Below are 60740 nucleotides of genomic sequence, written 5' to 3'. Positions count from 1 at the left end.
TCAGATTAAATAGCCTGAATGCAGAAGCCCCAGAAGCCCCCACCTTTTCAGGATGGCCTTTTCTCCCTTTGTTTGGGGGGAATCCAGGCATACATTCTAATCATGGAAATCTAAGCCAGAAACAAAAGAATACAAGTCAATAATAATAAACTCAATTTAAATTTCCTTAGAGAACTGCTATATAAGCAGATATCTTCAGATAAGAGAATTCAAATCACCTTTAAAAGTATTCACATGCTAATTATGAAATGGTGGGAAAACTGGAGGGGACAAACACCTGCAACTTTTAGCTATAGCTCTATTTGTTATTATAGAGTCTCAAATCACATTTAAAGTATAGTTTAAATTATTGGACTACTTGTCATCTAAGGGAAGAGGTGGGGGGAAGGAGGGAGAAATTTGAAAGAGAAGATTTTGCAAGGGTCAATGTTGAAAAATTGAAAAATTACCCATGCATATGTTTTATAAATAAAAAGCTTTAATTAAAAACAAAAACAAAAAAAAAAACAAAAACCAAAGTATAGTTTAAGGTGATATTCCCATGAGAGTGTTTTCATTTAGTTTATTCCATAAAGGGTGAAGAAGACCCCAATAAGAAGTCCCCAGATTCTGGGTAGCTTCATGGGCCCTAGAGAGGTGCAATAACTGAAGAGGGACTGAATTTTATTGTCCATACTACTCCCAGAGGCAACCAGGGAGAATGAAAGACAGGATTATCTTATCTTTAAAAGGTCTTTAAGTCTTTTGTTCTTAAGTAGGCCTTTTGTTGTTTTATTGCAGTAGGCCCCAATTGAATTCTTTGTCCAATTCCTTGCATAGGCTTGACACCACAGTTACTACATCCAGTCTGAGGGCCAAGTGATGTCATCCCCTAAAGTTATTTTCTCCTATAAAAGAACCTACTAATCCCCTACTTTTTTACATGTTTGTTAGGAACTGCCTCCTTATGGCGGCAAGTTTTTTAGGGATTTTGCTTGCCTTATGGAGTCTTTCTTCTTATTATAGCTAACTCTTTTTAGTGTTGACCCACTTACTAAACTTCATGATGTCTAACTTTTTTAGGACTTGGTCTGCTTTAATGGCATCTTCCCCCTTATTAATAGAAAATTCTTCTAGGGAACTTAGTCCTCATCTTTCCCTTCATTAATTTGCTAAAACTCACTTTTGGAAATTAGCCTGCTGCCAATAGTATTGATGAGAGTTAAGTAAGGGACAACCCCTTTTGTATTTGGCCCAGTGTCCCTCATTTGAGGCAAGGTTGAAGATTTTCTCCAAAGATCTTCAGAGTCCCCCCCTCAAACAGTCACCTCCAGATGCATGTGGGAAAAGGGGCGATGATCTCCTCTTAACTGCTTCAAGCTGACAAAGGTCGTAGAGATTTGGGGTTTCATGCCAGGAGGTGAGGCTTGAGGTGTGGGAGATGGCAGCAGGGCATCTAGGGGGTATCTCGGTCAGTCGTCCTCAGTCAATGTTCTCCAGGCTGAAGGGTAGCTGAGAATCCAAAGTTTGAAGCCTAGAGAAAACAGATCTTGGGAACAGATTAAAAATGGGGTGCATCCAGGGTGGAGATGGTGACATTCAGGGGAATGGGTCTTTAGCAAAAAATGCATCAGGTCCCTTCTATGGGCTGCTTGTAAAGTGCTGATGACCCATTTAACTATCAAAGAGAAGTAGGAGAAAATGCTTAGAGAGCCAAAGCTAATTTCCCTTGGGGTCGGGATTAAAGAATGAGGACTCAGAAGTCAGGGGAGGCAAGAGGCCTTAATATCTATAATAGAATTGGTCTCTCAATAAGCAAAGATCCTTAATCTTCCCTTTCACTATCCCATTCTTTATGGGGGAGGGGTGGAAGGGATCAGGGGGATTGCCAAGTATCAGGGTGCCCACCCAGCTTATCGGCCTCTGAGGTATTCGGACTGTCCTGAGATAAAGGAAAATAGGGCCAGACCCCAAATTCCTACCAGGGAGCAGGATGCTTGGGGAACCAGGTCAACCCCCCATGGTGTTTCACCAAGGTGGTGAGAAGGCAAAAAAATGCAAGAACATAACTATAACATAACATAAGCAGTTAAAACTCAACCTTCAGTACAAAAATAGTTTTAACCCAGTTTTATTCCAATCAATTGTCCCCCTAATTATCAGAGGGTGGAGCTTTAAAACTCCTAAAAAGCATTAACTATAAGTCCAAGAAATCTTATCTCCAACAACAGATTCCATTAATCAGATTTCTGATAAATTCTAAACAAATATTTATCATAACCTTGCTGAGTGAAATGAATAGAACCAGAAGATCGCTGTACACTTCAATGCTGTATGAAGATGTATTCTGATGGAAGTGGATATCTTCAACATAAAGAAGATCCAACTCACTTCCAGTTGATCAATGATGGACAGAAATAACTACACCCAGAGAAGGAACACTGGGAAGTGAATGTAAATTGTTAGCACTACTGTCTATCTACCCAGGTTACTTATACCTTCGGAATCTAATACTTAACGTGCAACAAGAAAATGGTATTTACATACATATATTGTATCTAGATTATATTGTAACACATGTAAAATGTATGAGATTGCCTGTCATCTAGGGGAAGGAGTAAAGGGAGGGAGGGGATAATTTGGAAAAATGAATACAAGGGATAATGCTATAAAAAAAATTACTCATGCATATATACTGTCAAAAAAAATTATAAATAAAATTTATATGGAAAAAATATATTAAAAAAAACCCCAAAAAAACAAAAAAACCAAATATTTATCATAACCTTATATTGATAGCAGTAAGGAATTTGTCCCAATAAGTTCATAACTTAAACAACTATCATATCCAAGTAGATGTTTCATAAGTGAACATTATTCATACAAATCCGTTTGCTTTTAAAATACCCAATACATTGTATATTGTCCTTAACAGAAGCATTTTCAAAAGGACAAGGAAAAAAAAAAAACTTATTATTTTAGAGGCTCTAACCCAATAAAATACAATCAATTTAAACTTATACGGAATGTCCAATTCCACATAAAAAATTCAAGAAGTTCTTAAAAATAGCAGTTAAACTTTTAGAAATAAATCCTACCAAGGTATGGATCACATTTAAGTAGCAGAAACTCAGGCTAAGTTTGAATTTTATTGCTCTTTCCCAATCTCTTTTGCTTTGAAAGAAGCTAGCTTTGGTCTCCCTGGCAGCAAAGGAAGCTCCTTGCAAGGTGGGTGGAGATTAGCTAATCTGTTCAGTGGATTTTTTCAAGGCAAGTGAGTGTAACCCAGGTTTCCCTCAGTTCTATAGCTTTTCATTCCCTTTTGGGCGTCCCCAAGAGAGAGAGATATACGACAAAAAATTTAATTTTTGTCAATTTCGCAGGAGTATTTTACAATTGATCAATCAATTGGTCAATCAAGTTCCAGGAAATTGAGCTGTTCACCTCGATGATAGAAAAAGGGTGGGGGCTTTCAAAAAGGAAAAACAAAACCTCATGAACAGTAAATCAGAAAGACTGAAATAGAGGCAAGAGCAGTCAGATTAGAGTAGGGCTCCATAGAGATGATATAATCAGGGGTAGACAGCATCTTGATAAGACATTCCTATATCTTGGGATGGGAGAGGCATTCTGATATTCTAAACCTAAGTTCTTTTATGCTTATCAGGTCTTCTGATAAGGAGGCCAGGGAGGTGTGACAGAACTGAGAAGCAGGGAAATTGAGTCTGGGCTGAGTCAGAATAATTAGGGAAACTGAGTCAGGATAATAATAAATAAACCAGACAAAAACTAGAAAAATGCAAGGATTTATGGCAAGAACCAGTTTCTCCCTGGTAACCCCAGAATTATTAGCATTAAACAGTATTCCTCATTCAGGGAAACATACAAGCCTCCATGTTTGAATCTCTGCAGTTAGGGGGCACCTCAGCCAGAGATGGACAGTCTTTAGGTCTGTGGTCATTTGTGCATTTAATTCAGTCTCTGTTAAATCGAGGCAGTCCTACTGCCCTAAGAGGGGCATCCCGCGTAGAGGGAAAAAGTGGGGCTTGGATAGCTCTACTTGTCCCCTTCTCTCTGGAACAGGAGCTGCTAGTAGGAGACAAATTCTGAGCAAATTATGCAGTTAGACCAAGACAGGCCGCCCCAAACCATTAGAGCCCTGATATCAAAATGCTGAAATAGTAATTAAGGAACTGGGGTAACAGGAATGGAGGAACAGATCAGAGAGACTGCCAATCCTTAGACTGGTGTCTGATTTCTGGTTGTTTCTAAAGAATAATCCCAAAGACTGATTAAGGGATTTCAAAGTTAAAACATAACCCAGCAAATCACAGTCTAGTAAATTTTAAGCAGAGTAAAATAATTTCCAATTCAGTCTGAACTTAATGAAATAGGAAGTAGAGCAGAAATGTCTAAGAAAAATACATGAGTTTTTCCCAATTTCCTGACCAGCTTTAATCAGTTTCCTTCCTCCCCCTGTTTACAGAAATAATCAGATCATACATAATAGACTAGTAAATTTCCTAAAATCCCTCACACATACAGCAATAGTTAAACAGTTTCTCTCATATAGCAATAGTTAAACAGTTTCTCTTATACAGCAATAGTTAAACAGTTTTAACAAATCCCCCAGTTTTCTTAAAAATAGATCAATTAGCTTAAAGGCAGGTCCACCTTAGAATCTTTTACAAAGCCAAGCCTCTGTGGAAGGTGGGTGTGGATAAATTCCACGTGCCCTTTTCCCCACTCCATTTTCAAGAGGCAGGGGAGAGGAGAAGGCAGCTAGCTAGCCTTTACCCCAGGATAACTAGGTGCTTAGCAGAGAACAGTGAGTCAGTTGAAAGACAAAAGATTCTGCCTCACCCAACCTTTAGTGGGTTGAGTGTAGGGGTGTTAGAGATTTCAGACCCTAATTGGAGATATGTGACTCTTTTCAGAAAGCTGGAGCTTGGATGAAGAGAGAGAGAGATTGGAATTCTATTCGGAGTTCAGGTGTAAGCTATTTTCCTTAAGCCCAGAATTTGTCTCTGCATTAATAGACAGCTTAAAGGAGAATCTATTCATATTCTATAGTCCTTGGGCTCCTTGGACTGAAATGCCAGAGAAGCTGGGGAGGGGTGAAGAAGAGACACTTTCTCCCATGTGTCTCGGAGTTTGGAGCCGGCTTTCTGGCGAGAGAAAAGTGATTAGAAATGCCTTGGAAAAGAAGGTCTTTTGTCTCTGGAAGTATTTTTCGTCCAGAGTTCCAGTTTCCTTGGTCCTGCTATCCCTAAAAATAGAGTGTGATAAAAAGAGGACCTTTTGCCTGAAATGCAAATAGTCTCCACAGGAGAATTTTGCTTGAAGCACAGACCTGGTCTAGGTGTCCACTTTGTTTTAGAGATAGAGTGAGATGAGGGTAGGAACACAGATATTCTTCCCGGAAGCTACTCAAACAGCTGAGAACCCAAATTGGTTCTGAGAGACCTGAAAAGGTTAAAGTTAGTTTTTGGGGAACCAATTTTCAGGGTTCCCCGTGCGGGCCACCACATGATGAGACTTAGATAAGGGGTAACCCCTTTTGGTTAGGCGCAAGAATACATAGTTAAATGCAGTCTAGTGACAGTGCAGAGTCCCTTGTAAGGGAATTTACAGGCCCGAAAACCTAGATTAATAAAAAAAAAAAAAAAAAGGTTTATTATAGGGGTTTGGAAGTAAGGGTAAAGGTAGAAAGACACCAGGGCCAGAGCTGGCACCAGGCAGATAGGAACCTTTGGCATGGCTGACATAAGAATGCCATGTTCAGGCTCCTGCAAAAGAATGGGCTCCAGAGTTCCCTTTTTATAATGGGGGCTCTTGGTGATCTTGAAAGTGGGTGGAGTCCCAGGCTCCTGGCTGGTTTTGGCCAGGGTTAGCATTGAAGAGAATTCAATGAGTTCTTAGATAAGGAAGAAGCTGTTTGTAGGGGTTGGGGAAACCTGAGCAGATAATGGGAGGCTGGGAAAGCCCAAGTTAGCCCAGATCCAGTGGGGGCTGGGAAAGCCTGGATATCATTGGAATTCAAAAGGGTGCTTTTTGACCAGGATTTGTGAATCAAAGATCCTAGCTTCTTGCCATGGGTTGGGGGGTGGGGTGGGGAATCAGAAAGGAATCTTAAAGAAACCTCAACCCACATCAGTATAACAAAATCTCTGCCTCAATTTGGAGATGGTCTAATCCTACAAATTCTTTTGAGACACCTCGAAACACAGGTCAGAAATTCCAATATATTTTTGAGATTTAGCATTTCTGAACCCATCACCATCATACTATCAGTGATCACTAAAAGTTCTGGAAGGACAGAAGGAGTCCCATAGTGTTGAGGTTGGGAAGGGAACCCAAAAGGTTGGGGAGTCATAGACCAATGTCTTGAGGTGTCTCAAAAGAATTTGCAGGCTTGAATCCATATCCAAATCAAGGGCAAAGTTTATTATAATTGTAACACTAATTGAAGTGGGCTAAGTTCCAAAAGAATTTAGCAAAGGACTAAGAAAAAAGAAACTCATTTATCCAGTTCTTCTTGTCATTGATATTCCAATTTTATGGCCTAGAGGTAGAACTGAGGAGTTTGGTTATCACTCACCAGCAGATCTAGGATTATCCTAAGGCCCAAAGACTTTAGAATCATTGACAGGCAAGATTGACAGAACAATAGCATTCTAAGGTTAGAGAGTCTCAGGATCACTAATATATCTTCCCTAAAGTCAAAGAGAAGAAATATTATTTTATTCCTAGGCCAGAGGACTTTTACAATTATTGACAGACAGATGGTGAGAACAATAGTACTCCAAGGTTGAGGTGGGGGGACCTTGGGATCACAGATTCCAAAGCCAGAAGGCTGACTGACTGTTAGAACAGAAGCACCCAAGGTCAGGGAGATCTCCCTAGTGTTGTCTCCCCTAGAAACTATATTCCATCAATAGAATTGGAGAAAGACAAATTCCTGATTTCCAATGGGTCATTGTGTTTGACCTCAATGTCTGGCAAAATTCTGGAATATATTGTAGCACCTTCTCCAAGACTATTTCTGCAATTTCTACTTGCATTGATCTCCAGAGGACAGTTGCTATTACCAGTTTTAGGGATCTAGGGATAAATCTGAGGGGCTAATTAATAGTACTAGTACTCACAAGCCCACATCAGTGTTCTTCCTATTGTGAATCAGTCAGAGTTAATTTGCTTTTTAGCAAAGGCATTTGCCAAAGTGGTACAGTAAGAAGAATGACGACAAAATGTGTTCCCAAAGATCTGAGGTAGAGTCTCTCACAAAAACAGACAGCATCCATGAAAAGAGTATTCTCTAATTTAAAATAAAATAGTAGTGATACATATCTGTAGAGAACACATATGGACAAGAGATAAATTTACAACTTTTGGTTACTATAAGTCCTTTCTTAAGCCTATAGTTATCATTTTTCTCTAAGGAAAGGAATCATAGGTTAAGCCCATAGTTATTATTTTTCTCTAATGAAAGGGGTCATGGTCCTTGAAGTTACTTCCCTCTGGTGACTCCCCTTGTATCCACGTTTTTCCTTAGTGTCCTTCTCTCTCTTTGCTATTCACTGGATACCTTGTCTCTTTCCAGTGACATGATCAGTAAAAGGAAAGAGGAAAAGAGGTACAAGTATGTCAAGGAAATGGGTCAAAGACAGAAAAGGAAAAGGTAATAAGAGGAGAAAAGGGAAGGGGGAAGGAGAAAGATAAAACTATTGATATTTCTCCTGTCATTTAAGCTCCTCCTATTATCTTAAGGACCTGGCAAGCTTATTTATTTAGCCAATTAAGCTGTTTGATTCTTGAGTCAATTAAAAAGATCTTAGAACTTTATATAGGAATCACAGGAAGTTTACAGCATTTTAATGGCAATCATATCTGTTGCTTGATTGAGATGAGGTTGTTGAACTCCCTCTCTTATACCTACTCCAAAGTATTTAGAAAGGGAGTAATGAATAAGAAAAATAGTTTCAGGTCATTCCAAACTAATCTGATTTCCTTTTTTGACAGTTCCTGGATCAATATATCAGGGGATTACTGAAAATAAAGTGTACCTAGAGTTGAGCAAGATATTATCCTCCCAGCCAAGGTGAAGACATGTGGGTTAATCATAGAAACAATTGGTTAAATGATAATAACTAAAGGGTAATTGTCCCATTCAGGGCTGCTAAGTAGCAAGGGAGATAGAGTGCCAGGCCTGGAGTCAGGAAGATTCATCTTCCTGAGTTCAAATCTGGCCTCAGATACTTGCTAGCTGTGTCACCCTAAGAAAGTTTATTCCCCCATGTGCCTCAGTTTTCTCACTTGTAAAATGATCTGAAGAAATGGCAAACCACTCCAAAATCTCTGCCAAGAAATCTATAAATAGTATCATGAACAATTGGACATGATTGAATAGCAACAATCATCCCCTTTTAAAATTTTTCCCATTTCTGTCACCATTCTTTCAGTTTCCCAAAGTTATAACCATAGCATTATTCTCCATGCCCTGCTCTCCTCACCCCACATGCAATCATTTGCCAAATTGTTCTATTTCTGATTCACAATACCTCTCCCCTTCACCCTTTCTCACTGCTCATTCACTATCAACATTCACTTTGTGTTATAACAGTGTCTACTTTGGTTTTTACTCCTTGAAAACTAGGTGTTTTAGATTTTACCTCTCTCCTAGGATGCTTCATTGTAGTATTCATTGAATCCCCTAGCTGCCCCTCTAGCAGATTTCTTAAACTCAACTCATTCTCTTTCCCATCTAACTTCCCTATTACGATTAAAGGTTCTTCCAATTCCTCATTCTCTTTTTTCTCACCATATCCAATCTATTGTCAGCTTCGACAATTTCACCTTTGCTCATCTTTCAAATATTTCTTCTCTCCTTTGATAGTACCATCATCCTAATTCAATTCAGGCCTTCATTACTTCCCACCTATTCTATTGCAATAGCTTCTGGTGGAACTGCCCACCTCCAGCCTCTTCCCACTCCAATCCATCCTCCATTCAGCTGTAAAGTGATTTTACTAAAGTTCATGTCAGCTTCCTAGTTAATAAATCCCAGAAGCTTCCTATTCCCTCCAGAATCAAATGCAAATTGCTCCATTTAGCCTTTAAAGCCTTTGTAACCTAGTTCCACTCTACCTTTCCAGTCTTCTTGTACCTTACTCTTTGCCATCTATTAGTGATGCTGGTATCCTTGCTATCTCCATCTCTGAGCTCTGGGTATTTTCTCTGGTTGTCCTTCATGACTCCCTTATTATCTACAGGCTTAGCTTTCTACAAATTCCAGCAAAAATCCCATATTTTACAGGAAGCTTTACCCAAACCTTCTTAATCCTAATGCCTTCATGTTTAACATATATTGCATCACTTGCCATTTAGAGGAGGGGGTGGAGGGAAAAATTAGAACACAAGGTTTTATAAGGGTGAATGTTGAAAATTATCCATGTATATATTTTGAAAATAAAAAGCTTTAATTAAAAAAAAAATCCTAGTGCCTTCCCTTTCTTATTCATTTTCTTTACATTTGTACATATTTTTTCTTATTGTTTTCCCATTTGCTTATGAGTTCTTTGAGGGCAAACACTGTTGTTTGTCTCTTCTAGTATTCTCAGTGTTGAGGTTCAAAGGGGACCCTGAAAGATTGGAAGATAAGGGTTTTTATGGCTACAGTCAGAGAAACCTCTCAAGTTGAGCTGCAGATCAAGATATCTTCTACATACTTGTATTGTGATCATAGCATCTACTGACCACTTGCTCTGATTATAGAAATTTGCTATAAAAGGAAAAAGTAAGGAAATGATTATAATAGCGTCAAAACAGGTCCTTCAGCCTGAGATTACATACGTGATAGGAGAAAGCACAGCTCTGTTTGACAACCAATCATGCAGGAACAATCCCACTTGATACAGATTTCAGAATAATGAGGAGGGAAATAAGTCTAACTGGGAAAGTGAATCAGAAGGATCTGACCTTGAGCAAGGCTAAGATTTTCCTCTTTTTCCCTCTAACTTTTGCCTAGATAAGATGTCCATCTGGACAGTTCAGGAAGGCATCCCTCTGAGTAATTTATGTTATTTCTCTCTAATAGAGGGTTACTGACTTAATGATTCATCAGGCATCAGTACCCAAATTCAAAGCTCAAAAGAATATCAGTTACAGTTCCAAAAGATTTTATCTCTAATAACAAATTCTACTAATCATAGCTTAAGGCTACTAGATACATTATTTTTAAAAGTTTAAGAGGACTCACACAAATAGGAGATTTTTGTTTAGCAGCTTTTTGTTTGTTTGTTTTGTTTTTTAGTTTAAACTCATCCTGGTGTGAGGACCAATCTTTAAACAAGCTTATAGATTCTTAGTAAACCCATTCCTCATTTAGAAACTATACATCCTAAACATCATTTCTCAGGGCTGATGACCTTGCTTGCTTACCTTGATGGTTTCAAAAAAATTGGCAAGTTTACAAATTAAGGAGAGTTGACTGAGATCCCAGGGAAGGGGCTGAGCTTGCTGTTGCCCACCCTAACTATCAGGTTCCATGGGCTGTGCTGTTTGATATCTCCCCCCATTCTGTGAAGGGGGAAAAAGGGTCTGCACACCTTCATACTTGAAAGTGAACTTGAAGGTGAAGCTTTCACCTCATCTCTCTTGTTCCACACACAGTAATCACCAATTTTACTTTTTACCTGATGACAATAACTCCAAATAATTTAGTTAACAATTTTAGAATTTTTCTAAGCAGTAGCCAAAGAGTCTTAACTGTAATGTCCTCTTAATTTTCTAGCAAAGATGAAAATACCTAATTCCCTAAATTCCATTTACAAAACATTATAAAATGGGATTAGCAAGGCTTAGTTTCTTTTATTTTAGTTATTCAGTTTATTCTGTCCCCAAGCTGTTGCAGCTTTGGAACATGTGGGACAGAAGCAAACACAAAGACAATCTGAGACTCTCAGAGTAAGAAAAGCAAAAAGGGATTTATTATTATCTCATGAGAAAGGGCAACTCCTAACCAATGAGGTGTCAAAGGAGTGCAAAGCGCAAACTGCAAAACACAAGATTAACTAGAGCAGAAACCCTCCCATTGTCTGGAGAAGTCCAGGCTGACACCTTAAACATGAAAATCTATCCCAGTAACAAAAGAACAAATTGCCTTTAAAATAAGTATTTGTTTTACTAATTACTAGTAAGTATACTAAACTAATACTAAGTATGCTAATTAAGAGGTAGAGGGAAACAGGAGGAGAATATTCATTCAAAACAATCAAATACCTGCAGCTTTTTAACTATAGTTTTACTTGTAATTGCAAAGTCTCAAGTCATAACTAGGACATAGGTTGAATCCATATCATTATGAGAGAGTCTTCATTCAGTTTATCCTATACTGAAAGTTCTCAGAGGGGGTTCAGTTTTCCCACTCTGTTGAGACCCTGGATATCTTAGAATCAGCCTGACTCAGCATAAGCAAAAGTCTTTATTCTTGGTCTTTTGGGGTCGCTGTCAGGGGATCAGATATAGGAATCTCTCTCCACCGACAAAAAATGATCCTCCTGCTCCTACTCCACCTGCTGATCTCTCTTCCCTTCTCTCACCACACCCACAGATAGAGCCAGCACAGAGTTGTGCAGGGTCATCCTCCAAACATGTTAATAGAGAATTGACCAATGGGTGATTAGCCCTAAGTGCTAGGTTACCTTGCATCTAGGTTAAGTTCATCTGCTCAGTTCTAGTCCTTTACACCATTCCTTTAATTTAGTTTTCCTTTTGTTTTAGGAAGAAAGCAAGACAATTCTTAAAATGAGATAGAACAGATTTTAAAATTGACTTAACTTTACTTCATGAGATTCCCTAAATTCTAATTAAATGTTCCAGAAAACTGAATTGCCATTTGGTTATTTTCCAGTTCACACAAACCATTTCTCTTTTGTGAGCCAGGAAAGAGGTAAGTGCCAGTTTTTACTGCCAGGCCCCCAGAAGTCTGACTCCAGGTAAGATAAAAGCAGGCTGTTTGTTGCCAGAATTTTAAAAGTAGAAGTGAACAGCTTTTCTATTTTCCTAAAGTTCACAAACTCTTAAATCTTCTGTTAATGTCAATGCAAATAGATTAGGTGGGCTTTGATCAGAGCTCTTTTAAGACTGCTTTTACTATCATATCTCAAATAACAAATTTCACTGAACTGAGTATATTTTATTTCTCTCTCTCACCCCTTTGTTCATATATCTACTATAGTCAAAGAAGGAGGAAAGTGTAATGTTCTTATTGGTTTTCGGGAGGTCTGGAGCAGCCTTCCTTTCAGTAGAATAATCACCACAAGAATAGCCACATGTCCAAGTGCAAATCCTTTATCGTCTCCTTCAGCTAGCTTTCTCGCGGCCTTCACAGGGGCCTTGTTTTCAGTGGAGAGCCTGCGGTGGTGTGAGATGAGTCTGAGTCCGAGGGCTTGTGCTTCAGCCTCCAGCCGGCAGAAAGGTGGACGATGGAATGACTCTGTCTCTGCCTCCCTTGGCTGAGTTTGTCTCAGCTCTACACTGAGTGTAAACCAATCATTATATCTCTAGGAAACCATTCTTTCTGTAAGATTAAATCAACCATACTGAACTAGAGAACTATCGCTCACCATGCTAGACTAGAGAACCATTGTCTCATCAATTCCGCTGACTTAACACCTTGTCAGAATCCTTGTTTCAGAGTTCTGGCCCACAACACTGGGGTGCTTTCCCAATGGAGCAGTAACAGACAAGATAGAAGTCAAGAAAGGGTTAGCAAAAACTTGTTATTTACCTAGATTTTTATTTTTCTTTCGGAATGAGGTAAATTCCTGGATTTATTTCCAATGTTTCAAAATTTTTTCTTGCAATCTTAAAATGACTAATTGCCAAACGCCTTAATCATTGTTCTCAAAACCTTGAGAACCTGCTAAGATGCTATTTTAATGTTAATTGGCTAACTTAAAAAAAAAAAAAAAAAATTAGCTAACTTTGCTTCTGTAGCTCTCAGCTTGGCCCGAGCTGGGGTCCATAGGAAAAAGTCAGGCTTTTTCCCCTTTTAAAAGTGGGAGTCAAGGATGTTAAGAAATCTTTCTCAGTGTTCCAACTACAGAGTAGGTTTTTCTCGTTGCTGCATTTTACATCTTTCCAGGTAACAGAATCTAGCTCACAGACATTCTGAACAGAGATGAAGATTCAGACAAAATGACACGGAAAGGGACTGTCCCATCTTTGCCAAAAGCCATAAAATTTCTCTTCCAGAATCAAAAACGTGGCAAAGGTTAGTTCTTTGCCAAAAGTATCCTCTTCTAATGTCCCAGAGAGTCCAAAGTGTAACGTGCTGTTGTCTCCAGAAGCTGCCTATCGCTCTCTGGGAGGAGATCTGCTGTGTCAACTCGAATCTCTCAGACAGATTCTTCTTCCTGTAGAGAGCCGTTGTCTCCAGACAGTGGCCGTTAACTCTGGTCCAGAGAAGTGATTTCCCTTCCTGCAGAGAGCCGCCTCAAGTCTGGTCTAGAGCAGAGACTCCCTTTTCCTCCAGAGCTGCCCTCTTTTATCCTCCCAGAGAATGGGCATGGGATAATGCAAGGGCTTCTGGGAAAAATTACTTCAACCAATGAACTTGCTCCTCCTAAGCATGTAAGCTCTTCCCCAGGAAAGGCCGGAACTAGAGAATTGTCAAGTACCGACTTAGCACTTAGTAAGAACCTAACACCCAAGGTTAGTTTGCTGAATTGCAAGGATTTCCACGTCTGGGTATCCCAGTCATGGAAAATCTGCTGAGTGTAAAGTTCGAGGCGACCCATTCAAGCCTTCTTCCAGTTTCTTAGGGTGTCCCAGCTCTAGGACTGATGGAGAAAAAATGGGCTTATCTTGACAAGAAAGGAATGAAGCTTGTCTCCATACAGGTCATCAAATGTGATTAAGATTAGGTAGCAAAAGTAAAAAAAAAAAAAAAAAATCTAACTAACTTAATCTGGGAGGGGAAGATCCTGGCCAAAAAGAACCAATGAAAAATGCAGAAAGAGGGCAGGGAGAAGGATGAATCCCAGACCCCGCCCACAAACACCGACCCCGCCCAGCCCTAGCCTGGGCCCACAGCCTTCAGGCCCCGCCCATAGGCCCCGCTTCCTGTGCATAGTCTCTCGCCATATTTAATCTTCCGGAAGCTCGGCCCACTCCCGGCAGAGCCTTCGCGCCGCTACTTCCGGGGGCGGGGAGAAAATGGCAGCTTCCTGTTAGAGCTGCAGCTGCTGAAGCACCTGTCGGGGAGTGAATCCTAATTCTGAGTAGTGAGAACCGAAGCGGTAATACGCTTCGCACACCGGCGGAACCCTGGCTGAAGGTCAGCGCCTCGGGAGGGAGGCGAGAGTGGGGGAATGGCGGGCCTTGCCGCCGGGGGGAGGGGACGGGCCACACCTCTCGGGGTCTCAGCATCCTCCCCGGGGAGAGGATGGAGCTAGACCAGATCTCCGAGGCCCCTCCCCGCCCCTGCGTTCGCTAACCCGCTAGTCTGAGAGGTGGTCCAGGCGTTCGGCCTGTCTTCTACCGCCTCCGGGCCTTTGCCTCCGCTGTGCGTTCGCTGTGGGCGCCTGTCTCTGCTCCCTTTTGGCATCCGCTGCGCCGCGGGGGCCTCCCCGGAGTCACGTTCTGCTTGTGTCCGTGCACCTTGTGTTTGTTTGCACGGGCCTTAGCTTCTCAGACCGTAGTGTGGATGCAAATCGGAGCACCTTAGCCACAAAGATGGCGAAGGCTCCTTCCCACCCCGAGATTGTGTATTCTGTATCTACTATCCTGAAGCGCCTTTTTTTGTTCTAAAATCCCTTCCAGCTCTGACGGCGTGAATTATAAAACTCCTCATTCTGATGTCCACCGTATTATTACTGACGTCATTAATTACTCCTAGAGGCTTATTAATTTTGTATGTTAACATATAACGTCTATAGTAAGTCTTTCCAAGCACCCCCTGAGTGAGTGACACTTGTACTTGCCTCTCCTGGTGCAAGTAACCCCGGAACTATTGGAAAAAAGGTCACTTCACCCCAATTGCCTCAGAAATAAACAAAACAAAAATGTCCCTACATCTATTATTTCCCTTTCCTGTTATTATCCAGTCTGACAGATGAGAGATGGTCCCTCATAGTTTTGACTTGCGTTTCTTTAATCACATTAATTCCTTTAATCTTTACCTTTTGTTTTTCTAGATTAATTTATTATTTTTTCTAACTCTATAAAATAATTTTTGGTAGTTTGATTGGTTTGCACTAAATAAATAAATTTATTTATTTATTTTTCCTGAGGCTGGGGTTAAGTGACTCACCCAGGATCACACAGCTATGAAGTGTTAAGTGTCGGAGACCAGATTTGAACTCGGGTCCTCCTGAATTCAAGGCTGGTGCTCTCTCCACTGCGCCCCCTAGCTGCCCCCTGAGTAAATAAACTTAGAATTGTCATTTTTATTATCTTAGTTCAGCCTATCCATGGGCAATTGATATTTTTCTAGTTCTTTCGATCTGCCTTTATTTGTGTAAAATGTTTTGTAATCATGTTTATAGAGTTCCTGGGTTGTCTTGGGAGCAGGTAATTTTATATTGTCTATAATTATTTTAAATAGAACCTTTTTTATCTCTTGCTGCGATGGTTATATATAGAAATGCTGTTCACTTATTTGGGTTTATCTTCTATCCTGCCACTTTGCTAAAGTTGTTCGTTATTTCATAGTTTTTTAGTTGATTCTCTTAAGTATACCAATAAGCCATCTACAAAAATGATAGTTTTTTTTCATTACCTATTCTAATTTCTCCAATTTCTTTTTCTTCTCTTATTGCTCAGACTAACATTTCTAGTACAGTAGTAAGTAATACTGTTACTAGTATTATTTTTTTTTTTTTACCTCATTGGAAATGCTTATACCTTATTTCTACATGTTCTTTTTTTACCTAAATGAGACAGATCTTTCTGGAAGTCCTCCTAAATTATCTTAAGCTGGAAAAGTATTTCACTCCATCTTTTGGTGGGTTTTATCACTCCAGAATCCATTTTGAGGCTTGATTTACCATTTATGAAGCAAATTAGGGAGAATCCAGACAACTTCCTGGCTTCTCTCTGTCATCTTGTTCCTGCTAGCATGTCCATTTTTCTCCCCCCCCCCCCAAAGTGGTTATTTTTACCAGATTTTGTTTGAACATTAAATTTATCCTCATTTTGCGATTCGAAATAGTTGCCTGAAGTTTGTTATGAGTTTTTTCTTGTGTTTATATTTTCATTTTTTTTACTCTCTAGCACAACTTTGGGGGTGCTTAGACTGTCAGTACAAGTCAGGAGAAAACTTTCCCTTTGTGTTTTCTGAGCATTTAAATTTGGGTGGGTTGTCTTTTAAGTCTGTTTTTTACAATCTCATTTTTCCTGTATTCTCTAAAACAGAGTTGTCTTTCCCCACCTCTCCCACTACTTCCTACTTCCCCTTTGTGATTGGCTAACTTGCTTATGTCATATCAGGAACTATTTTAGAAAAGGTGCCCTGGTGAAAAGAGATCATAAGTATATACAACTTTTAAAGAAGAAAAGGGAGGACAGAAGATCCAAAGGGAACATTTTCAGATGACAGGAGGGCTTTAGTTGGCTTTAGTTTTTGTAGAGAGAATAGCACTTCATGCTAATAAGGATCTGCTTGCTCTTAGCTGATAGAGATAGTGGAAGTGGACCGTATTCAGATGAGTTGGCTGAAACAATTGGGTACTCATGTCCCTTGAGCTTGTCTTTCTTCAAACTGTCCCCAGGTGGTTTCATCTTTTCCTGTTATTGTTTCAGAAAAGTTAACCTGCGTTTTGAGTGGGGTTTCCAATTTGAACTTGAGGGCCCCAACCATGGAACCAGGAGAATCGGGAAGTAATGCAGATGACGAGGAGGAACGGGTGATGGAGCAAAGGCCTCGGACCCGATCCAACCCAGAGGGAGCCGAAGACCGAGCCTTGAGTGCCCAAGCCAGCGTGGGGAATCGGAGTGAAGGGGAGGGTGAGGCAGCCAGTGCCGATGACAGCCCACAGAATCCACCCAGCACCAATGGCAAGCCCTGGCAGGTGCCACCACAGACTCCAGAATTTCAGGTCCGGACTCCCAGGGTCAATTGCCCAGAGAAGGTGGTATGTATCAGCTTCCAGCTGAAGAAATCAGGAGACTTTTGTTTTAGCACTAATTGTGGTAGCATGAGCCCTCAGTGCAGAGCTCCCAGTTGGCAAAATAAGAACCCAGAATGAGAGGGCATGAGGAGCCATGCATTTGCCTGGCCCAGAAAGCTTAGGGGATTCCCTACCTGTGTATTTCTACTTACCTAGGAAGAGATTTTTTGCTTTCCTGTTTCTAGGATGCTATACTGAGTACAGGAATCAGGAGATAATTAACATTTTTATAATACTCACTTTGTAGCACTTTGGTACTGTGGGAAAACCCTTTTATAGCAACCTTATTTTCACTTAGGTGAAGTTCTCTATCCAAAAGTTTGATTGAAGCCAATTGACTAAGAATTGAGATTTAGTTCCTTTTATACCCTTTTCCCCAGCCAGAATTAGGAGAAATTTGAGTTCTCATCTTGGCTTTGCAAGAATACTTCCTTCCAGCTTTCCCACCTTTGAAATGAAGAGTTTGGACTAAATGTTGTTTTTTGGTGTTTTTTTTTAATTACACATTTCCCCCCCCAATCAATGAAAGTCTATCTTCTTTTCTACCTTCTCTCTCTTTTTATTCTCCATTCCTGCTTACCCTCCTTGAGAATTAAATGAAAAGAAAACTCTTCCTCAAAATATGTATAGTGAAATACAATTTCTCAAGTTAACTTTTTTTTTTTTTTAAGTCTGTTTTCACTCTAGGTGTAAAAGGTAAGTAGCATGTTTTATCTCATAAGTCCTCTGGAATTGTGGTTGTTCATTGAGTCAGAGTTCCTAAATCTTTCAAAGTTGTTTGATTTTGCTCTCTTGGTTCTTCTTTTACTATGCATTAGTTTCATACAAGCCTGAATTTTCTTCCAGATTTTTCTGAACTCAGTGATCATAAAAGTTTCTTCCAACTCTAGTGACTTAGAATTCTAGTATGTTATATCTCTTTGGGATCTGAGCTGGGCTGCTTAGGGCTTCCTGGTAGAACTAAGGATTCCTGCCATTCTAGATCGAAGGTGCCCACCGTGCCTACTCCACCATTAGACTGGATTATATAATTATTATTATCAGCTTCCATATATATATAAAATCACTTTTATAGCACTTTACAATTTACAAAGTCCTCTGCATTCTGTTGATCCTTAGCACAGTTTTTTAAGATAGGATTATTTGGTCCCACTTTATAGATGAAAAATTGGAACTTAGAGAGAAGAAATGTGTGTTTTATCTAGGGTCACATTTAGTAAATAATAGAGTCTTAAAGTTTTTACAAAATCTTGTTTTTATTTTTATTTTATTTTTTTTTTGTAGTACATCTTTTTTTAAAATTAATTTTTATAATTATATAATTATAATTTTTTTGACAGTATATATGCAGGAGTAATTTTTTTTATAACATTATCCCTTGTATTCATTTTTCCAAATTTTCCCCTCCCTCCCTTTACTCCTTCCCCTAGATGACAGGCAATCCCATACATTTTACATGTGTTATAGTATAACCTAGATACAATATATGTGTGTAAATCCAATTTTCTTGTTGCACGTTAAGTATTGGATTCCAAAGGTATAAGTAACCTGGGTAGATAGACAGTAGTGCTAATATTTTACATTCACTTCCCAGTGTTCCTTCTCTGGGTATAGTTGTTTCGGTCCATCATTGATCAGCTGGAAGTGAGTTGGATCTTCTTTATGTTGAAGATTTCCACTTCCATCAGAATATATCTTCATACAGTATTGTTGTTGAAGTATATAATGATCTCCTGGTTCTGCTCATTTCACTCAGCATCTGTTCATGTAAGTCTCTCCAAGCCTTTCTGAATTCATCCTGCTGATGAATTTCTTACAGAGCAATAATATTCCATAACCTTCATATACCATAATTTACCCAACCATTCTCCAATTGATGGACATCCATTCATCTTCCAGTTTCTAGCCACTATGAAAAGAGCTGCCACAAACACAAAATCTTGTTTTTACTAAATATTTTTTGCTTGATTTAAGCCATACCCAAGATTGTTGTCCCAAGTGAATCCCTCTTTTTAAAAGATGCTTTTTTAATTAGAAAAGTCCCAATGGTGGGGCCAGCATAGTAGATGTGGGGTGACATTATTACTTTGGAGCCTGCCTGAGGTTCAAGGGGCTGAATGATTTGCTGGGCATGGGCTGGGCCGGGGGGGTCGGTTTACATGGTGTTAACTGTTCCTTAATTTCCCCTCTTTTCCTTGTCTTTGATATAGATCATATGCCTGGACTTGTCGGAGGAAATGTCTTTGCCAAAACTGGAGTCATTTAATGGGTGAGAGGATTTTTCTCCCCTAATTTATAAGCCCATTTGGACTCTCTGATCCTGCATTCCTTCTGCCTTGGGATCCTTACGTGAAGATAGATGGAAAATGGTCCTGTATTGCCTGAGCAAAGAGCAGAGTGGATCCATATACTAGGGAAATCCCTTTGGCACTTGAAGCATAAGTTGGAGAGGAAAAAGAGACTAGAAGACAAATAGGAAACAGTTAGGCTAATCCAGGCAAGAGGTTAACTAGGCTGATGGCAGGAGGAAGGAGGAGGAGAGTGGAAGCAGTGTGGTTTGGCAATGGTTGGATAAGAAGTGTGGAGAACAAACCGTTTGTAGCCCTCTTAGCTCTTTTGGGCGCCATATCGGTTGTGATCTTATTTGGAGGGAAAGGGAGACAGTCCAGTCAGAGATCTGTAGGAAGAAACACAGGGCTTGGAAAGGGATGAACATATCCTGATACCTTCTGTTGTATGGGTGGGTGGAAGATTTAAATCTTAGTCTGATTCTCTTATGACCTAAGGCCCCGTAGAACTGACGGTGACGGTGACAGACCACAGCCCTCACTGAGAGTGAGGTGTCATCTCTGATTTAGCCCAGACTAGTGACCTCTTCATGGAGCCTCCATTCCCAGGATATGTCTTAAGCTGTGGGGGTACCTATCCCTGAAGAAACTATAGTGGTTCTCCATACCTGAAAGGTGCCTTAGCACTGCCTGAAGCCTACTGAGTGTCCTCTGTTGTCCCTGACCAGCTCAAAGACCAATGCCTTGAACGTGTCCCAGAAGATGATTGAGATGTTTGTTCGGACAAAACACAAGATTGACAAGTGCCATGAGTTTGCCCTGGTGGTGGTAAATGACGATACTACCTGGGTGAGTGAGAATGGGAGGAGGCCCTGCTGCTCCTCTCCTTTCCCTTCTGCTTCTTTTCCCTTACTTTTCTGTTTCCTGGGAAGAGATTAGGTATCCAGCCCACCTTATCTCCAGCTTCCTGCAAGGACTTTTCCCTCACTTTAAATGAATCATAGAAAACCAATCTAGAACACAGAATATAGGTTATTAGAGATGGAAGTGCCTTCTAATCCTAGTGCCAGAAAGGACTTAGGACATGGAATATAAGAGCTAGCTGAAACCTTAGAATATAGGGAGCCAGAGTTGGGAGAGAATGTCCGAATTGGGAATAGGACCTTAGCATTTGGCTAACTCTCCTATTCTTCATTTTGCAAATGGATATTGAGGTTCAGAGAGAGGATGTACTGGTAAGTAGCAGAGAGCTGAGTGCAAGTCTAGTGGTCTTTCTGTTATACAACTTTGACTTTCTGTGACAAATTTGACCCAAGCTCATGAGAAACCCCAAAGGTCAGGTGCTTGATGACGAGATTAATGAGTTAAATTGAAGCTCCTTATAGTTACTGAGTAACCCGTCCTCCTTTTGCCCTACCTCAGATCCTCAGAGAGTAGTAGTCTAAGGGGAGTCCTGGGGATGGGGACTGCTCTAGGACCAGCTGAGCCGACATATGGAGGAAGTAGTATCTGCCCCCACAGAGCTGCCTGCCTATCAAATGGTTAACTGGGAGGTGGGACCTACAGACCAGGAAAGACAGACAGGTGAGCAGCCCTGGTTTTGTTTTTAGCTCTCAGGCTTGACTTCTGACCCCAGGGAGCTGTGCAGCTGCCTCTACGACCTCGAAACCGCTACTTGCATGGCCTTCAGTATCCTTCTGAAAGGGGCAAGGGGAGGCTGGGGCAGAGGTGGGGAGGGGGCTCACAACCCCTCATGTGGAGGAAGCACTGCCCAGTCTGAGGCATTGCCTCCAGAGTTGTCAGGGAAGAAAGCCTCCTTGGTACAGCCAGCCTTGCCCACTTTCCGGCCTCCTCTGTCTTTCCCCACATTCTCCTTCCCTTTCCAGCCTGTGCTTTTCTGCTCCACTAGTGACCTGATCATGACAAAGTGATTCTTTGTCCTCATTGGCCTACCTGCTTTGTCCTGAAGTGGACTGTACTCTTGTTTGTAAATTGGAATGGAAAGGGAGGGCTTCCAATTCTTAGGGGACAGATTGAAAGGATGCCTTGGGCGATAGGAGGGTAACAGAGAACATCCGGTTACTGGGGAGGCCTTGAAGAAGGAACCCCACATTTCCAGAGATGGCGACCTGGTCATCAGAGAACTGACCTCTAGCATTTTCACTGGTCCTTATCTCTCCCAATCCAGACTTGGACAGCCTGTTCAATCTTATGTAAGTTGCTGCTATTGTCATTTCTTGACACAAAGATTAGGAGGTCTTGGTGTGGTAGACAACAGGGCACTCATTCAGTGAATGTATTTCAAGGGACCTGAGCTGACATCCTTTAAGAATTAATTGACAAGAAGTTAGAAGTGCTCTGAAATGTCACATACCCCTTCTCTCCACTGATCTAGACAGCAGAAGATTGAGCTTCCAGTCACAGACAATGTCCAGACCATCCCACCACCTTATGTAGTGCGGACCATCTTGGTGTACAGTCGCCCTGCCTGCCAGGCCCAGTTTGCCATGGTGGAGCCCATAAAGGTATGTGAGAAAAAGGTTAGGATGTCTGCAGAAAAGCCACCCTTCCCAGTCTGATGACCAGAGGATCCGGTAAAAGGTTTCTAGAATGAACTTCCAACCCCACTGCCATGATCATCTCACTTCCCAGGCTCAGAAGCCACCAATGATTCTTAAATCCCTACCATATTAAGGACCAAACTCCTATTGACATTCACAGGCCTTCTCAGGCTTAGTCCCATTCTGCTTTCTTTCCACTCTATTCTACTCAGACAGGACCATTGAGTATCTCTGAATTCATCCTGTACTTTTCTTCCTATCTTTTTCTTCTTTTTTTTTCCTGTGTGGAATGACCTCTCTCCATTGCTTCCTGTTGACAGTCCTCCTGTCCTTTCAGGCTCAGTTCAGATACTACCCCTTTTTGAAGTCTAACCTGGTCTTCTCAAACTAGAAATGACTCCTCCCTAACCTATCTTATATCACCTTATTCTGCCAGGCAGTTACCATATTCTTTATGTTTTGTCTGCATACATTTCAAAAATCCCTTGTTGGATTGTGGAGTCTTTGAGGGCAAAGAACTAGCCTTCTTTATGCTGCCACGTCTCCCTTTCTACCTGCACAGTGCTGTGGACATAGTTACTTAATAAAGATTTGTTGGACAAAGGAAGGAGTGGATAAACGTACCCGGCTGGAGTGGATAAACGTACCCGGCTGGAGTGGACAGGCACACTATGGCTATTTCCATTTAGATTGCTATCAGGAAGAACTTCCTCTTTTGTCACATATGGACAGTGGGCTACCATGTAATCTATTTTTCTTGCTGGAGGAAAGAACACCCTTTGTCAGTAGAAAATGGAGGAGTCAAATCTGTATGGAAGTCATGGACTTGATGTAGTTTTGGTCAGAGACCTTTAGTGTCTCTGAAATGCTTTATTTGTATTATCAATTTACTCCTGACAGTAGCTCTCTTACTAATGGGCAGGACCAGAGCTTACGGCCCCCTGAGGACACAGCTAGTGGTCAGCAGTAGCATTTAAACCCAACTCTCTCCTGAGTCCCAGGCCAGCCCTATTCCTTGTAAGGAAGCCTGCCTTTTTTGATTTCTGAAAACAAGTTTGCTATTATTCTTTTCCTGCAGAAGATGCTTCAGTGTCCATATTTCTTTTTTGATGTGGTATATATCCACAATGGAACTGAGGAAAAAGAAGAAGAGACCAGCTGGAAGGTAAGATGAGAAATGAGGGCAAAGCTGCCAAACTATGGAATGGTAAACACACTTTGAAGTCTTGAGAAAAGAATGACATTTTATGGAAAGAATGGTGTCTGTCCTCTAGGACACATTTCATTTCTGTTTGGACATGATTATGAAGTTGGTAAGTTAGGGGAATTCTAAAGATATCCTCTAGTAGATTTGAGAAAAGCATTTGATTAAGTATCAGGGATAAAATGGAAAGATTTAGGCTCAAAGGTCCCTATAAGTAGATGAATTTGATGCTGGTTGAATGATGGATACAGAATGATCATTAATTATTGCAGTGTCACCCTAAGAACTGTAGTACTGCAATGTCTTGAAATCTGTGTTCAGCATTCTTATTAAAGCACAGTTGGTATGTTTATCAGATTTGCAGAGAACAAAACAACTGGGGTAGGGAGTGGGGGGAAGTTGCTAAAATGTCATTCTGCAACAGGATCCAAAAAGATCTCAGCCATCTAGAATAATGGGCATAATCTAGTAAAATGAAAGGAGAAAGTGACCTGCCTGCAGCCCCATTGCTGCAGGAGTAGCATGTTTGCCATCATCGACCATGTCAAGCTTCCCCTTTGGTGATCCCCTTGTCACACCAGCATTGGACATTCAGATGGGCTAGAGCTACAGGGACTTCCGGGGACTTGTAGTCCAGGCTCTTCTCCATTTCCATTTTGTGAAGGAGGAGTTGAAGAAATGCAGGTGTACAGCTAGACATGGTGGGGAGGTGAAGTGTAAATATGCTTCTACCATGTGGGTATGGGGAGAAATATGCTCAGACACTGACTCAATGTTGGACAAGTCATTCTCCCAGCTCCAGGTTTTAGGTTCCCCATTTGAAAAGTGTGTGGGAAGGTGGGGTGTACCAGATTACCTCAAAAGGTACCTTTCAAACTTGACCTTCTATAGAGCTGTGGGGCTTTGGGACACAAGGACAGCCAGTTGGATTGTTGGCTGAGGAATGTGGAACTTCCTACCCCTAAATCTCTCCCCAACAGCTCACTGTGTCTGTCATAGCCTGAAAAGGGTTGGGAATCCCCAATAATACATATATACATATACATTAAATATATATACATATGTACATATATATTAGTGGGGGTAGGAGTCAAATCAGAGAGTTTATGTAGTTTTGGTCAGAGACCTCTTTAGTGTCTCTGAAATGCTTTATCTGTATTATCAATTTACTCCTCACAGCAGCTCTTTTACTAATGTTGAATGTTGAAAACAGCATGTCAAAGCTGGGAGGGACCTTAAAAAATGTTAATTCTGGGAGGGCAGGACAGGAATAATAGCCATTTGTAGTCAAGGACACTCAGGCTCAAGAGAAATCATCACTCACCCAGTGCTACATGTTTTATAAGTTATTAGAACATGGAGAAGTTTAGGATAACTTCTGACTCCCAAGTCCAGAGTTTTTTCAAATGTACCAAACATTATTGTCTCTGAAAAACTGAAGCCACTTCATGTCTCTTGACACATACTGGCTATGTGACCACGGGCAGGTCACTGTCAGAGCCCTTGGGCCAGACTCATAAGACCTTTAATTATGGAGAAGGGTCTGTTCTACATGGGTGAAGAAAGCCTTTCACCAGGAGCTCCAAACAACAATGAAATCACAGGGTTGGGCCCCCCTCCTCAAAGGGCAGTGCAGTTGACCGATGAATTTGCTGAAGGCAACAGCTCGGCTCACCCTGGCCTCACTAAAGAGCATGGCTGTCTGAGGGTGGATGCTGAGTTTGGAGAGCCCTTTCCATCCTATGTTCTTGCCCTTAGAACTGGTCCTTTTAGAATAGGGGGAAGACCAGAGGTCGGGAGTCTCTGCCTTCTCCTGAGCAGTGGACCTTTGTCTCAATTGCCTTCGGACTTCACCTCTGGGTGTGTATGTGGGTGTGTGGGTGTTTCTGTCTGATGAGCTCTGGCCCCTTCTCCCCCCCCTCACCCAGGACACATACTCTCTCTTTGGAGGCTTGGATTCCAAAGGCACCAGCTACAAGTATGAGGTCTCGCTGTCGGGGCCAGCTGTGGAGCTACACAACTGCATGGCCAAACTCCTGGCCCACCCTTTGCAGAGACCTTTCCAGACACATGCGTCCTACAGCCTCTTGGAGGAAGAAGAGCCTGTGGAAATGGAAGCTACTGTTTGAGGCACTTTGTTCTCCTTCGCCTGGGATGACCCCATCTACAGACCCTGGAAGAGGGTCATTAAAGACAGTGATTATGGCCCTAGTGGAGATGGTGGCTCTTGAGGGAGGTCTAATTAATGACTCATTTAGGCCTGTCTTGCCACAATGTTAAATGCAGCCTGTGGGCCACGTGGTTGTGAATTTTGATTATATTAAACCGTCAGTATTTTGTTCTGGATCTGGGTAGGTGGTTGTCTTTTGTCTCTCCCCAGGGTTCTGCTTGTCATGGCCAGAATGAGGGAATGTTGCTGCCCTTTACCTTGGCCAGATCACATTGAAAGTGTTCGGTTCTTCATAAAACTTTACTTTGTGTGAAGGCACTACTGAGATCCATGGACACAAAAAGAGAATAGTTCCTACTCAAGGAATGTATATTCAAGTGGGCTATATTTTAGGAGAAATGGTGATAAATGATCATGATCAGAAGAGGGAAACCTGCCAGGTTGGGGGATGGGGGAGATTAGGATTCATGCCATGAGGGTGGTTTGAAGGTACAAAGGATATATAGCGTGGAGAAATTTAGAAGGGCCATGATGTCTGTTCATGAAGGGCTGTGAAGTGGAAGGAGGGACTAGACTTCCTTTGTTTGGCCCTAGAGGGCAGCAGTGGGCAGAATTACAAGAGGCCCATTTGATTGGGCTGGAAGAATTCAGCTGCCAAGCATAGGCAAGTAGAAATGAAACCAGGAAGGTATTTTCTGCCTCTGAGATTGGAGCTTGGGGCTCAGAGAGGAAGAGTAGTGTTGCTACTCCAGGCCTGAAAATGAGAGCATCAGGATTGGCTGCCTTGCACATATAGCATGTTATAGGAGGAAAACCACTTACTGATTCTGGAATCAGAGGACTTGGATTTAGATTGCATGTCTGATGAATGTTGCCTGTGTAACCTTGGTGATGTGATTTCACTGGCCATCACCTTGTAGCTCCCTTCTAGTTCCATATTCCTGCTCCTAAGGTTATGGTCCAAGTGGACCATCCTTTTTTTTTTTTTTTTTTTTTTTTTTTTTTAATAGCTTTTCATTTACAGAAATTTGAAAATATTGAAAAAATTTCTCAACATTGACCCTTGCATAACCTTCTGTTCCAACTTTTCCCCTCCCCTAGATGGCAGGTAATCCAATACCTGTTAAATATGTTAAAGTATACATTATAATATAAAGTATATAATATATACAAAGTATTGAACTTGCAATGTGCATGGAACTTTCCCTAACTATGTATACATATCTATACAGTTACAAGAAAAATCTGATCTAGAAAGAAGGTAAAAAAAACCTGAGAAGGAAAATAAAAATGCAAGCAAGAATGGAAATGCTGTGTTGTGGTCCACACTCATTTCCCAGTGTTCTTTCGCTGGGTATAGCTGGTTCTGTTCATTACTGATCAAATAGAACTGATTTGGATCACCCCTTTTTTTAAATTTTTTTTTATTATAGCTTTTTATTTACAAGATATATACATGGGTAATTTTTCAGCATTGACAATTGTAAAACCTTTTGTTCTAATTTTTCCCCTCCTTCCCCCCGCTAGATGGCAGGTTGATCAATACATGATAAATATGTTAAAGCATAAATTAAATATAATATGTGTCCATATAGTTATTTGCTGCACAAGAAGAATTGGACTTTGAAATAGTGTACAATTAGCCTGTGAAGGAAATCCAAAATGCAAGTGGACAAAAATAGAGGGATTGGAAATTCTATGTAGTGGTTCACACTCATTTCCCTGAGTTCTTTTCACTAGGTGTAGCTGATTCAGTTCATTACTGTTCTATTGGAACTGATTTGGTTCATCTTATTGTTGAAGAGGGCCATGTCCATCAGAATTGATCATCATATAGTATTTTTGTTGAAGTATACAACGATCTCCTGGTCCTGCTCATTTCACTCAGCATCAGTTCATGTAAATCTCTCCAGGTCTTTCTGAAATCATCCTGCTGGTCATTTCTTACAGAACAATAATATTCCATAACATTCATATACTATTTAACTTATTCAGCCATTCTCCAATTGATGGGTATCCACTCAGTTTCCAGCTTCTAGCCACTATGAAAAGGGCTGCCACAAACATTTTGGCCCATACAGGTCCCTTTCCCTTTTTTAGTATTTCCTTAGGATATAAGCCCTGTAGTAGCACTGCTGGATCAAAGGGTAGGCACAGTTTGATAACTTTTTGAGCATAGTTCCAAATCGCTCTCCAGAATGTGCTCACAATTCCACCAACAATGCATCAGTGTCCCAGTTTTCCCACATCCCCTCCAACATTCAGCATTATTTGTTCCTGTTATCTTAGCCAATCTGGCAGGTGTGTAGTGTTGTCTCAGAGTTGTCTTAATTTACATTTCTCTGATTAATAATGACTTGGAGCATCTTTTCATATGGCTAGAAATAGTTTCAATTTCTTTGTCTGAGAAGTGTCTGTTCATTTTGACCATTTATCAATTGGAGAATGGCTTGATTTCTTATATAGTCAATTCTCTATATATTTTGGAAATGAGGCCTTTATCAGAACCTTTAACTGTAAAAATGTTTTCCCAGTTTATTGCTCCCCTTCTAATCTTGTCTGCATTAGTTTTGTTTGTACAAAAACTTAAATTTAATATAATTAAAATTTTCTATTTTGTTGGATCATCTCATTGTTAAAAGAGAGCCCAAGTAGACTGTCTTTATGGGATTTGAACTTGCAATGTGTATGGAACTTTCCCTATTTTCTCCAGCAAAGCTCCTCTGTTGGGATTGAGAATTCCTTATCCTTTCTTGAAAACAATAGAATTAGGCTTTTCCCCAGATGAGCAATTAGCGACAAAATGGTGGGGAATTACCTAGGACGTGCAATATGGAAAAGAGAAAAGAGGAATTGTTGCTGTTTTTAAATAGTTTGGGGCAGGATTAGCAATCGTCTGTAGCTTTCACTTCTATGTGAGTCCTGACAAATGGAGCTGTTTAAAAAAGCAATAGTTGCCTGGAGAGTGTATACTGTTCTAGTAGTATTCAAATAATATGGCAGGCAGAGAAGAGATTCCTCCCTCTCCTAGTGGGAGCACGACTGCAGGCAGTGGGGTTCCCTTTTGAAACAGATTCTGTAATAACTAAAAATATTTTAGCTTAAAGTGGTGAGTGACCTGTCCCGAGAGTGAGAGGGCCGTGACTACGTCAAACCTGAGAATTTTTGGTGTCCATGACCAGTTTCAAAACCTCCAGTGAGGAGGAATTAATTGGCAGCCGTATTTCATCGAGAACTCCAATCATTAGGAAGTTCCTCTTTAAAACGATTTGGTTTGGAGCAGTCCCCAGGTACCAGGTATCCCACGGAAGTGACAGAGGAAGCATTGATTCCCCGCCCCTCCTTTAGCTGAGTTGCCAGGGCTGGAGACCAGTGTGGCCTCGGTGCTTCCCTTCAGGCTCGCTCCTGCTACGGACTTGCTATTTACCCTTAGGAGGGAAAGAGTGAAAGGGAAGCCCCCGGGAGTCGGGGAGCCCGGGGCCTCGGCCCGCCTCCGCCTCCGCCTCCAGCTGCGGCCGCATCCCCGGCCCCGAGCAGCCCAGCGGCGGGTTCCGCTTCCCCCGAGCCCCACCCATAACCCCCGGTAATCCCGTCCCTAGCCTAAACCCTCATTTGTGCACGGAATGGGGATCTCCTAGCTCCGGACGTACTCTGGGTGGGTGCCCCGGGACCTGGGGCTGGGAGAGCTGCCCGCCCCACACTTTATCGCCTCCCTCCAGGCGCCTCCCCGCTGCTTATCGCAGAGGTCCTCGGCCGGGGAGAGGCAACCACGGAGCTCTGCAGACGCAGGGCCCGGGCAGCAGAACGTCTGGCGCCGCCCCTTGCCACAGGCCTCTCACGGAGCGGCCCGGACCGCGCAGGCGCACGGAGCAGCGAGGGAAGTTCGAATGGCCGAGATGGGACCGTGGTCAGCGGACTGGACCGAGGATAGCCCCGACTGCCGGGGCTCGGACCGGCTCAGGGGAGCGACGGGCGAGGCCGCCCTGGCTCTGGCGCGGAGGCTCCGAGAAGCGCTGAACGCCGGGCGGGCTCGGTGAGAGGCGGGCCCGATGCATCCCCTCCACGCTGCCGGGGCTAAGGGGTCCTCGGCCCAAAGCAGGGACGGGGCCATTTGCATCCCCGGGCAGCTCCGGGGCTCTGGAGCGGCTGCCCCGGGCTCTGCTCTCCTGGGGCTCCGGCCCTGCTTTGCCCGGGGCCCGGGCGCGGCGGGGGACTCGGAGGGCTGCTCCCCGGGGCCCGGGCTCGGCGGGGGACTCGGAGCGCTGCTCCCCGGGGCCCGGCGCGGCGGGGGATTCGGAGGGCTGCTCCCCGGGGCCCGGGAGCGCCGGGGGATTCGGAGGGCTGCTCCCCGGGGCCCGGGCTCGGCGGGGGACTCGGAGCGCTGCTCCCCAGGGCCCGGGCGCGGCGGGGGACTCGGAGGGCTGCTCCCCGGGGCCCGGGCTCGGCGGGGGACTCGGAGCGCTGCTCCCCGGGGCCCGGCGCGGCGGGGGATTCGGAGGGCTGCTCCCCGGGGCCCGGGAGCGCCGGGGGATTCGGAGGGCTGCTCCCCGGGGCCCGGGCTCGGCGGGGGACTCGGAGCGCTGCTCCCCAGGGCCCGGGCGCGGCGGGGGACTCGGAGGGCTGCTCCCCGGGGCCCGGGAGCGCCGGGGGACTAGGAGGGCTGCTCCTCGGGGCCCGGGCTCGGCGGGGGACTCGGAGGGCTGCTCCCCGGGGCCCGGGAGCGCCGGGGGACTAGGAGGGCTGCTCCTCGGGGCCCGGCGCGGCGGGGGACTCGGAGGGCTGCTCCCCGGGGCCCGGGAGCGCCGGGGGATTCGGAGGGCTGCTCCCCAGGGCCCGGGAGCGCCGGGGGATTCGGAGGGCTGCTCCCCGGGGCCCGGGCTCGGCGGGGGACTCGGAGGGCTGCTCCCCGGGGCCCGGGCTCGGCGGAGGACTCGGAGGGCTGCTCCCCGGGGCCCGGGAGCGCCGGGGGGCTCGGAGCGCTGCTCCCCGGGGCCCGGGAGCGCCGGGGGATTCGGAGGGCTGCTCCCCGGGGCCCGGGCTCGGCGGGGGACTCGGAGGGCTGCTCCCCGGGGCCCGGGAGCGCCGGGGGACTAGGAGGGCTGCTCCTCGGGGCCCGGGCTCGGCGGGGGACTCGGAGGGCTGCTCCCCGGGGCCCGGGAGCGCCGGGGGGCTCGGAGCGCTGCTCCCCGGGGCCCGGGAGCGCCGGGGGATTCGGAGGGCTGCTCCCCGGGGCCCGGGCTCGGCGGGGGACTCGGAGGGCTGCTCCCCGGGGCCCGGGCTCGGCGGAGGACTCGGAGGGCTGCTCCCCGGGGCCCGGGAGCGCCGGGGGGCTCGGAGCGCTGCTCCCCGGGGCCCGGGAGCGCCGGGGGACTCGGAGGGCTGCTCCCCGGGGCCCCGGGCTCGGCGGGGGACTCGGAGCGCTGCTCCCCGGGGTCCGCGCGGAGCTGGCCGAGCCTGGATCGGGCCCCACTCCAGCTGTTCTCTGGTCCCTCACAGGGAGGTGGAGTCGCTGCTGACGCTCGGGGCTGACCCCAACCTGGTGCTGCCGGACGGCGCGGCCGCAGTCCACCTGGCGGCGGGGAGCGAGCGGGACAGCGGCCTGCACTGCCTGGCTGTGTTGCTGCGGCACGGAGCGGACCCCAACGCCCGGTACTGAGTCAGGGCCCTGCGCCCGGCGCTCCCTGGACCGCCAGAGGCACAGCCTGACCCTTCCCTACGTAGTCTCGGTCCCTTCAGGGGGACCAGGAGATCCTTGTCCCAACTTCCCCTTCCCGGGGTGACCAACTCCCATCTGAGCTTCCTCCATAGCCGGGGCCTGGGGGAAGGGAACCGAGGTCCACCCTCAGTGCAAGGACCGCCGCCCCCCTCTCCCCGCAACCTGAAGACTGGGGGGTGGGGGGAGGGGACGTGGCCCCTGTGGTGGGAAAGCCCCCTCCTTAAGAAACAGCTAGTGATCCTAGGCTCTCATTGCGGCTCTAGGTCTGAGGATGCTCTGACCCCCGTGCACGTGGCTGCCTCCTGGGGCTGTTACAAGTGCCTGAAACTCCTTCTAAGGGCAGGAGGTGACCCCGAGCTTCAGGACCAGGTGCCCGGGGTGGAGGGGAACTTGGGGTTCTTTAGTGGGGGGGGGGGAAGGCAGGGTCTTCTAGAATGGTCTGTAGCCCAAAGTCGCCGGGGCGGGGAGGGCTAGTCTCAAGTCTTTGTGTTTAGGACGGGAAAAGAGCGCTGGAGCTCGCGCTGGAGCAGGAGAACGAGGAGTGTGTGGAAATCCTGAGGGAGCGCGCCGGCTCTGGAGGGGTGCTCCCCTGTCCGGCCCTTTGCAGCGGGGAGGACCAAAGTCGCGGCTTCTCAGCCCCCAATGGAGATGACCCTGACACCAGCATCTGGGGACTTTCAGATGTGACTTTTAGCCTGGGGCCCCTGGGCAGCCCAGGCAGAACCCAACAGGATGGCCCTGAGGTGGGGGGTGAAGCTTTGGGGGCTGGGCACACCCCCCCCAGCCAGGCTCTCCCAGCCCATCCTCAGCCCTCCAAGGGGAAAGGACTTGGGGTGGATAAGCCCTCTGGCTCTGACTTCGGCTTCCCTGCACCCCTCTTTCCTCAGCCCACTTCCTCACCTTCCCCAGCTCCTCCCTTGGGCTCTCTGCCCTGCTTGGGCTTGGAGGACACACCTTGGGACCACAGCTGTCTCTCTCACCCAGAGCCAGACCATCCCTGGGAAGATCAAGATGACACAGGGACCAGCTCTCTCCCTGCGGCTAGGGACACTTCCTCTCCTGACTCCTTCCTCACGGCACTGGAAGCCTTTGAGCCCGAGGGCCGGGGACCCGATGCTGTCCTGCTCGCCCCTACCATCTCAGACACCATTGTGGCCGGGCCGTCTCAGATCAGGGAGAGCAGGAGTGGATCCCAGCCGGACAGCCCTGCAGGGGCCAGCCTCCCCCACAGAGCGCCCTTGGACGTGTGTGCCCCAGATAGCAGGGTTCCCCAGACCTCAGGGCCCCCCAGGAAGGAGCGGCTTTATGCAGCCCTGAGAGCCGAACTCAGGGCCATGGTACTGAGTGCCGAGCACTCCCTGCCCATTCTAGAGGAATCGGGCATGCTGCCAGCCAGTGTGGATCCAGTGAGCCATCTAAATGCCCAGCTGAGGGGGCTGGTTCTGGGTTCTTCCCCAGAGCCCCAAGATTTGGCTACTACTAGGACATCCTGCGAGCTGCAAGGCTTGGTCTCCCACAATAGTGAAGGCAACAGGTGCTCCCTTTCTTACCAGAGAGTGAAACGGGGCCCACCCCTGAAAGTGCTGCCTGGAAGAGGTAGCCCAGGCTTCCCGAACAATGAGATTCCCGAGCACGGAAAGCCCCCAACTCTGGGAGGGTTAAAAGAGGCCAGAGCGAGTCCCTTCCCTCCCCACACTGACCACTTGGTAGCATTCGCTGGAGATGACCCATTTAGTGAGTTCCTGACTGATGACAAGACTTCCCAGAGCAGTGAGTATGCGGATGGGGTTAGTATGTGGCTGACAGAGGATGGGGAAGATGAAGATGACCACATCCCCCGAAGCCCCAGGACCAGCTCCTGCCAGAACTGCATTGGGAAGCCTCCAGAGGCACCGAGTCCAATCCTGCATCCTCAACCGCTCCCTGTGGGACGCTCCCCACATCCTGGACCAGAGCCTCCTCCTGCTGATCCCAAACCTGGGCCCAGCTTCCTGGACCAGCGTCTACCGTGTGCTGAGGACACAGTCGCAGATAGACAACGTGGCTGTCATCCAGCCGTACCCTTCCCAGCACGAGACTCTTCCCCCCTGCCCAACCAGGATTGGTCACAGCAGCGGCAGGCCCTCAGGGAGAGCCCAGGCCCTGGACCTGTCTCACCTGCCTTCACCAGACCATACTACCTCAAGCGACTGAAGGAGGGAAGCCCTGGGGGGCCAGCTGGTGAGTGATGGGGGATGGGTTCCACTGGGGCTTCCGGATTTAGAGAAACCCCACGACCAGGAAACAGTCTCATGAAGTCTTCCCAGTTATCCCGGAGCCTAACAAGCTCTCAGCTTGACTGTCCTGGCTCTGCCAATGATTCACTGATGCACTGTTTCCTCCTAAAGGGATATGGCCAGATAAATGCTGTTCCCCCCCCCAAAAAAAAAAATGAGCTCCCTGAAGACCCACACTGACCCCTTTTCTCTCCTGGTCTGGACATGGTTCTGCCACAGCAAGGTACAGCCGTGAATTGACTCTGGCCCTGCAGACAGGCTGTGTGCCTAATGCCCAGGATGATGAGGATGTCCTGGCTCAGCAGTTCGACCAGCCAGACCCAACCCAGAGGTGGCGTGAGGGGACTGTTAAGTCAAGTTTCACCTACCTGCTGCTGGACCCCAGGTATGTAACTCACCGGCAGGGGGCAGGGGGGACAGGGATCTCTGGAGGAAAGAGCCTTGGCTGGACAGTTCCCTGGCCTCAAGCCCTGGTGCCTCCTGGTGACTGAGAAAAGCTTTTCCTTTCCTTGGGTTCCTCAACTGTAATCGAAAGGGACGGGTTTGATAGTGGGGTGGCTCAGAGCATCAGGAAGACTTCCTAGCTGTGATCAGTCAGTTCACCTCTGTATCCCTTAACCCCCTGGAGAAGGAAATGGCAAACCCACTGCAGCACCTTTGCCAAGAAAACCCTGTGGACAGTGTTGGGATGCCATGATCCCCAGGGTTACAGAGTCACAAAGACTGAGCAATGACAAATCCTGTCTAGTTCTAATGTGTTCTTCCAATTTAAGTTCTAAAGTCCTTCTCACAACCCTAAAATTCTGGGTTCTAAGGGCTCCTCCCAGCCCTGACACCCTGGGTTCTAAGGGCCTCCCAGCTCTGACATTCAGTGTTCTAAGGGCCTTTCCAGCTCTAACATACTGTAGTCTATATTCTTTGGATCCTTCTAACTTCTTCACACAAATACATGAAAAGGCTAAGTGTTCATTAAACAAAGGGGGAAAGAATGAAATGGAGAAAGCGTCACTATTTACAAATGGACATGGGAAAACTGGTTTGTTAAAAGAATTCTAAGGGAGTGAGAGACTCATTAATAACTGGTGAGAATATGAAAAAGACCAATAGTAAGGCTTTTTTTCTTCTTTTTTTCTTTTTAAGTAAAAGGACAAGCAGTAGGGTAGGAAATGTGTCAGAACTTCATCCTGAATTCCAGCTTTATGAAAGGCTTAAATATAAGAAAGAACTAGTACCAAAAAATGGAAAGAAACGGAATAATGTTTTTTATCTTAATTGTAGAAGGAAGATGATTTTTCCTCCCTCTTAAATAGAAGGAATCATTAAGGACAGGATAGATGTCTTGATATAAAATGTTAATAGGCTTTCCAACAAAAAGAAATGTGATGAAAATGAAAAGAAGGTAGATTGGGGAAAAGTTTGTGTCAGAAATTAATTTGAATTAAAAATTCACCATCTAAAATACATGAGAAATGTTGGGGGGAAAAAAAAAACCTAGAAAGGTGGCTCCTAGTCCTTAATGGATAAATGGAGCAGGGCAGTGGTGGTAATGGAGTGAAGGGGGTTTGGATACTATCAGAGCATGATGAATTGGGCATTGATAGGTAATTTAAAACAAGGCCTTCTTAAATTTTGTCCAGTCAAGACCTTTGTTCACCCAAGAAGTTTTTATCCCACCCCAGGTGTATAAAACAGGTATACAAATCAAGCATTTACTGATAATAAACCATAATTTTGTCACCCCATATTCAGTTACAAGACCCCATGTGGGGTCACAAACCACAGTTTAAGAAGCTGGAATTGAGGAAAAGAATAGGACAGACTGGTACTATGGGTAGCATATGTTGTGGGGGGTTTTCCCACACACACAAAAAAATCTTTTTTTTTTTTTTTTTTTTTTTCAGAACAGCAAGCATTTATTAATCACCTACATAGGCTCTAAGCATTGTGTTAAGCACTGGGAATACAAATAAAGGCAAAAAAAACAATTCTTGCTCTCAAGAAGCTCACATTAGAATGGAGTAAAAAAAATGTAATCTATTGTGTACAAACATGGTAAACATAGACTAATTTGGAGGTAATCATCAGAGAGACCCTTACTGATCTGCAAGTCCTCATTTCATAGACAAGGAAAATGACAAGCAGAAAGATGAAGTCACATGCCCAAAGACAAGATGAGTGACTTTCAGTGCTAAAATGTAGTTCTTAGACCTCCAAATCCTGAGTTCTCACTAAGCCATACATACCAGAGCCCTTCTCTTTTTTTTTTTTTTTTTTTTAATCTTATATTTTTACCCCAGGGTGACCCAGAACCTACCCTCCCAGTGTCACATCCTGAGCGCAGCTGAATGCTTCCAGACCTTTATACAAGCCATCTTCTATGTGGGTAAAGGCACTCGGACCCGACCGTACTCCCACCTATCCGAGGCCCTGCGCCATCGCCGAGACAGGCAGAAGCAGGTGCTGGGGCTGCAGGTGCTGGGAAAGGCGGGCACACATGTAATGACTGCATTGATGGATCTGTGACCTAATCTCTTTCCTCCCAGACTTGCCCCAAGGTGGAGCGCATCCTGGACATTTGGGCAAGTGGCCACGGGGTGGTCTCCCTGCATTGCTTCCAGAACGTCGTTGCGGTGGAAGCCTATACGAGGGAGGCGTGTCTGGTGGATGCCCTTGGTGGGTACTGGTCAGGGCCCTGCCCCACAAAGCCCCTCCCTGGGGGAGACTCGGGGCCTTGTCCTGAGTGGGACAAGTTCCCTCTGTGTAGCCAGGGCCTTTCTCTCTCCAGGGATGCAGGTGCTCTCTAATCAGAAGAAGGGCCATTACTACGGGGCAGTGGCGAGCTGGCCGGCTCCACGGCGCAGACGGCTGGGTGTGCACTTGCTGCACCGCGCGTTGGCCATCTTCCTGGCGGAGGGGGAGAGGCAGCTCCGGCCCCCGGACATCCAGGTTGGCACCTGAGGAGCATCAACCTTGGGCTGCTGAAACTGGGCCATGAATGGCTCCGTCTCTCCCCGGACACCCAAGTCGGACCCCAAGTGTGGACATCCAGGACAGACCCCCCCCCCGAGTGGGGACACCCAGATTGGACGCTGAGTGGGGATATCCAGGATGGACCCCAAGTGAAGATGCCCGGGTTGGACCCCCTGAGTGGCCCTTGGACAAGGAGGCTGGCTCTGTGTGTCTGCCAGGGACCCGAATGGCTTGAGCTCCTCTCCAGTGTTCACTGCAGACGTTCACCAGCTCTGTGCAGCCCTGAGGGTTCTGAGTTATGACTCCTGGGAGCTGCCCAGCATAGCTTTGCTCGGCCCTACCTACAGCCAGGGGTCAGTTCTGACATTCAGCAGCCCCCGTTGCTGTGCTCTAGGCCTTCAGCCACAGCAGGGGGCAGCCAGTGATGTCCTTGGCTGGCGGTCCCCTTTCTTTCTCTGTGGCACAGGTACCCTACAATTGGTAGGGTCAGAGGCTCTGCCAAGAAAATGGCATCCTGGCTCTGGGGATACAGGCCCCAGTACTTCCAGCTGTTAGTGGCCAAAGGGTTTTCAGCAAAGCCTCGTGACATGGATGATGGAGACCTTAGCCATAGAATCCTAGCATACCAACCGTGGGAGGGACCCCACATTCTCTCCACCCACTTCCTTTTATAGGTCAGAAAACAGGCCTACAGGGAGGAAGGGCCTCACCTAATGCCAGCCTGCTTATAAATCAAATGCCAGGGCTGTGACTGGCCCAGAGAACCTGCTTCCAAGCCCCAGGCTCTTTAGGCCAGACTGGGAGCCTGCAAGAGGAGCCCATTTACAAAAGCTAGTTTTTTTCTCCCCTTGATTTTAGCTGTGAAGAACCTTTGTCTCAGAGGCATTTGCCCAAGGTCACACAGTTAGTCCCACTTCTGGAGCTTCAAAGTGTGACTTGTTATTCTTCCCAAATCCTAGGAAATGAGCAGGCTGGCAAATGGCCATTCTGACTTGGTGGGGGATAGAAAAGTTAGGGACCTGGTCAGAGGGAGTTTAAACCAAGCACCTGTTCATGTAGACAAAGCTTGAGGACCCAGATCCCTGCAGGATCCCACCCAAAGTGGGTGAAGGGTCTTTGTGATGTTCCATCAAATCCCAGCAGCATCTCCCTAAGCTAAACCTTCTCCCATCAGGGTCTTAACCCGAGGTCTGTGAAACCTCCTTCCCCTTTCTTTTGGAGGCCCAGGACCACACCTGCCTGCCTGAGGTAGAATCTGAGTTCAGGTCTTCTTGTTCTTGGGCTGGCATTTTGTCCAGCTGCCCCCTCTGGGAACTTTATTAAAAATGTACTAATTTGGGACAGCTAGGGGGCGCAGTGGATAGAGCACCAGCCCTGAAGTTAGGAGGACCCGAGTTCAGATCTGATCTCAGACACTTAACACTTCCTGGCTGTGTGACCCTGGGCAAGTCACTTAACCCCAGCCTCAGGGGAAAAAAAAATGTACTAATTTGATAATTATTTCTATCTCATTGGTTTCCTTTGTAATCCCATCTCTTTTATTTAACTCGTATTTCTGAGCAGGGGGCTTGCCAGAAATAGAAGGCTGGATCTGGGCAGTCAGTTCACAACACACAAGGCCTGTGGATGACGCTGATTGTCACATTTATTGGGCTACAGCTTGTGGTCTGCACAATCCACATCTGCTTCCCCACCGGCCCACCCGCTTCCGTCCCTGCCCCCTCAGGCAGTCGTCTCCCGTCTCAGCCGGGAGGAGCCCCATGGGGGGAGTAGGTGTCCCTGGTCAAGTGGGGGGGAAGAAGAGAAGGGGAGGGAGGGGAGGAAGAGTCCTTCCCCAGGAGCAGCCGTTGATGGGGAGAACTCTCAACTTCTAGAAATCAGTCCTCAGCCAAGAGACACACAAGACAGATGCCCAGTGGGGAGACAAAGGAGACCTTAATACTGAGCACTGGAATGGGGGTGGGGGAGGTTGCAACATGGAAGGAGGCGAGTTTCTGTACAAGGTCCTTAAATATGGAGAGGGTGATTTCCAGCTCCCTAGAAATGTGGGGGATGGTGCAACTAGTCCTGCTGGGGATAGCCGGAGGCCGCAGCTGAGCAGGGGCAGGGTTTCCCCCACTGCTGTTTTGGCCAGCCTGGGCGGGTGTCAAACCCTTCCAGAAAGCCAGGCCTGGCCAGTCTCTCTCCCAGGAGGGTAAGGGTTTATCCCTAATTTCCCTGGCAGTCTGCCTCGGGGACCCCTCTCCCCAAATAGCGCCTACAGGTACGCAAAGGAGACAAGCAAGAAAGGGGGTGGGGTTGGGGGGAGGCTTCCGCCCCCTCCTCAGTGGCCAGTCTGGCCCTGCTGGACAACTCTGAATGCCACTGGGCAGCCCCCTGTGGGCGCCTCGATCCCTGGACGGGGAGGGGCCCCCTCATTGTGGCTTTCCTCTCCCCCTCCATTAGCCGGAGGCAGGGCAGCCATGGCCCTCCCTGAGGCCTGAGGGAAGGCGCCTTCTCCTGCAGCTCCCGCCTCTTGAAAAGCGCCCCATCGGTCTGTCTGTCCGTCCGTCCGACCGCTTTATTTCTTCTCGGTTGCGCTGGCAGCAGGACGCGCAGGAGGCCTCAGGACCTCTGGCTCCCACAGAAGGAATTCATGAAGCAGCGTGTTGACTGTCTCTGGACACTCCAGCATCACCATGTGGCTGCCTTCGTCGATGAGCTTCAGGAAAGCTAAGAGGAGGATCTGGAGGGGGGGCCAGAAGTCAATCCAGCCAGCCCCCTGCCCCAGCGCAGGTCCCTCAAAAGGGCCATTTCCTAGAGGAGCCAGGCTCCCTCACAAACTAACCCTGCCCAGCCCCGAGATGGCTGTTCTGCAAGCTGACCTTCCCCCAGGAAGTCCTTCCCTCAGCCTCCCACCCGGTCTGTTCGAGAATACTTTTCTCTTTATTCATGGGTCCATTTATCTCAAGAACCAGAACTCTATCCCTCCTCCCAGGGTTCCGGTATCCCTCCTCCCAGGGTTCCATAATCCCTCCTCCCAGGGCTCCGTCCCCCTCCCCCCCTCAGCCCAGTATTCCCCCCGGCCACTGCAGCTCTTCCCCGGTGACTGAGACAGAGAGGCAGGGCTGGCAGCCCGTCCTCCCTACCTCTGCCATCCGCTGGTCCTCTTCCACAGGCACAAATTTGTCGTGCATGCCGTGCACCAGCAGAACGGGCACGGTGAGCTCGGCGTGGTACACCTCGTCCCCCTCCGGCCAGTACTGCCCACTCATCATGGCCCGCAGCACAAAGGACGACACGTTGAAGGCGTTGCCTTCCTTCAGCAGCTGTTTCTCCTTGGCCCCCTGGCGGGCAAAGCCGGCCCTATGGGGGCAAGGTGGGATGGGGTGGGAACCAGGATCTGTGGCTGATCACAGCATCCCGCCCCCTCCTGGGTCACCCACGGGCCGGCCTGGAGCAGACATCTTCCTTCCAGGGCCACCCTATGGGGGAGGGAAACTGTCCCCTTGTGATCTGTGGTCCCTCGGAGGCTCAGCCTGGGGAGGCGTGTCCCCCAGAGAAGTTATCTGTCCCTGCCGGACCCTTTGATTCAATCAGAAATCCTGGTCAAAAAGCCCCTTTGAAGTGTTGTTAATTCCAAGTGGAGATCTGCGGATACAGATAAGCAGCCAGGCCCGGGGACTCTGCTTCCTTTTCAACCGGAAGCCTCAGGACCCTTTTAAAGGGCCTTTTCTGAACTCCCCTCTCAGAGGCGGCGAGCTGGGGCCCTGCCCCTCCCCCCCCAAGAAGCTTTCCCTTCCCAGCGCCAGCCTCCCCTTCCCTAACAGGACTTTGCCACTCAGGACCGTCTCCCAGCCAGACTGGCCTCCTGTCCAACAACAACTTCCATCTTTGCCTATTAGGAATCGGGGTGTCATGAATTCTTTCACAAAGAACCTGCACCCACAAACTCTCTGACTGCTGCTGACCTCACCCCCATGGGCACGTGCCAGCCTGGAGATCAGGGACATGGCCCCTTCAGGACCCCCCATGGCATCCTGCCCGCCCTGAAGTCAAGGCCCCCCAGATGCCCCCCATCAGAAGCCCTTCCAAAGAGCCTGTGGGCCCGGTCTCACTTGAGGAAGCTCCAGGCCAGGCAGGGCGAGAGGCAGCGGAGGACACAGGTGGGCATGTTGAAGATGGAGCACAGGCTCGGCTCCAGGGCCGTGGGGCCCCCACCATTGATCATGATCACCTTATGGACCAGTTCCGGGTACTCGTGGGCCAGAAATGTGCAAAAGGAAACCCTGTAGGGGGGGAGGGGCTGCTCAGAGGGGGAGGAAGAGGCGGGGTCCCGGGGAGTCCCACCCCCACCGCATCCGGACCACCCTGCCCCCACTCCACCAGCGCTTCAATTGAGTCAGTCTTATTATCATAATCGTTAAGTACCTACTGTGTGCCAAGTGTCTAGGAGGCCAAACGAAATTTAAGTCCCTGACCCGGAGGGCAGGGGCAACTAGGGGAGGGGGCGGATCCCCTGCTCCACAGACTCTCCCGATCTGCCCCTTACCGCAGCCCCCTCCTTTTTAAATCAGGAAAATGGCCCCTGAGGCAGCTTGGCCAAGGCTGTGACAAATGGTGGCTGAGAGGACTAAGCCCAGCCTCTTCCGACCCAGAATGGCGCCCCCCTACCACGACGCCCCCTCCCTGCCTCCTGTGCCGTCAGTGCTCCCTCTCCCCGCCCCGGTGCTCCCTCTCCCCCTTCCCCCGCGCTCCCCTCCCCCGCTCCGGTGCTCCCCCCGCCCCCCCCCCGCGTCGCCTCACCCGTAAGAATGTCCGATGAGCACGTTCCGCCGCTTGGCGTAGCGCTTGAAGATGGCGCGCATGTCCTCGGCCAGAGCGTAGAAGGTGTAGGCGGCGGCCACCTGCGGGGCGGAGCTGGCGCCGTGTCCGGCCAGGTCCGGGGCCACCACCTCGTAGCCCAGGCCCACGAAGAAGTCCAGCTGCTCCTTCCAGATGGCCAGGGAGCCGCCCACGCCGTGGATGAAGAAGAGGACCACGTCGGCCTGCGCGCCCTTGCAGCTGGTGACGCGCTTCTCACAGTCGATGTTGATGGTGCGCTTGGGCCTCCGCACGCGCCGCCGCCGCCCCGCGGGCCCCGAGCCCGGCCGCGCCCCGTCCCCCGGCGAGGACACGCTCCCCAGCGAGGAGGAGGGCTCGGGCAGCTCCAGCTCCAGCGCGGCGGGCGGCTCGGCCACGCTGCTGTAGGCCTGCAGGAGGTCGGAGCGCAGCACGTCCCCCAGGTTCTCCACCACCAGCTGCCCGTTGCGGTAGACCGTGATCCGGCGCTTGCAGTGCACCAGGCCGCTCCGGCCCCCCTCGGGCTGCGGCGGGGCCGGGGGCTGCTCCCCCACGGGCGGGGGGCACACGTGCTTCACGCGCAGGATCCTCCCCGGCTTCACCTCCACGAAGGTGTAGCCGTCGCTGGACTCGACGCTTTCCAGGGGGCCCACGGCGTTGGCTGCCGAGCCCAGCAGGCAGCACATGATGCCGTCGGCCACACCGGTCAGCATGGTGCGTCCTGCGGGAGAGAGCGCTGGTGAGCACGGCCCGACCGCCGGGGCTCGCCTGCGGGCTCGCGGTGGGACAGAGAAGGGACTTCCGGCAGGGCCCGAGGACAAGTAACGGCGGCTGGCTGCAGTGGAGGGCGCCCGGCCGAGGCCTGGATGCTGGGAAGGACGGGAAATCATCCGGCCCAGTCTTGTCTCCTGGATAAGGAAACTCCCAGCTTCGGCAGTCCGGGTCCCACGTTCCGGGTCCCACGTTCCAGGTCCCACGTTCCAGGTCCCGTGTTCTAGGTGCCGTGTTCCAGGTCCCGTGTAATAGGTCCATGTTCTAGGTCCCGTGTCCCAGGGCCCTCCCAGCTCTGACGTGTCATATTCCATGTTCTAAGGGCCTAAGAGCTATGGTATGTTACAATTCTATGATTCTAAACTCTACTAGGGGGCCAGCTAGGGGCGCTGAGGATAGCGCACCAGCCCCGCAGTCAGGAGGATCTGTGTTCAAATGTGACCTCAGATACTTAACACTTCTTGGCTGTGTGATCCTGGGCAAGTCACTTAACCCCAGCCTCAGGGGGGGAAAAAGAACCTTTGGGTTCAAGCCTAAATTCTGCTAGATGTCAAGTAGCTTAGAGCTTGAACCCTTTAGCTTAATCCTGGGGAGACCTGGGACAATAAATGAGTCTTACCTGAAGAAGGTTCACACCCTCTCCCCCCTTCCCCTCTCTCCCTCCCCCTCCCTCCCTCCTTTCTCTTCTCCCACCCCCCCCACTGTCCACCAGCACCTTGTCCTATCCCCTCCTTTGTTAAGGATATATATATCTTGCTTTTACAATGCCTAATTCTCCCCTTCCCCTTTATTCTCTCTTTCCCAGAGAACCATGGAGGGAAGGAATGGTTTTGTCCCAAAGCCCAGAGTTTCAGAGTGGGGGGGGGGGGAAGGAGGCTGAGGCAGAGGGTCCCGGCCAGGCCAGAATTGAGGGGGACGGCTGGTCCCTTGGCTGAGACTGGGAGTCTCTGTGGAGGCCTTGGAAGGAATTTCCAGAGCAGGATCAGGGAGAGAGTCCAAGTCTGTAGGCCGTCCTTTCATACCGGCCCCCAGGGGATGCTTTCTCAGTCCCACAGGGAGTGGATGGAGGCGCTGGGCCCGGCTAGAAAAACAACTAACAGCCTGATGTAAAAAGCCACAAAACCTCTGGGCGGAGGGGCCGTGCCAGAAGTCCCCTCACTCAGTGAGTCCTGCCTCAAAAACAGCATCCCCCCAGGAGAAAGGGGCAGACCCCACTCACAAAGTCCTTGCTCGAGGAGACACCGGGAGGTTCTCCCAGATGTCTGACCTCCAGTAGTTCGAACTTCAGACAAGGGTGGCTGGGGAGCTACAGAGGCCCCAGCTCCATATGTGAGAACTGATTGGATTGGGGGGATGGGCAGAGCTTAGGGCAAGGTCCCCTGATCCCAGAGGTGGAAGGAGGTAAGTAAGCTCCAAGGCTTGGAGGGGCTAACTAGGGTCAGCTCGAGGGACCTTTGGGGGGGAGAGGGAGGGAATCGCAGACTCACAGCATTAAAAACAACCTGAGAGAGAAGGAAGGGAGAGACCTCAGGCCTGGGGAAGAAGTGGGGAGGGGGCTGCTCTTTCACGGGGAGGACGGTTTGATTTGGGGAACAGATGGGATATGGTAGAAGGACCTATGAAGATAAAGCAGATAGGGAAAAAAGGGTATTCATTCTTTCTTTCATTCCTGAGGTTCAACCAATGTAAAGTGCCTGCTGTATGCAGAGCAGTCCTGGAACTGTTTCATTCCATTAAGTGTCTGCTGTGTGCAGAGCTGTCCTGGAACTGTTTCATTCCTTAGTTAAACAAATATGAAGTGACTGCTGTATGCAGAACAGTCCTGAAACTCTTTCATTCCTTAGTTTAACAAATATGAAGTGACTGCTGTATGCAGAGCAGTCCTGGAACTGTTTCATTCCTTAGTTTAACAAATATGAAGTGACTGCTGTATGCAGAGCAGTCCTGAAACTGTTTCATTCCTTAGTTAAACAAATATGAAGTGACTGCTGTATGCAGAACAGTCCTGAAACTGTTTCATTCCTTAGTTTAACAAATATGAAGTGACTGCTGTATGCAGAGCAGTCCTGGAACTGTTTCATTCCTTAGTTTAACAAATATGAAGTGACTGCTGTATGCAGAGCAGTCCTGAAACTGTTTCATTCCTTAGTTAAACAAATATGAAGTGACTGCTGTATGCAGAACAGTTCTGAAACTGTTTCATTCCTTAGTTTAACATATGAAGTGACTGCTGTATGCAGAGCAGTCCTGGAACTGTTTCATTCCATTAAGTGTCTGCTGTGTGCAGAGCAGTCCTGAAACTGTTTCATTCCTTAGTTTAACAAATATGAAGTGACTGCTGTATGCAGAGCAATCCTGGAACTGTTTCATTCCTTAATTTAACAAATATGAAGTGACTGCTGTATGCAGAGCAGTCCTGGAACTGTTTCATTCCTTAGTTCAAGAAATATAAAGTAACTGCTTTATGCAGAGCAGTCCTGAAGTGAAATCAAGAGTCCCGAATGCAAACTCCAGTTCCATTACTATTTGACCTTGAAGTCATTTAAACCTGTTTGGACCTCCATTTCTTCTTTTGTAAAGTAAGGGGGGGGGGGGATTGGGCTAGGGAAAAGACAAAAGAAAACTAAGACAGAGACCCTGTCCTTATAGGATTCAGAGTCTGATATACATTGTTAGGGTTTTAAATTTTATTACACAATGTTTTGCTTTGGTTTGGGTATTTTATTTTTGGTCCAGACCTGCGATTTCATTAGTGAAACAAACTTCCTCTAGCCATCCAGAACTGCCCCTTGGGAAGTTAAGAGTGTGGCAGGGGATGGGGAAGGGGGATGCACTGGGATGAAATCTTTTGCCCAGGGTCAAACAACTCAGTATATGTCAGAGGTTAGACTTGAATCCAGGTCAGCTCTTTAATCTACCACATTAAACTGCCTCTTGAGAATTTTAGAAAGGGCCAAAGTCAGATCTCTGAGGTCCAAGAGAAAAGTCATGAGCCATAAGGCAGAGATGGAAGAGAGAGTATTTGACTGAGGATAGGGAGGGTTCCGGAGGCAGAGAGGGGCAGAGAGAGGCCATTCCAGGCCTGCACAACTGCAGGGAATTAAATGAGCAGAAGAGCAGCCTAGAGCTTTGAGGGACGGAGCTATCCAATCTGGCTTGATGGGTAATCTAATACTGAAAAGCTAAATGTGGTGCAAGATTTCGGAGGGCTTGGATGTCAGCTGGATGACAGGAGGAGAGTTCGGGTGGATGCCCAGGAAAGGTGTGGGTGACGGAGAGACAGGATATGGGAGGGAATGTGCGGGGAGATGGGGATGTGGAAGTGGGGGGCTGGCGTTTGGAAGAGGAAACACTTGAGGATGTGGGCTCCATTGTGATGTGGGGAGGGGAAGGCACACAGTGCTCAGAGGAAAAGGGACTAAAGGACCGGGAGCCTGGAGGGGACACGGGGACATAAGCAGAGGACAGAGGGATGAAGACACTGGGAAAGGACAGAGGGAGAGGCAGGAAGAGAGGCGCTGGGGACAGGAGATGTCAAGGGGAGGAAGCCCAAGAATGAGACAGGGAGGGCTAGGAACCAGGATGAGGGAGGCTTGCATCCTTCTGCTGCCTTTCCTTTCAGCCCCAGGCCCCCCCCCCCCATTGGTAACCATAGTAACAAGGCTGTGGCCCTGCCTGTCTGTTACATAACAGACATCCTTGGGCCTTGGGGAGCACTGTCCCCCTCTCGGGGAAAGGTCACCCTCCTTACAAAGTGGGGGCACAGCTCAGTCTCCCAGTCTCAGGTCACTTTATCTCAGCCTGTCCAATTGGAAGTGTGGGGGGAGGGGAATCTCTTCCAGAGCTGCTCCAGCCCCACTGGTAGAGCCTGGGCACAATGGGGGGAGGGAACCCAAAAAGAGACAATCAGGAGCAGACGTTCTGGATTTTCCCCTTAATGCAGAGGGAGATGCAGCTGAGGCCTGAGGCAGGGGCGGAGGGGATCTGGGCTGCGTCCTCCCGCGACTGCCTGGGCCTTGGCCCCCATCCTGGACCTGCAGTGACAGCACAAATGGGGGGCGGGGGCGGAGAGGAGGAGGGGCGGCGGGTCTAGGAGGCAATTGGTAGAGGCATCTGGGAGCCCCAGGGTCCAAGTCAGATGCTTCTCCCCCCTCCCCGGCCCTGCGGCTTTCAGGGATCACCCCCATTTCGCGGGACCCCATTTTTAATCCCCAGACTCCCATCCCTGCATCCTAGTCCCCGGAATGATCCGGGGAGATTTCATCTTCACCCCTCCCCCTAGCCAATCACTCCCCCCAGTCAGTGTCTCTCCCATCCCCCATCCCTTTCTCTGGCCCCGGGGGGCCTCCTTCTAGATTCTATGCCCATTGCCACCCACCCCCCGCATCTCTGCCCCCTAATTGCTCTGCCACCGCTTCCTGGGTGCCCCTTTATCCCCTTCAGGAAGCTCCTCCTCATGCACGCGCTCCCCGCCCCAGACCCCCGCTCCCCATGCCCGGTCAGTCGTCCTTCGGGCTCACCTCATCGGTGGCCCCCGCGGGCCGGAGCTGCAGGCTGCGGGGGACCCAGGAGTCCGGGCATCGACAGCGACATGCAGTCGCTAGCCTCTACATGGTGGCGGCCGCCCGTCGGAGCAGGGGTTACAGGGCTCTGGCCTGGCTTCTTCCAGGCCCGCTCCCGGCTGGGGGCGCGGGGGTTCGGGGCACTCGGGGCTCGCAGAGCTCAAGGCGCTCGCATCCCGTAGCCATAGAGAGCGCCGAGGCCCTTTAAATCCCTCCCGGGTGGGAGGGGTGGGGGGGCAGAAAGAGCACAGCTCGGGGACGGGCAGGCTCCCGAGCCAATCCCCAGCCCCGGCAGTCCTGGCCTAGATAGGGGCCAATCAGAAGCCTCGTGGAGGGAAGGGAGGCGGGCGCAGGGCAATCCCCCACCCACCCCCACCTCGCCTCTCCTAACCTAGGTGCGCTGCGCTAGTCTGGATCTTTGGAGGGGAGGGGGTCGCCCGGAGGGCACCACATCCCACCGATGGAGGGGGATCTTCTAGTCCTTTTGTCCGTACCTCTGCAGAAATTCCTTTCTACAATATCTTTGACAAAGGATCACCTGGCTTGCGCTTGATAGCTCTCTAGACCGGGAACACACTGGCTACTCGCAGACCCCTTTCCCTTGGGCAGCGCTGATTGTTACATCAAACCTTAAATCTGCCTCCTCCCGCTCGCACCCACTCCCGCCACCCCTGGACTAGCGGGCCGGGCCGGCCTTTTCAGACACTTAGTCAGCTGTCAGGCTCCCTGGCTCCGCCATTCCTCCTCCAGGAACCTTCCTCGAGGTTCCAGCCAGGAACAATCGACCCTTTTCTTCTTCTAGAAGATCGATGAATTGAGAGTCGCAGGATCAGACTTGGAATTCTGTCTCTGCCCAATGATCTTAGGCAAATCACTCCTTCCGAGCTTCCCGTCCCTTGTCTGTAAGACCCAAGCGGGGGGAGGGGGATTAAAAGAATCCCCCCCCCCCCCAGTCGCGGCGCAGCGCGTCTGTTTCATTCCATTCATCCAGCCTTTACCAATTAAATTCAACACGTCCATCCCGTGCGAGGTACTGGGATAGAGAGAACGGCAAAATAAAAATGACATCGTGCCGGGGGATACAGCCTTTTAACCAGCTCTGCTCAGGGAAAAATAATGATCTGGCATTCTAAAGTTTCATCCACATCATTAACATTTTCTCCATCACTTTCAATATAGGCAATCAAAGGACACTAGCCCGGCCCCTGATTTTGTAGCGTTTGCCAGTTTCCAACATGTAAATTACATACTCACACTGCAAACTGAACCTGTCCCCGAGCTCCGGCCCAGCCATGTTTTATGCACGAACACAAGCAAATCAATATAAAGCAAGGGCTTGTTTTTACATGGCTATCTCTTCTCAATGACTTCCCATTGCTCCATTGTAACAAACAAATCAACACATTAGCAGCTCGTGACTCATTGGAAACCTGGATACTTTTCTGCTGAGAAGCCTGTTTCATGATCGGTCCTGTGGAGTCATGATTGCTCACCGTGTTGATCTAAGTTCTGAAGTATTTTGGTATTGCTGGGGGGTGGAGGTCTGTTGGTTTTTGTTTTTGTTTTTGTTTTTGTTTTTTTTAATATATTTTAGCTTGCTTTCTGGTTTTATTAAATGTGTACTTGCTAGCTACAATGCTATGGATCACATTTCACCCATCCCCTCTTTCTCCTTCCCTTCCAATCCCTTATTTACAAAGAACAAAGAGCAGGAAACATTAGTAAAATTAACCAACACATCAAAAGTGTGAAAGCCTTTCTTTCTGGAAAGTCCAATTTTGTCTATACTGTTTCTAGAAATTTTCATCTGGGAATTTCTTTCATGGGATGATCAGTGGATCCTTTCCACTTTCGCCTTGTCTTTTGATTTTAAGAGATCTGGACAGTTTTTTTGTTTTGTTTTGTTGTTTTTTTTTGGTATGATTTTAAAATGTTTGAAGTCCAGGCTCTTATTAGGTCATGGCTTTTGGCAATTTAAGGTAAATTGTCTTTCCTCAATGTTTCCAGGTCAGTTGTTTTTATTATAAGGGTACACTGTCTTCTTTTTTACATTTATTTTTAATTTTTTCACAGCACTCATTTCTTGTTTTCTCAAGAGGTTATTATATTCTATTTGGTCCATCCTAATTTTCAGAGAGTTTGTTGTTTAGGTAAGGTTTTGTACCTCTTGCTCCAAGCTCTTTCCAAGTCTTTCTTCTATAATTCATTTATTTTCTAATTTTTTCCTCTAGCACCCTCATTTCATTTATAAAAATATTTTTAACTTTTAATTTTCAATTTTTTTAAACTCTTGTTTTATCTCTGTCAGGAATTCTAGTTAAACTCGTGCCCAAATGATTTCTTTGAGACTTTTCTTTTCTTTTAGGTTTATGTTTTGAGCATATAATAATTGTTTATAGTGAGTTTTTTTTAAACTCATTCTAGTCCACTTCTTTTTTTTTCCCAATAAGAACATTTTATTGTGAATCCTTTAGTAATATGAATCTCTCTTTCTGCATTTAATTTTTTACTTTGGGTTTTGAGCAGATATAAATATAAACATTCCATGAAGACCAAAAGCAATAGGTAATATTAAGTGCCCAGAGAATAAAAAATGTAAACAACCAATATTATAGATTTCTTAAAAGTCTATTAAGACTTCCCCTTTGAAAACAAATAGCAAGTTACACATTTGAAAACATTTCCTTCCCTTACAGCATGAAGTTTTTCTACAGACAGGGAAATGGCATTTTGATAAATTAAGATTTTTCTTGTGCTTGTTGATCTAAACATATCAATTCATCAGTCTGAGAGAATTTCCCTTTCAAATATGCTAGAAAAATAACTGAAGAAACACTAAGAGTGCCAGAATAAAAAAGAATATACTGAAAGGGGGGGAAATGGCATTTTATTGGTCAAAATAAACAATCAAGAGGAGAAAAATCATAAAATCATCTATTTATCAACTGTTGCTTCAAGTTTGGAAATTCTGGCAAGTCTCTTATCTAGCCCACTTCTTGACTTAAAACTTTATATTAGGCCTGTATAGGCTGATGTGTATTCTAGGTTCCTGATGCTTTCTTGAATGCTGTATAATTCTAAGATCAGGGACAGCTCAGGCAGCAATTACAAGTTTTCTTTGCATCCTAAAGAGTTTGATACAAGGCAATCCCTCTCCTCCTAGTATGAATTTTGCAAGTGCCTGACCTGGGCTTTGGGGTCTCAGCTTCATACTTGCAAGCTTGCCCCACGGACTCAGCTGCTCTCAGACAACTGGAAAGCTTTACTAGTACAGAATGACTGAACTGCAAATTCTGCTTCCCTGGTTATTCTACTGCAAAGTTCAGACTGGACTAGAGTTTGGGACTGAGACTGTGCTCCACTCTTAAGGGAAGAATCATGCAGCTACTGCTTGCTTCCTATCAGACTGAGCTTCTTAAGATCAGAAACTATTTGTTTTTTGCCTTTGTGAATTACTGCTTAGCATAGTGCCTGGCACATAGTAGGCTCTTAATAAATGTAGTTAACTGACTGACTGTTCCTGAACTTGATTTTTACTTGGTACATAGGCCAGGGACCCTAGTCTCACCCTGGAACATCTCCCAAAGGCACAGATCCCCTCCTCAGTTTGGCTTCCAGAATTGGGTGTTGAACTACAGAGCATTCAGCTGACATTTACTCCTGTACCTCACACAAGGTCAGGTGCTGGATTTGGGACCTCCTCTTGTCGTGGTTCACAACTCTCCTGACAAAGGCCATCTTCAATGGCCCTTTTTTTGTAGTCTGTCTTCCTATGGTGTCCTTGATAGGAAAAGTTACTCACTGTGATTCTCCCTTCCCTTCTCTTCTCTTCTTTGCCCAAGACAGCATTAATAGCTGTGTGACCCTGGACCACTCACTTCATCCTGTTTGCCTCAGTTTCCTCACCTGTAAAAGGAGCTGGAGAAGGAAATGGCAAATTGCTCCAGTATCTTTGCCAAGAAAGCTCCAGATAGATCACAAAGAGTTAAACAAAACTGAACATCAGAGAAAGTTTTAGTTTATCCTTAAGGAGACAGAGAGCTGTTGAAGATTACATGGTCAATTTGGATTTTAGGAATGTCAATCGGGCAGCAGTGAGGGAAGTGAACTGGAGAGAAAGCAGACTAGAAGACCAATGAGAAAAGTATCAAAGTCCAGATGAGAGGCCGAGAAGCCCCAAGTAGAGACAAGTTTCTGCTGCCAGAGATGTGACAATTGCTATGGAGGAGAGGGGGAAAAGTAAAGGATGATTCCAAATCCTACAAAGTGTGAAAGGCCAAGCTTGTGATAGGGGAAAGGAGGAGGGAGGACGAGATAAATAAGACCTGATCCCCATCCTCCTAAGGCTTACAGTCTAGCAGGGAACATAAGGCACATGCAAAAATATCTGATCACTGCACGAAGAGTAACTGAGGCTCAGACTTACTTGTGTGAGACTTTACTAATAGAGAATGACTGCTCTGTCTACAAGAGAGTGGAAATGGGGAAAGCTCGAGAGAGGAGAGATCCTGGTTCTTCTTGGAAAAGGTCCCATGTGGCTTATTGGGGAAAGGTCCCCAGAGGAAAAAGAAAAATTGGAAGAAGGTGAGGAACTGGAGCCTTGGTCATAATTCTAGCTCTTGTTTATCATAGAAGAGATTTCAGGGAATCCTGTCTCTCTCTTTCTGTTTCTATCTGTCTATCTGTCTCTGTCTGTCTGTCTCTCTCTCTTTGTCTCTGTGTGTGTCTCTTTCTGTCTCTATCTTTCTGTCTGTCTGCCTGCCATTATCTCTCTTTGTCTCTGTCTGTTCTAGATCAGAGAAATAGAAACTCATTCACTCCCTGAATTGTTTGACATTCTAATCTGTATAACTCCTCTGATTTCTGTTTGCTATTGGCTTGGATAAATGGGTTTATATGCTATTTGTCAAGTGGGATGCTCTCTGTATCAGTGGCATTTGGTGGCAAAGTCTTTGGATCTATATTTTGGAGCACGTTAAAGGACAAAGATCAAAAAGGGTCTTTTAGCCCCAAAATTATTCCTCTAGAATAATAATACTTAGGGGGAATGGATTGATGGAATTCTAGCCTATAACTGTCTCCGAGGTAAGTAGAGCAGCCTGTCTTACCATCTCAGCCTGCAATTTTCTTCTGGAAGGTATCAAAGTCTTTTTGGGAGAAGGGTAAGCTGGGGGGACTCCAGATAATTAGATTGTGGACGCCTAGAGAGCAGGGAGAGTGTGGGGTTTGGGTTTTTTTGGAGAGGGGGCTTTTATATATATCTTAAGTGCTTAGTACTTGCCTGGCACATAGTAGGTGCCTAATAAATGTTAGTTGGCTGACTTTTCACATCTCGCTGAAAGATGAGAGAACCATTCAAACATATATAACCTATAAGGGCACAATGTGTGCAGTATACCATAATAATGATTGACATTTATATGGTACTTTAAGATTTGGAAAACATTTCATATTATCACCTTTGAGCCTTGTACCAACCCTGTGGTGTAGGGACTAGAGGGAATATTATTGTTTTACAGAACCAGGAGCATAGAGAAAATCACAAGCCTTGCCCATTATCACTCCTTCAAGAGGGACCACATGTAGCCTTTGAATCTAGATCTCCCTTATTCCAAGTCCACCATTCTATCCACTATAACCCCTTGCTTCTCAGTACCTAGAATGTACAAGCTGTACAGTCAGAAAAGGAGACAAGAGGTACAAATGCTAAATAAACTCAAAGGAATAAAAGGTCCTGTTCCAAATAAAGAACTTTTCTGTCTTCCAGGGATCCCAGACTCCAACTGAGATCTGGTTTCTGGCCTCAGGAAAGCCATAAACAAACCCAAGTGGCGTTTGTCATGTTAGTCTTGTCTGGCTCTTTGTGACTCCATTTGGGGTTTTCTTGGACTGGTTGGCCATTTCTTCCCCCAGCTCATTTTACAGATGAGGAAACTGAGGCACACAGGGTTAAGGGACACAAACTAGTTAAGTATCTGAGGCCACTGTCTATCCACTTATTTACGTCGCTTCCTTGGCTGGTAGAGAGGGCAAATAAGTCACAGAAGAAGTCTGCCAGTTTCCTGACTCAGGCCTGTGCCTGCTTGCCTGATCCTGGCCCCATGAGATTGCTGTGATGACTCTGATTATTGACCTTGACCTTGATGACTTGTTATGGTATTGACTCCGTCTGGTAATGGAAGCTGAGTGGCGCGTTCTGGATTCACTGAAAGGAGTTCTGAGTATTGCCAGGGGAAGCAGAAGGCCCCTTGGGCCAACCTGAAGCACAGATTCCACAGCTCTCTGAATGTAAAAGAAGCTTAAAAGTCCTTATTTCCCTTGGCTGGGCCATCCCTCTCTCCCCAAGGCCCCCAGGCAACGTGCTATGAAAGGCAATAAAGTGTAATGGAAATAACCCTGAGATTTAAAATCACAAGCCCAGGTTCAGATCCCAGCTCTGTGGCTTACTGCCTGTGCAATTTTGCACAATTCTTTGGGGTTTTTTGGATTTAGTTTCCTCATCTGTAAAATAAGGGGGTTGGAATAAATAACATCTAGATTTACCAACTCTAAATTCTAGAAATCTCATCAACTTGGAGGATTGCCACCCACTAAACAAACCCTCCTGTATCTCCAAACCTTCTTCACGAGAATTGTTGTCTAGACTATCCTCAGTTGATCATCCACTTGGTTACCAAGCCTGTGGATATTACCCTTGCAAAATCCCTCAGAACCTACACACACACACACATCCCTTTCCCCCTTCCCACCTCCTTCACTTCTTCAAGATGCCTCATTACAACCTGTAGTTTTGCAATTGCCTCCAATAAATCTTACCTGTAAAATGGATAATTTTGATTATACAAAACTAAAATTTTTTACCCTTTGATCCATTAGTGTCACTACTGGGCTTAATATCCCAAAGAGATCATAAAAAAGGGAAAAGGACCCACATGTGCAAAAATGTCTGTGGCAGCTTTTTTTGAAGTAGCAAGGAACTGGAAACTGAGTGGATGCCCATCAATTGGAGAATGGCTGAATAAGTTGTGGTATATGAATGTTATGGAATATTATTGTTCTGTAAGAAATGACCAGCAGGATGATTTCAGAGAGGCCTAGAGAGACTTACACGAACTGATGCTGAGTAAATGAGCAGAACCAGGAGATTGTTGTACACATCAACAAAACTATACAACGATCAATTCTGATGTATGAGGCTCTTTTCAGCAATAAGGTTATAAAGGACAAAGTCATTAAACTTGTGATGGAGAGAGCCATCTACACCCAGAGGGAGGATTATGGGGATTGAATATGGATGAAAGCATTGTATTTTCACCTTTTTTTGTTGTTTGCTTGCTTGTTTTTTTTTTCTCTCATTTTTTTTCCCTTTCTGATCTGATTTTTCTTGTTCAGAATGATAAATATGGAAATATGTTTAGAAGAATTGCACATGTTTAACCTATATTGAATTACTTGCTGTTAAGGGGAAAGGAGAGAGAAAAATTTGGAATACAAGGTTTTGCAAGGGTGAATATTCAAAACTATCTTTGCATGTATTTTCAAAAATAAAAAGCAATAATATTTTTATTAAAGCTTTTTATTTACAAAACTTATGCATGGATAATTTTTCAACACTGACCCTTGCAAAACATTCTGTTCCAAATTTTCCCCTCCTTCCCCCTACCCCCTTCCCTAGATGGCAAGTAGACCAATACATGTTAAATATGTTAAAATATATGTTAAATCCAACATATGTATATATTTTTATACAGTTATCTTGCCACATGAGAAAAATCAGATCAAGAAAAAAACTGAGAAAGAAAACAAAACACAAGCAAACAACAACAGAAAGCATGAAAATGTGGTCAACGCTCATTTCCCACAGTCCTCTCTCTAGGTGTAGATGGCTCTCTTCATTACTGAACAACTGGAACTTGTTTGAATCATCTTATTGTTAAGAAGAGCCACGTCCGTCAGAATTGATCATCATATAATCTTGTTGTTGCTGTCTATAATGTTCTCCTGGTCCTGCTCACTTCATTTAGCATCAGTTCATGTAAGTCACTCCAGGCCTTTCTGAAGTCATCTTGCTGGTCATTTTTTACAGAACAATAATATTCCATAACATTCATATACCATAAATAAAAAGCAATTATAAAAAATTTAAAAAATAAGAAACTCCCCCCCCAAAAAAAAATCCACTAACATTTTTATACAAATAAAACCAATGAAGCCAAAATTAGAAGGAAAGTAGGAAATTGAGTAGGGGAGAGATTTTTTTTGTTTTTTTTTAGCAAGCCTTTGATAAAAACTTCATTTTTCAAATATGTAGAGAATTGAGTCAAAGAATACTGTGAAGACTGAGTTAGCACCCTGGATACCTTAAAATCAGCCGGAGTCAGGATAAGCAAAAGTCCTTGGTCTTTATTCTTGGTCTTTAGGGGTAGAAGTAGAAGGGAGTGGACACAGGATGTCCATGACTTTCCTTTCTCCTCCTCTACTGCTGAAGTGACTCTGGCTTGTCTTACTCCACTCCCTAATCCCTCCCACAATTCTCTATATACACCAAAAGATCAAACCAGCACAGAATAGTGGGAAGGGCCATTTTCCAAGCATAAGCTAATAGAGTATGGTCTAATTAGTAATTAGCTTTAAGTGCTTGTTTGTCCAATCCCAGTGCATCAACTCCAGAGTTTCAGCCCTTTATATCTCCCGATTTCTTTTGTTTTAGAACACAGATGGTCACACCATTCCTGACTTCTCAGGAAGGGAAATGAAAAGCACCAAAGATGGGGATTGTTAGCAGGTTTCTTGGCTGACGGGTCTTTTAGAGACAAGTATGTACAAACATACTTTTGGGAGGTATTACACAAGCACATAGCAATAACACACAGGCTATTAGTGATGACTCTCCCCAAAGCCGGTGCAGGCTCAATGTAGTGTAACAAACATGAATTGTACATGCAAGTAGTGATATAACAAATCAACATGGTCTTGTAAAAGATTTCCAGAAGTCCTAGAAGGAGGGTATGTAAACATCAGTCACACATATGCCTTCTTCAACAGCCAAGAGATAGTCCAAAACCAATCTATTGTCCATTGCTTCGTGTGTCAGGGAATCCAATGATTCCTGCAGATTTTGAAGTCCTGCAACAGTCTTATCATTTCTCAGAAAATCCAATGATTCCTGAGGGTTTTCAAGTCCTACAACAGTCTTTTCATGTCTCAGGGATTCCAATGATTCTTGAAGCTTTTGAAGTACAACAGTTTTTGATGTTCATGAGTCAAATGCCATAACTCCATGCTCTTTCAGTGGTGGGCACAGTCAGTGATGGAACCATCTGATGTTTCTTGGATCTTCTTCGTTTCAAGGGTCTGCTCCGTCTCTCTCCAATGGACAAGGCGAATATGGGTCATTGGCACCTATTTGATTCCTTCTCCATCTGTGGAGATATAAGCAAACCCTCTCCCCAAAGCAGTTAACCTATCTGGTCCCTTCCATTCACCTCTTTCTGGGTCTCTCCACATCACCTGGCGATTATCTAAAGATAGTGGAACTGCTCACACTAGACACTGCCCTTCTGGTTGGTTATATAACCTGTCTGCCAGAGCCAGTGAATCTTTGTCAAAAATCAAGAAGTTAATAGTATAAAGGGCTAGATTTAGAAGTTCTCCCCCTTTCTTTTGTTTTTGGAGAAGCATCTTAAGGTCTCTGTTTCTCCTCTCTATTATTGCCTGTCCTTGAGGATTAAAGGGTTTGCCAGTGGTATGTAAAATCTTATACTGTGTACAAAAGTGTGCAAAATGTTTAGAAGTATATGCAGGTTCATTATCTGTTTTTATTGCTTGTGGCACACCCATAATTGCAAATGCTTGTATAAGGAATTCAGTGACCACTTGGGCTGTCTCTTTTGCTGCTGGTATTGCAAAAGTGAATCCTGAAAAAGTATCTACTACAACATGGATAAAAGACAGACGACCAAAAGATTTATAGTGGGTCAGATCCATTTGCCAGATTTCATTGAGTCTCAAACCACAAGGCTCCCTGGAGGGAGCATAGGAGCGTAGAAAGGAATGCAAGTCATATAGGCTTTTACTATGCTCCTAGCTTCCTCTCTTGTTATACCAAATTGTAAATGTAAAGCTCAAACAGCCTGATGATATTTAAAATGAGATTCTTGGGCTTCCTGAAATAAAGGACTATTGGTCAATATGGTTAGAAGGCTATCTTCCTTTGAATTACCACAAAAATAGGACCTGGAAGTCCACTATGAGAGTGGAATGCAAGACATAAATCTTACCTGGATGCTTTCTCACTTGCTCTTGAAGTTCCTTAAAGAACTGATATATATTAGAGGCTATAAATTTTATTTGGGCTATGGCAATTCTTTGTATCACACTTATTGAATATGCTGAACCAGATATTATATTTATATCTCCTGGATAATAAGAGCTAGAATGATTGCATGCACTTCATTCTGCTGAGTGGACTGAAAAGGAGTTCTGACTGCTTTCTTTATAGTTAAGTCATGAGAGTATACAGCACAAATATTATATTTTGATGCCATTTTCCAAGCATATGCTAATAGAGTATTGTCCAATCAGTAATTAGCCTTCAGTGCTCGGTTGTCCAACCCAAGTACATCAACTCAAGAGTTTCAGCCCTTTACAGAATACAAATCATACTCCAATTGATAAATGGTCAAAGAATATGAACAGACTGTTTTCAGAAGAAGAAATCTAAGCTATCAATGGTCATATTAAAAAAGGCTCTAAATTACTATTCATTAAGGAAATGAAAAGAAAAATAACTCTGAGGAAGCGCCTCACACCTATCAAATCAGCTAATATGACATAAAAAACAAAATGACAAAAATGACAAATGTTGGAGGAATTGTGGAAAAATAGGGACACTAATGCATTGTTGGTAGAGTTTTGTACTGATACAACCACTCTGGAGACTAGTTTGGAATTGTGCTCAGAGAGCAATCAAACTCTGCATATCCTTTAACCCAGCATTACTACTACTAAGTCTATACCCCAAAGATATCACAAAAAATGGAAAGGCCTTACATATACAAACTATATATAGCATCTCTCTTTATGGTGGGGAAGAATTGAAAACTGAAGGAATGCCCATCAATTGGGGAATGGCTGATCAAGTTGTGATAGAATTTAGTTGTAATAGAATATTATTGTGTTATAGGAATAACAGACAGGCTGCTTTAACTGGGAAGACTTACATGACTTGATATAAAGAGAAATGAGCAGAGGTAGAACAGTGAACACAGTAACAGTAATATTGTATGATGACCAACTATGAATGAACTATTCTCAGCAATACATCTAAGATCTAAGACAATTTTGAAGGACTTATGTAGAAAAAATGCTAGCCATCCACCTTCAGAGAAAGAATTAATGGACTCTGAATGGAGATTGAAGCATATTTTTTAACCTTCATTATTATTATTTTGCAAGGTAATTGGGGTTAAGTGACTTGCCCAGCATCACACAGCCAATTGGCATTAAGTATCTGAGACAAAATTTGAACTCAGGTCCTCCTAACTCCAGGGCTGATTGATTCTTTATTCACTATACCAGTTTCTTATGCAACACATCTGGTATGAAAATATTTTGTATGATTGCATATGTCTAAGATGCTTAATTGTTTACCTTATCTATAAAAGAGTAGGAAAGGGAAAGGAGAGAGATAATTTAGAATTCAAAATTTAAAAAAAAACTAAATTTAAAAATTTTTTTACTTAGATTTGAGAAAAAATAAAATAAAAATTAAATGTAAAAAAATTTTAAACTAAGTCTTCTTATATTGAGTTTCTATTCTCTGCTCCCTAATTCTTCACAAGCTGCCAAACCATTTTCTTCATAACTAGACCTGGCCATGATAATTCTGCACCCAAAACCCAGCAACATCTCTTTCTTTCCTACCATATAATGTATAAACAGTTTAGCTTGGTTCTCCACATTCTTGTGCCACCATATTTTTAGCTTTATCTCTTTGTGCCTGTCACTGTGCTTTGCAAATAATAGGTACTGAATAAAAATCTGTTTAATTGAATTAAATTACTTTTCTCCAAGTTCCATATAATTTAGCCAAAATTTACTTTCTGACCATCAAGTCACATACTTTATATATGTTCCTATCTCATGTTCATATTTTTATTTTATCTCTTCTCTTCCAAATGAAAATTTACTTCTTAAAAAAAGAAGCAAAATGTTTAATTATATCTTTTGTCTTTCCATCATGATCATTTTAACCACTGTTCAGCCTGTCTGTCCCAAATTGAACCCTCCTCTCTTATAAGGAAGCAAAAATATTCAATAAAATGGCTATATAACTCTATCCTGTGAATTCTCATTCTCACTTTCTGGACTGACTTATTTTCCCAAACTGCTCCCATCTGATAAGTCTTGGATTTCCAGAAGGAAGTATATTATATTGTTAGCAGTTATACTCTTCCCCTTCCCAGTGCTAAAAATAACCTTGCTATGTGGGGGAAATATACTCTATTTGCCACTCTAGCTCCTCTCTTTTTAAGCAGATTGACTTGGTGCTTTATTTAAGTGTCTGTATGAAGAAAAATAATGTGCATCCCTACCATATATGTGTAAAAATACTAAGGATGTACAGTGTACAAAAATATATCCTTGTGGGTTATATACTTATATGTATATGTATAAGAATGACAAAGTAAGAGTAATACAGTTCCTTGGGTTCACAGTTGCATCTGCTTAAAATCCTTAACCAGGTGAATAAATCTTGCACAGATCTAATGAAATAAAAAATAAATAGCAAGGTCAAGAAATGTCACACGATCTAAAGCTACAAGGGAGGTAATTTAATTACTATTTTAGAAGTATAATTTATGGTTGGTTATTTATTTATGTAATAAATACAATTCATGTTTGCTTGTAATTCACTACCAGGATTAAGATAAGAAAATTTTACTGTAGACAGTATGAATAGCAGCACCAAAGTGTTTACATTGAGGTGTGATAGAGAGAATTCTTAAACATAAAATGCTAAGTGATACAGCAAACATTATCATCATCACGATTATATTTACTTGATAGAAGACAAAAACAGGAATAACCAAAATGTCAAAGTATATCCTAAAACCAGCTGGTATGAAAATATTTTATATGACTGTATAAGTATAATTTATACCTAATTGTTTGCCTTATATATAAGAGGGAAGGAAAGGGGAAGGTGGGAGACAATTTGGAATTCAAAATTTAAAAAAAAACTGAATGTAAAAATTTTGTTTACTTAGATTTGAGAAAAAATAAAATAAAAATTGTAAAAAAATTTTTTTAAACTAAGTCTTCTCATATTGAGTTTCTACTTTCTACTATTACCATCAATGCACAAAATGTCTCTGAGAGAGAGTGTGCACATACTTACAGAAATTTAGCAGGAAGGCACAAGTGGGAAAAACCAGAACAATTCACAATTGTTCTGTTCACCTGTCCCACACCAAGCTGCTTCTGTGCTTTTTGATCCTTACTACTTTCCTAATGGGAAACCCTTCTCTTCTGCTCTCATGCTGTGGCAAACTCATTTAGTTCAGAGCCCTCCTTAATAGGATGCTAAGAAACTGTTACACCCTTTGGGGAAAAAATTAGTCTGGTTCAGTGACAAGCAATTCCCTTAAGGCAGAGAACAGAAAATCTCAGGTTCCTCTAAACAAGTCCAGCCAGCTTTTCCCTCAACAGGATGCAGCTTCCCCTATCAGCCTCAGACCAAACAAAGCCTTTTCTCCAATAAGCTCAATCCACAGTTAAATCAGCCCAGTTTCTTTTCCCTTCTGGGGAAACCACAGTGATTTCCCTTCTGGTTCATATAGCTCAATGACTGGCACAGATTGGGCACTTAAATGCTCATGCTCACTCCCTTCCTCCCTCCAGCTTTAGAGGGCACTAGAAAGCAATAATCTTGGACAACCCTATACATAGCAATCAGATTTATCTCCTACAATCAGCCTTGCTGACAAATTTTCTCTGCTGGTGGAGTCTTTCTGCTGCAAAATGGGAATGTAATGTCTCTATAGATAAAATTGCTAGGCAAGGGGGGAGAGTAGTAACCTTCCAAGTCTTCTTGACTAGCTTCTTGTGACTTATCCTGTACCCGACTTACTCCCCATGTCTTCTATCTCTCCCCTAGTTTCCTTTCTACTTTTCCTATATTTTCCAAGGCTTCAAATCAAAGGATCCTTCTGGTCAGTGACTTAATCTTAGGAAGCAAAACTGA

General features: G+C 45.7%; 3 protein-coding genes across 4 annotated transcripts; 2 read left to right on the top strand and 1 right to left on the bottom strand.

Annotated features, from left to right (window-relative positions):
- Window positions 1–14161: 14161 nt before the first annotated feature.
- Window positions 14162–25552, top strand: BABAM1 (BRISC and BRCA1 A complex member 1). The gene is made up of 9 exons (XM_074305491.1): window positions 14162–14320; window positions 16786–17117; window positions 19364–19422; window positions 20170–20290; window positions 21052–21130; window positions 21630–21654; window positions 21837–21966; window positions 23081–23167; window positions 25135–25552. The coding sequence occupies exons 2-9, from the start codon at window positions 16842–16844 to the stop codon at window positions 25333–25335; spliced, it is 978 nt and encodes a 325-aa protein (XP_074161592.1). The 5' UTR covers window positions 14162–14320; window positions 16786–16841; the 3' UTR covers window positions 25336–25552.
- Window positions 25553–28992: 3440 nt separating this feature from the next.
- Window positions 28993–37835, top strand: ANKLE1 (ankyrin repeat and LEM domain containing 1). Its single transcript, XM_074305457.1, has 8 exons — window positions 28993–29409; window positions 30873–31025; window positions 31356–31461; window positions 31587–33312; window positions 33588–33753; window positions 35666–35825; window positions 35912–36041; window positions 36154–37835. The coding sequence occupies exons 1-8, from the start codon at window positions 29264–29266 to the stop codon at window positions 36324–36326; spliced, it is 2760 nt and encodes a 919-aa protein (XP_074161558.1). The 5' UTR covers window positions 28993–29263; the 3' UTR covers window positions 36327–37835.
- A 130-nt stretch (window positions 37836–37965) lies between these two features.
- On the bottom strand, window positions 37966–47973 carry ABHD8 (abhydrolase domain containing 8). Of its 2 annotated transcripts, XM_074305470.1 has the most exons (6): window positions 47747–47971; window positions 46451–47392; window positions 41124–41880; window positions 40436–40606; window positions 39467–39683; window positions 37966–39063 (listed from the first exon to the last, which is right to left on the bottom strand). In XM_074305470.1, the coding sequence occupies exons 3-6, from the start codon at window positions 41870–41872 to the stop codon at window positions 38899–38901; spliced, it is 1302 nt and encodes a 433-aa protein (XP_074161571.1). In that variant the 5' UTR covers window positions 41873–41880; window positions 46451–47392; window positions 47747–47971; the 3' UTR covers window positions 37966–38898. The 2 variants fall into 2 exon arrangements, with proteins under 2 accessions (XP_074161571.1, XP_074161582.1); XM_074305481.1 differs by lacking the exon at window positions 46451–47392 and having other exon boundaries at window positions 47747–47973.
- Window positions 47974–60740: the final 12767 nt, after the last annotated feature.

Source organism: Sminthopsis crassicaudata, chromosome 1 (assembly GCF_048593235.1).
Source record: "Sminthopsis crassicaudata isolate SCR6 chromosome 1, ASM4859323v1, whole genome shotgun sequence".
NCBI lineage: Eukaryota > Metazoa > Chordata > Mammalia > Dasyuromorphia > Dasyuridae > Sminthopsis > Sminthopsis crassicaudata.
This window is presented reverse-complemented; position numbering and strand designations above follow the sequence as displayed.

What these genes read in the sequence shown, in the direction of transcription:
- ANKLE1 (XM_074305457.1), top strand. Translation starts at nt 29,264, where the DNA reads ATGGCCGAGATGGGACCGTGGTCAGCGGACTGGACCGAGGATAGCCCC. An exon ending in CTGAACGCCGGGCGGGCTCG is followed by an intron (nt 29,410 to 30,872) that starts GTGAGAGGCGGG and finishes GGTCCCTCACAG; the next exon opens with GGAGGTGGAGTCGCTGCTGA. An exon ending in GCCGAGACAGGCAGAAGCAG is followed by an intron (nt 35,826 to 35,911) that starts GTGCTGGGGCTG and finishes CTTTCCTCCCAG; the next exon opens with ACTTGCCCCAAGGTGGAGCG.
- ABHD8 (XM_074305481.1), bottom strand. Translation starts at nt 41,872, where the DNA reads ATGCTGACCGGTGTGGCCGACGGCATCATGTGCTGCCTGCTGGGCTCG. An exon ending in CTCATCGGACATTCTTACGG is followed by an intron (nt 40,607 to 41,123) that starts GTGAGGCGACGC and finishes CCCCCCCTACAG; the next exon opens with GGTTTCCTTTTGCACATTTC. An exon ending in CTGGCCTGGAGCTTCCTCAA is followed by an intron (nt 39,684 to 40,435) that starts GTGAGACCGGGC and finishes TTGCCCCCATAG; the next exon opens with GGCCGGCTTTGCCCGCCAGG.
- BABAM1 (XM_074305491.1), top strand. Translation starts at nt 16,842, where the DNA reads ATGGAACCAGGAGAATCGGGAAGTAATGCAGATGACGAGGAGGAACGG. An exon ending in AAACTGGAGTCATTTAATGG is followed by an intron (nt 19,423 to 20,169) that starts GTGAGAGGATTT and finishes GTCCCTGACCAG; the next exon opens with CTCAAAGACCAATGCCTTGA. An exon ending in AAGAAGAGACCAGCTGGAAG is followed by an intron (nt 23,168 to 25,134) that starts GTAAGATGAGAA and finishes CCCCTCACCCAG; the next exon opens with GACACATACTCTCTCTTTGG.